This window comes from Lemur catta, chromosome 13, assembly GCF_020740605.2.
Source record: "Lemur catta isolate mLemCat1 chromosome 13, mLemCat1.pri, whole genome shotgun sequence".
Classification (NCBI taxonomy): Eukaryota; Metazoa; Chordata; class Mammalia; order Primates; family Lemuridae; genus Lemur; species Lemur catta.
The window spans coordinates 76,973,378-77,044,233 of record NC_059140.1 but is presented as its reverse complement, the minus strand read 5'-3'; the positions used below and the strand labels follow the sequence as shown (position 1 = coordinate 77,044,233).

Below are 70,856 nucleotides of genomic sequence, written 5' to 3'. Positions count from 1 at the left end.
CTTCTTCTAGCTGATCTCTTCCCAATTTTTCTTTCTGCAAGATCCTTGTAAATTTTGAATTTCACCTTGGCACACTTGGAGGGAGGGAGTAGCCATCTCAAAAGCCAGTGTGAAAATTAGGATATGAGAGGAAACTGCTGGTGGAGAGGAAGGAGTTTACACAGAAATCCTCAGAGAGAGAAGAGGTGCGGTGGTCATTCGATTCCAAGGGCCTGAGAGGTGCCAGGGCAGACCCCAGGTGGAGGCGGGCCCAAGGGCAGGGCAAACAGAGGCAGGAGCAGCCTCGGGGGCAGCCCCCATGGAGCTACCGCCAATGACCCTGTTGAATGAATGGACCAGGAAGGCTGTGTTGGTCTTAACATGTTGGTGAAGAAGCATGGCTTTGTTCTTGGATGAGAGAGACAGTGTTCTTTTGTAGGTGGCCTGGAGATTCCTGACGGTCGTCCTGCTTGTGGAGTTGTAGAAACAGAACATTATAGGGACCTTGGCTCTGATGATCTCCAGGTTTAGAATTTGAGTTCTTAGATGGACGAGATCCAGAGAAAGTACTTTTTCTGAAATAAGAACTGTGTTACAATGAAATCTCCAATTTGCTATTGCTATAAAAGAATATCGAAGCGATTAAGTCGCTCACGGTTACAGCCCAGGAAGTTGGAATATAAATCCATGTTTTCTGTCCAAAAGGTTGAGCTCTTACCCCAGCCACCTCTCACGTGTGCCCCTGCAGCTTGCCTTGTGTAGCCTTTCTCGGGATATTCCAGCTGATAGTTTTTGGAAGGACATCGACGTGGTTCTTGGTAGGACAGGATGGTGGGGAGAGTTTTACGTATGTGAGGTTTGCTTTTGAAATACTGTTTTGTCCCGGCTCTGTCATTGTGCGGACCCAGCAGCATCCCCTTGACCTGTCGCCATCGTCCTGCCGCTCGGGCGTGTGTCTGTGATGTCCCCTCCGTCCTCAGAGCTGCTGCAGGGCCCTGCTCATCCACACGGGCAAGGAAATGGGATTGGAACAAGTTCCGTCTCCTGAAGCCACTGGCTCAGCTGCGTGGGAGGCAAAGATCACTCTTGCCTGCCAGCCCCTCTGGGACTTTCATCTCTGCTTAGAGAAATTTGACATTTTCAAAAATTCGAAAATCAATCAGGACGGAGCCGCCTCTGCGCAGCGGGTTATTAATGGCCCCGGGGCTGACCCAGCGTATGTGCACAGCCTTTCAACGCACAGCTTCCACAGCCAGGGAGAAAGAGAAGGCGCACACCCCGGCCAATCAGGACAAACGCAAAGTATTGATTTCACCGCCTCCTTCCCCCCACGTCCCCACTTTTGAAACCAATTTGAAGTTTTACACCAGGGTAGTTGATGATTGCCAAACTCCCATGTCACCAGGTCCTGACTGTGTTTTGCTGGAATAGCACATTTCCTCCTTCAGCTGAAATAACTTTTCCAAAAGTTCCTGGAGCCAGGGATATACAGAGCTGAGTCCCGGGGAAGGCGGCGAGGAAAGAAGGCACATTGGGGGGTGGCCCATGTACTCCAGGCGGCTCTTCCTGATTGGTCACTTCTCAGCTCACTGAGGAGCTGCCCCTAAACCACAGCAGGAGCCGCTGGGTCCCCCCAGAGCCCTGCAAACAGGTGGCATTCCTGCCCCGGGAGCCTCTTTCCATGGACAAGTCTTCATGGACTTCTTGCTGTTTTAGTTTCTGTCCCGATTGTGGGAAAAGACAAGCAGAACCATGGGTGCGATTTCAGAGGGACCCCGTCTGATCAGTCTGCACTCCTGGGCGCGGTATTTTTGGTCCTTGCTCATTGTGACAGAAACAATGACTGCCCAGTGACTTGCAGACATGGGTTTTCTCCTCTCTCTTCATTGTTTTGAAGTTTGATGTTTCAACACCAATTAACTGGTTAATTGTGCAACAGCCTCCTCAACCCCTCACCCCATCTCTTAATAATTGATAAAACCTGATTAATAAATCAGGAACAACCTTGCTTATTTTTTTCCCCTTTCAGATGTATTGTCTCCTATTTGACTACATTGTCACCCTAGTGGTTGGGACTGGGGCAATCTCTAAGGTCCACGTAGCACATTCCAAATAGTGACAATGGATATGGGAAGGGGCAAGAGTGTGCTGTTGTAAACAGATGGATATGAGTTCATTTATTCACTCAACAAACATTCGTTGAGGGCCTGCTGAATGTCAAGTGTCGTGCAGCCGAAATATGGGCTGTGCCGCTCACCCACAGGCAACCGCGGGGGGAGTCTGGACTGGCTCCTTAGGCCCCCAAGCCACGGCTGCCTCACCTGTGACCAGGTGGACACGGCCGCCTCTGAGTTTTCATGACGAGGAAATGAACAGTGTCACAGACCAGCGCTGGGCAGTGCTCAATAATGTTTTTTGTTTCTTTCTTCCTTTGGGCCCAACATAGGGAGCAGTTTGGGAGTATAATGTAGATTCATGAAACCTCAATTTGTTAGTCAAATGAGCCCCTCGGAGACTCTCCCATACTTATCAATGGCAAAAAGCAAGGCCTCTAGCTCCACTCCATATCTCTGAAAAGTTTACTTTACCTGGGCAAACACTAGGTATCAAAGAAACAAATAAGAGAAACACAAAAGTTCAATTATTCCAGGTGGGAGTTAATTAGACTTAACTAAAGTCATCAAATGGCATCTCGATTGTCAAGTTTTAGGGTAACTCATGGGAGCTGTCTTGGATTAGGAGCTGGGAGGCCTGGCTCTGACCCCAGCCAGGGTCACCACTGACTGACGACAGCACGTGACTTTGGACTTTACCTCCCTGGCTCTGGCAAACTTCACTTTATCTGAACAAGGAGGATCTAGGAGCCATCGCTCCTTCCTCCCTCCCTCCCTTTCCTCCTTCCACCGCTTTCTCTGAGCCCCTCCCAGGTGCCAGGGCCTGTGCTGGACACTGGGGAGACCAAGACCAACAAGAAATGGCCGTGCTGCGCTGGGGCTCACGTGGAAGTGGGAGTCGTCATTTCTAGTCCGGCTGTAACAAATGGAGCTCCCAAAATGACACAGATGTTCTGTGAACTCAAACCAGAAATCACGGGCAGTATTTTTCTTATTGCTGTCAGCTCTGTTCTAGAAAGACAGACGAAGATAAGGAGGAGAGAGATGCCAAAAAGGGCTTCCTAGGGCAGACGAGTCACCACAGGTGCGCTCAGCCGCTGGGGACAGCACCGGCACCACAGCGGACGTGTGGCCGCCCTGTCTGCTCATCCTGTCTTCCTGCTTCCTGGTACTAAGTGGTGTTTTCGAAAATTTGCCCCAGATAAATTCTTAGTCCTATACTGTAAGACACAACATCACTCACTGCCTGAGTTTAAATTTAGACAATAGCCTTATGCATTTTTTTTATTGTGGAAAAATACACATAACCTAAAATTCACCATCTTAACCAACTTAACATTAAGTGGCGTTAAGTACAGATTGTTGTGCAACCATCACCACCATCCATTTCCAGAACTTTTGCATCTTCCCCCAAACTGAAACTCTGCACCCATTAAACAACCCCATCCTCCCTCCCCCAACCCCTGGCAACCTCCCTTCTACGGTCTGTCTCTGTGAACTGTCCCTCGGTGCCATGTCCGAGTGCGATCACACAGCCTTGGTCATGCAGTGCCAGTGGCCTTGTGCTTTCTGTCGTGGGTGGGAAGCAGGGCTGGGTACACTCGTGACTCGTGGGGGTCGCTCTTCCTGCGTTATCCTGACAGCATCAGCCCACAAGTCAGCCTCAGAGGATGCGGGCTGTGTTGCCATGGCGATTCTGCAGTCCATAGAAGGGAAGGATTCTGGATAACTTTGGGACCAGTAACCCCTTTCCTTAGCCACGGGGCCTCTTCAGGTCTTCAAACCTGTCCTGCTCTTTCTGAGCCCTGCAGGTACCCTGCCCTCTCTCTGCCTGCACGCCTTCAGCCCTGCGTGGATGGCACCTCCCAGCCCAGCAGGTCCTGGCTTAGGCGTTGCTTCCTGCAGTAGCAGCCCAGGAGCTTTGGTGCCTCTGTGGAATTCCTTACGATAATTAATTGTCACTTTACTGGTCACTCTCCACAGGCAGAACATAAACTCCTCAGGGCAGGGGCCACTGCTTCCACACTGCTCATCCCTGCTCATCCTGCAGTGGCGAGCACCTGTCTCAGGTTGGCCCCGAGAGGCAGACGCTGAGCGGGGATCCCTTTGCTTGAGGCTGACAGAGGCAGCGCACTCAGGAGGACTCTGCAGGGAGGTGCGGGAGGTGAGGTCGGGGGAAAGCTAAGCAAGAATGTGGCTTCAGTTGGAGTCTAACCTTAGCCTGATCCCCCTGCAGAGTTCTGGCATAGGAATGCACCACTAAGTTGTCCCACTGTGTGTCAGGGGACCAGGCTTTTGTACCTGCATGAGTCAGTCATTGGCTACAACCTTCCGGGTGTACCCAGGTGAAGCGATGCCGATCAGCAGAGGCTGCTCTTTGGAGAAGGTGTCAGCAGCCAGCACTCACACCCCTGGGGCAGAACCAGGAGCAGCTACTACAGCACCCGCAAGTACCTGTGCAGTGAACACTTGTCAGCAGCAATGATGACAACAAAACTAGCTGCCATTTCGTGAATGTCCACCCCGTGCCAGGCACTGTGCCCTGTCTTCTGCTCGCACACTCTCAGTCTCTGCAACAGCTCTGTGAGGTTGGTGCTGACTGTAAAGTGAAGAACTGATGTCCCGAAAAGCTGAGTGACTTGCCCACGATGCACAGCTGGGGGACAATGCCAAGATCTAATCTGCTTGCCTTGATCCCAGGTGGCTCACCTGCCCACTAACGTCCGAGGAGCACTGAACTAGACAAAGTGCATGGAGACCTTTCTCCCTCCATCTCTCTCTCTTTCAGAGTAATTTTTGCTTTCACCAACTTACTTTAGTGAGATTTGGGCCTGTGTTAACCTGGTAAAAACACTTAAACACCACCTTGACCAAGCGCCGTCTCCTCCCTAGTAGCCTTCACCTTCCTTTTTGCAACACTCTCCCCTTAAATAGCAAAGGTGTCCAATGGCTGCAGGTTGATCTCCTAGTGGGTCCCGGCCGACTGAGTCCTTGACAGGGGCGGACTTGGGGTCGAGGAGAGAAGGGGCTCACATTCCTGGACCACTCCTCTGTTTCCTCACTTAAGCCCATGGAAACCTCCGTGTCAACACTTCCTCACCGCTTTGCCTTCCAGAGGTCCCAGGCCACAGCAGTATTTGTCCAAATTAGAGTCCGTTTACTTTGCAAACCACACTCAGCTCTCTCAGACACTGAGCAGCTGCTCCCCTGACGTCCCCGCCAGAGCCCTTGTTTGCACTGTACGTTGTCAGCAAACAGACCGCCTTGGACAAGCCACGGGAGCGCTTCTCGGCCGGGACGGAGCAGCAGGCACACGGAAGGCTCCCCCGGCTTCTCCTTAACAGACGGCTCCCTTGGCTCATTTCAGAAACCATATCAAGAAATAAAGCATTCATACAAAAGTGCGCAATGCGGTCTACGTGGAGTGGAAGGCACAATAACATACCCTGCACGTGGCAGCCGCTCGGCTGAGGTCCTGCCAGCCCGTCCTCTTCCTCTGCAGAAGAAGTTGTCTCAGCAAGGCCGCCTGGATTCATACCCTGGTTTCCCCTGCAAGGGCATAACCTCTCTGCAGCTCAATTTCCTCACCTGTCAAATGGGAATAAGAATTCTGCTGGGGGGATTAAATAAGCCAATAAATATAGGAGACTCAGAACAAGGCCGAGTGTGCAATAAACGCTCGCCAAATGTTAGCATTTATTTGTCGTGCTGCTGGGGAAAAGCACTGAGTTATGAAGTCGCCGGTGTTGATACTGGGTCTTATTTCCAGAGCGAGAATCCTTCCCGACAGGAAATTGGCAGGTGGAATGTTTGTTAGTACCTCTGCTTAACAGACACGGCAGCGGGTTTGGCTGGAATGGAAAGACACGGTGCCTGACCCAGAGAGGCTGAGCAGTGAGGATGTCTGGCTGCCCCGGGTTCTGGCTCTGCACTTCCGTTGCATTTGTCCCCACAGAGTGTCTCCCCTCCCTTCCCCACCACAGCCATCGCCTGACCCAGTAAGAGCATTTGTCTACATGTCCCACTATTCTTACAATTGTGTGGCTCAAAGGGCTTCCTCATACATCATTTTGAGCCATCTTGCAAGTGCTTGATGGATATTTAAGTGCTAAACTAAGTGTCCTTGGACCCTCCATGGTAGACTTCCAGTGGCCCTGCCACCTGCACATCAGGCGAGGCCTCTGCAGATACATAGCTTTAAGCAGCAGCAAGATAAAGTGTCATGCATTAAACACAGCCTGGGGACAATGAGCTCCTTTTCACGCGGGTATTGCCTGCAACGCACTCCTCGGTCAGACCAAGCCATCTCTCCCGTGGCCAGCAGGGTCTGATGCCAGCCCTGAGGGGTGCCCAGCAAAGTCCTGGCTTGGCACCAGGGACCAGGCAAGGGAGTGGTAAGACTTTGAAACATCCCCAGCGATTCTGCTTCGGAAAGGAGTGGAAGATGGGAGCCTTGCCAGTGAGCAATAGGCTTGTCACACCCCGGTTCCCAGGCCCAGCCCCAGACATTCTGGTGCCTAGAAGTGTCATTTCCTGGCAAAGGTGAAGACAGGGTCAGTTTCTACCTGCTGTTCCTGATTCAATCAGCTCTTGTCCCATACAGCAGACACATGGGCAGCCTCTCCAGTGACAATCCCGTGTTCTGGCCGACTCGCCCTCGCCCAGACTTGCTCCGGTGGAGTCAGCATCTGCCATGAGCCTCCTGTGTTATTTATTGGATGGTGTCCATGGGTAGATATTGTAAACACAGCCACTCCCCTGAGGTATGACTATGCTCCCAAGGTGCAGAGAAAATCGTACAATCCCACCTACTTCTCTAGTTCTCTGAGGCTTAGGAATCGCCCCTTGTTTTCCTGACTTCTCTGGAGGCTTCCCTCACTCCTGTGATATGCAGCAGGGGTCACTGTGCAGCCACAAAGCACCTTGGCCAGGCTCCGTGGTTCTGGTGTCCCTAGGGCCTCTGCTACTTGGCGGAGTGTCCTACCTGCAGAGGGCTGGTGGCAGGTTGTATGAACTCTGGAAATCTAACTCGACCTTCCTCTTACCTGGACCAGAACATGCAGTTGAAGCTGCTGTGTAACCAACGGTCCTCACAAAGTCAGGGCAACACATTTAGCGGGGTCTTTTCTGATTGAATGATCAGTGCATATTGCTTCGTTGCTGAAGTGACGATATATCGATTTGGGTCAAATCACTAAATGATATTGCCACCATCTCTTTACACGCCTGTGTTTCCTCAATTAGTTTGAAAATCAGTCTGTTTTCCCCAAACAAGCTCAGAACATAAAGTTTTAATTACATTTGCATGTGTTTGGGTACTGATAGGAAAGCACTGTGTTAAAAACAAGTATCTCATGAGTCTATCTTTTAAAACCTAGATTTACTGAAGAAAAACATTAGAAAACAATATTTAGCAGTCTTGTTTCTAGCTTTTAGATTGACCTAACATGGAATAGGAACAATGTTGGTGACAATAATAATAAAATTTGGGAACCAACAACAAAACCACAAAGTGAAAGAGAAAACTGTACCCTCAAAAGATAACTGTACCCAGTGTGTGCAAAAACGGTTAGTAGAGATGAAAGAAAATTAGATAAGAAGTGGAAAAGGGCTTTGCAGACTATAAACTGCCAAGTGGGGCCAGGAGAGGGGCGTGGCCGTCGATACAACACCACTTTCCAAGCCGCATAGCCAGGAAAGCTGGCGCGGGTTTCCCAGGTATTTATTGTTAATATGTTGGGATGGGCCAATGCGCCTGCGCCCACCAGGGGGCGCCACTCTTCTCTGCTTGGATTCTCTTCACCAGACATCCCCCTACTCAACCTCTCACCTGGAGATTCCAGCCACTCTCCCCCTTTTCCTCCCCACAAAGGGTTTCCCTTTCTTGTCTCCCACCTAGTATACCATCTAGCCAGTAAGGCTTTGGGGAGCAACAGATGAAAAAGCACAGCCCACCAACCCCGCTGTGTCACAACAGTTTCTGTGTCCCCCAGGTGCCCGGCGCAGTGTGGTCACTCAGAGGCCATGGACGGGACTGTGGCCCTCCAGGGACATGCGGTCAGGCTTGCGGGAGGCGGTGCCTTGAGACCACTGCCCATGGGTTTGGGAAACTTAAGAATTACGTGAGAGAGGCTCAGCCATCGGATTCGCCAGCAATGTGTGTTTGGGGAGTTGTTTTTGTTTTGTATCTCCCTTCCCCCTTTATAATGGCACAAGGAGTACTTGGCAGTAAGTCATGACTCTTGTAAAAATTTTAAGATATTTTTCATATGTATATTTATTTGCTATATTTTATATAATAGATATTATATTTATTTTATATACATACATAAACTCATTTAATGTTCGTACTAACTCTGTAAGTTATATATCATGGCCCCATTTTCAGATAAGGAAATTAAGTTTAACATCAATAATAAATGACATTGAAAACGATGAGATATGGAAGTGAATATTATTTAGAATAAGAAAAGAAATCACAAAATTACAAATTTTGAAGAGGTGACAAACATCTTAAATATTTTAAAATCCAGGAAAATAATATAACATTTAAGTTAATTAACTACCTAATACTCCTCTGTAAGATTTTTTCCTATACTTAAAAAAATTGTGGTCAAAATTTTATATGACATAAAATTTACCATTTTCAAGTATACATTCTGCGGCGTTAAGTACATTCCTATTGTTGTGCAGCCATCACCACCATCCACCTCCAGAACTTTTTCATCTTTCCAAACTGAAACTCTGTATCCACTAAACAACTTCCCAGTGCCCCCTCCCCCAGCCCCTGGTAACGTCCATTCTACTGTCTTTCTCTAGGAATTTGACTCCTCTGGAGTACCTCATATAAGCAGAATCATACAGTATTTGTCCTTTTATGATTCCTTCATTTCACTTGGCATAATGTCTTCAAGGTTCATCTCTGTTGCAGCATGCTTTTTAGGGCTGGGTAATATTCCATTGTGTGTCTATTCCACACTTTGTGTATCCATTCGTCCACTGATGGACACTTGGGTTGCTTCCACCTTTTGACTGTTGTGAATGATGGTGCTGTGAATATAAGTGTACCAATCTCTGTTCAAGTCCTTGCTTTTACTTCTTTGAGTATATACTTTGAAGTGGAATTCATGGATCATATGGCAATTTTAAGTTTAATTCTTTGAAGAATCACCATACTATTTTTCACGGTGGGGCTCACCATTTTACATTCACACCAGTGAATTTTTCCACCTCCTTGCTGACACTTGTTTTCCTCTTTTTGATAATAGCCATTTTGGACTTCATACTTTTTGATAGCCTCTTCCTGTGTCAATGATTTTGTAATATTTTCTATAGAATGAAAAGTCAGCATTTCCTCTCACAGTGGTTGGGATTCATAAGATATATGACTTCACACAGACATATTCACCATGTATAATACTGCTACACACATCTATCCTACAAACCCAGAAATCCCAATAACCACTTGATTCTCATAAAAAATAAAAATACTTATGATGCATTCATAAGTTTATAGTCTTTGCATTGTTGATTATATTCCTGAGGGGAGAGAACTTCTGTTTTGACTCGACATCATTGAAAACTGACTTTTCTACTAAAAATGTTACACGTTGTGATTAGATGAATGTCCCGTCCTGTGCTCTGATGTAGGGAACACTAGGCAATAGGGGGTGAACACATTCCTGGAAGCCATTCTTATACCAGGACAGCTAGCGATGACAGCTGCGCCCAGAGGTGACTGCACACAACACAGATACGTCCCACCAGCCCCACTGAATGCACCCCTGCTCAGCTTCCCCTTAGCAGGGTCCCCAAAATGCCTGTGCCGATTCCATGCCACCCAACAGAGGGCAGCGCGACTGGTCTTTTCCTTATTGATCTGTGGGAGTACTTTAAATATTATGGATATAAGACCTTTATCTTTCACGTGTATTACAAGTAATGTCTCTAACACTGTGGCTTGTTTTTTCACTTTCTTAATTATGTTTTTGATGAACTTAATATGTTAATAGTCAATTTATCTGTTTCTGTCATGGCTAGAAATTTCAGTGCCCTGCTTAAGAAAAGTTATCTCTACCTCAAGACTAGGAAGATATTTTCCTGTTTTCTTCTAGAAATGTTATTGTTTTACCTTTTGCATTTAGATTATTGATCCATTTATTACTGATTTTTGTGTATGGTATGAGATAGAGCCAAGATTTCTTTCTTTTATTTTAAGAAAAAATGGATAACCAATTGCTGAACACCAATTATGGAAGCCATCATTTTCTCTGTCCTCTGAGCTGGAAATTTTGTCATAGATCCAGTGTCTGTGTGTGTGGATTTATTTCTGGACTCTTTATTCTGTTTCATTGTCTATGTTTCTATTCTGTGTCAATACCACACTGTCTTCATTACTGTGTGTTTATAATAAGCTTTGATTTCTGGTAGTGTAGAAACTTCAATTTTATCTTCTTTACAAATGTCTTACCTATTCTTGAGTCTTTGTATTTCCATATAAATTTGGGAAGCAGATCATCAATTTCTCAAAAAAAATAAATAAATCAGTTGCTGGCATTTTGATTAGCATTATATTGAATCTATAGTTCAGCTGGAAAGCAAGTCATTTAGCTTTTCTAAGTCCTGCATTCCTCTTTTGAAAAAAAAAAAGACAAAAAATACTGAGCAATCATGAGCATTGTGAAACAATATATTTATAAACTGAAAAAAAACTATAGAAATGCTGGATTTTTATTATAAAATGAGAAGAACACATGGAAGGATGGGGTTAAAATTTGCCTACAATTTTTATTTGTTTGTTTGGCTTTTTTTTTAAGAGACAGAGTCTCACTTGCCCAGGCTGGATGGAGTGCAGTGGTATGATCACAGCTCACTGTAGCCTCCAACTCCTGGGCTCCAGGAATCCTCCTGCATCAGGCACCTGAGTAGCTGGGATTATAGGCACTCACCACTATGTCTGGCTAAGTTTTTATGCTTTTTAATTTTTTGTAGAGACAGTGTCTTGCTATGTTACCCAAGCTGTTCTAGAACTCCTGGCCTCAAGCGATCCTCCTGCCCTGACCTCCTAGAGCACTGGGATTACAGGAATGAGCCACCATGCCGGGCCCCTACAATGGGTTTTTGAAAGGACAGGGCAGCTCTGGCATCTGGTGCTTGCTGTTAGACCCCGGTTGTGGGGCTGGCTACAAGTCAGGCTGGCTTCCAACTCAGAGGCTGGCGTTCCGGGCGAAGGGAAGAGGGGCTGTGGGAGTCTCCCGCATCGCTGTTCGTATCCAGTCTCCACAGGGCACCGTGTTCCTTCTGAGGATCGCCCGCGCTTGCCTCCTTGCGCCTTTTGCTCTGTAGATCGGAAATGGAGCATCACATATGGTTTATTCTCAAACACGCCCGCTGTGTGTCAGGCACAGTTCTGGGTACATCTGCCGTTCCACCTGCTCTCTCTAGAACGGCACACCTGGACAGCAGGTGACCGGACCCGCCAATGGGGAAAAGGCATTGGAGGGTCCCTGGAGGATGTCCCGAGCTGACCTAAGGCCATTTGTGTGTTGCTGCGACTGGGGCACGAATGGAGACCACCCTCTTTCTCTCTGGGTCAGGCTGTTTGGCAAGCGCAGGGCCTGACAGCTCCTCTCTCCACACCCCCAGCCCCGTGGCTTCTCTCCAAGGCTTTCACTGGAATCCCCTCAACAGATGCCCTTTGCCAAACAGGCGTCCCCAGGCTGAACCAAAGAGCAGTAAATGTGACCCCACAGCATTTCCTTTTCACGAGTCATTCTCTCTCCTTCGTCCAGGTCTTCAGGGAGCCGAGGTGGAGCCCTGGGACGGTCACTCGCGTCCACACAGCGGCCACTGGCCGGCAGGGCTGTGCGGTTATCCAAGAGCCACGGTGCACTCTCCCCAGTGCCCAGTGAGCCAAAATGAACCTAGAACATTCCTGTTCTCAGGCCCCTCGGGCTCCCTCAGCACCTCTACCCATCCCAGCGCTCCAGGAGGAGTTAGCGCTGACTCGAGAAGGCAGCAAGCCAGAGAATGAGAGAAGGATGCTGTGTGCAGCTCTAGGACCCGGTGCCTGGGGATGTCCCCACCGTGGGCCAGGCGGAGCTGGCTTGGCAGGAGTCCCGCCTGCCTCCAGGTGCCCCAAGGCTGAGTGGAGTGCAGGTGGCGAGGATGGCTGAAGGTGCAGGAAAGGACCGGGGTGTCATTCTTTACCCTGGCTCAGCTGGTTCAGGCCCCTTGAGGGACGGTGGCAGAGACACCGGACAGGTGACCCCCTGAGGACATCTTCAGACCGCCCCTTCTCACTCCTGGGGGTGAGGGGACAGGCTGGAGCCTGACCTCAGGGACATCCAGATTCCTACCCGTCCTGCTCCCCCCTCCTGTCGGAGCAGCCAACTTGCGGCTGAGGGGAACCAGATGTTAGGAGCGGGCCCAGCTGCTGGCTGGAGCCTCTCTTAAAAGGCCTGGGTACCTGGCGGTGGGAGGTGGGGAGGAAGGAAGAGAGTGGGAGAAAATTAGACAAAGGAAGACCACCATAAAACCAGCAGCATGTCTGTAATCACGAGAGCCCTTTGTTTAGAGCCGGTTTAAACAAGTTGTGGTCCTTTGGAAGGGGAGGCCATAAACCGAAGGGAAAATAAAAGTGTTTACAGCAAGAGAGAGCCAGGTGCTACGACTCGTTTGGCCAGGCACAGAGGGGGAGTGGGGCCGGGCCTGGCGTGCGCTCCCCTCCCGGAAGGCTTCCTCTCCGTGCAGGCGGCTCCAACATCACAGACTCACGCACAGCCCTCCCCCACCAGCTCTGGAGTCCAGGGACAATCCCACATTCCAACCTGCGGGCACAGCAGGGCAGGATGCATCTAGGGACTCATCGCCCCGGGCCACAGATCTTACAGGCAGCTTCTCTACTCCCCTGCAAATTCCTTTATAATGGACTTGTGGGGTTACACTAATAAGAGGGTTTGAGGACAGTTGTTTTTCACAGAAATGCCTCCTAGGCCCGACTTATCATGCTAAGAAGGTTAGGGTTAGGGACCTGAGGGGACGACATTCCTCAGGGGAGCTGCATGGGGCTGGGGGCTGGGGAGGAAGGTGGGTGTTTGAGACAGTGTGGCTGATGGTGGCTGTAACTGACGGGTGCAAAGGACACCAGCCCCGAGTAGACCCCACACACCCCACCACGTTCTGTCCTCTGCTCTGATGGGCAGTTCTGGATCCACGACCGACCCACAGTCGTTCACTCATTCAGCAGACTTAATGGGTCCTTCCTGTAGGCCACACAACCAGGGCGGGGGCTATAGGACAGGTCCCTGTCCTGAAAGTAGAGCAATTTGGGGATAGCTAGCAATGATATTTTAGGACATGTAAATGCATATATACTCATGCTTGAAAAACCATTAATCCTCCCAAAGAATATATGTGGCTGCCATGCAAGGTGACACTTGTGGAGCATGACAGCCCTGAGTAAGGCTAATGTGATTCTGTGAGCACACTGCGCTGACGTTATCCCGGCGTCATCTGCCGCTTGTGCTCAGCAGGAAAGGTTGCCAGGCTTTGTTGCAAAAAATCACAGTCATGTCACATCCATACTAAGAAGGAAAATGAGAGGCACATGGAAGATGTCTCAGGGCCCTTTTCCCCCTTAAAATATTTGTGTGGCTCTTTAGCATGCAACATTTGTGGCAGTCAGGCAGCTATGTGGGGACCTCCTAGTGACAAATGTCCCAGTGAAAATGTGTTTTCTGACATTCGTGTATCCAATTCTTGGATTGGCCTTGCTGGTTAAAGAGTTGACGTTTTTCTGTAATACCCAATGTGCTGTCTTCATTCAGAGAGCAGCTCAGAAAATGAGCAAAGATGTCTGTCGCACCTTTAAAATGCCTTTATTTTCCATAATTTGATTTCAAATGCATTCTAGTCCAAACTCAGCCATGCTGGTGACCTCCCTAGAACTGTTTTGTTATTTGTAAAATTAGCTGATTTATGACCTCCGTGCTCCTGCTTAGCTACCTGCAAAGCCACACACATAAGATTCTAAGTAACAGGCGTCCTGGCTGAGAGTATGGGACTGGCCACTATGCCCCCATGTTCTGCATGGACATTTCTTTTTCTGAGGCTCCAGTGAGGGTCCCAGCTTGATGGCACTTGGGAGATGGGCCCCAAAAAGAAAGAAGGAGATGAAGAGATCCAGCATTTAGTGAGCAACTACTGTAAGCTGGGCATGATCCCATTGAATGGTGACCTGGACTCTGGTGATGGGTCCCTCTTACAGTCAGGACTTGGAGAAACCTGTCCCCGAGACCCAGTGAGCCCAGGAGTCGAGCCAACTCCACCCGCAGGCACTGCATTCTTTGCACACCTGTGCTTCCTAAGCCAGCTCACTTCTGGCTCGCCACGTGTGCTCAGTGGGGGGCTGTGCTGGGGACCTGGGAATCAGCTGGCCAATGAAAGGGAAAGGTCAGTCCTTCTCTCTTCATTGTGGCACATCAGGTTTATACTCAATCAGAATGAGTGTGTCATGGAGTAGAATGCAACGTGCATGTGGATGGCAAGAATAAAGCATGGTCTTCAAAGACATCTGAGGTTGGCATCCGTCTTAGGTTGTGTGCCCTTCCTTGCACCCAAAGTGCCTGTGTCATCCGAGCCCTCTGGGCACTGAGCCAGAGCTGCCAGCCGTTTGATTCAGCGTGCGTTCCGCACCACAGGGCATGTACGCAGAGAGCGACTGGGTCCCGTGCTGCGCGCTGTGATGAGCATTAGGAACAGCAGCATAGAGGCCTGGGGGGCCCGTGCAGCCACAGGAGCCCCGGGGAGGCGGGTGTGGATGAGTGCGCAGAAGGGGTGGTGTTCTGAGAGCCGTGTCCTGGCAGCGTGAGGATGGCAGGAGGCTGGGCTCGAGGAGGACTACTGGGGGAGGTGATGAACCGTGGATGGCAGGTTGGACACGGAGTTGAGATGTCATAGGGGAGGCAGTGGGAGCCATGGCTGGGCCATAGGAGGGGCAAAGGGGGTGGGGCATGACCTCAGAACACGCAGCCAGTTCAAATCGTGGCTCAGCTGCTTTGTAGCTGTGTGGTCTTGGGATGTCACATGACCTTAGCTTTTGCATTCATACGTTAGCACCTGAGTGCAGTTTGCTGTGAGACCAGGAGTGTCGAATGCTCTGTGGGTTGGTAGCATCTTGCAGTTCTAGAAGCAGAAGCCAGGCGAATGGCACAAGGAGAGATGGGGGAGGAAGGTGGCTGGGTATCTGCAGACTTCTTTCTTAATTTAGCCTACATTATGTGACATGCCATTTGCTTGCTTCGTATTAGCTTCTAAGTCACATGCAATCAATCGGCAACTGTCCACTCTGCTGGCTGCGCCCTCCAGTGTGTGAAGCTCTGAGGATGGGGAGGACGGTGAAGGGAGAGGAGTGCGCTGGCGCTGTCACCTCCAGCCGCATGTGGCCGCAGAGGGACGGACCAGCTCAACCCAGAATCCACAGTCTGGTGCTTGAGTCTTCGAGTCTCTTGACAGCAACTTCTCTGAGTCCACTTTTCTGAAAATCTGTACCGTGCACGTCCCAGCTGCAGCAACATCAGCTGCCTCTTTGTTTTGTTTTAAGGAAAAGGTGTAGAAAGAAAAAGAAAAGGGGGTGTGTGCTTTGGGCTCCATGGAAATAGAGCTACGGTCTCCTGAGACAAATTCACAAACAGATGCTGCATCTGAGGCAGCTGGGGGACCTTTATTAAATACTCATGCACGGAAGAGTCGTTCCGATTGCATTTTGGGTTCTCAGTGAAACATTCTAAGGAGAAACAGATACACACGAGGAACACAAGAGAGACTATGAGGGTCTTGGGTTTGTGAAAAAGACGCTTCAACACTGTGCCCTCTCATGGGTGCTCACCCGGCCCGGGTGTGAGAGCCGGGAGTGAGAGGGACATGGAAGGAGAGGGAAGGGAGGGAGAGAGAAAGGAGGGGAGGGCATGGGAGGGGGAGGGGGACAGTTTAGCAAGTAGGAGGGGGAGTGGGAGAGGGGGAGTGGGAGGTGGAGAGAAAAGGTGCAGTTTCTAGCAGATAAAAACAAAACTGTTTTGTTGGCATCTCTTTATTCTCCAGGCCAGTTTGACCTCCTCTGTAATCTGCTTTGGTATCTAAATGAGGCTTCTCAGCAACTGAGAGATTGCTATCCAGTTATTTAGAGATCCTTATCTCCTGATGGGACGATGCTAACTAGTTTTCCTGTTCTTTACAGCCCACCAGCCCAGCAGCCCTCGGTCATTCAACACACACTTATCTGAGCACGGGCCAGGCTTGGGGCTAGGCCCCAGGGACAGGCTGGGTGGCCAGAGAGCCTCCTGATTCCAGCCCAGGGGAAGTACGCAGACCACCCTGTTGTTCTGTCTGACCTCCTCTGCCATGGAGCTACTACTGTCTGCCTCGCTTGAGTTGTTAAGAGGCTAGAGTATTCTTAAACAGAGAAAATCGTACAGTGACCCCCCATACGCCCATCCCCAGCTTCCACGGGGCTCAGCTCCTGGCCGGGTCTGTTTCCCCACCCCCCACCCCACGCAGGTTACTGTGAAGCAAATCCCAGAGAGCTCATCATTTATAAATATTTCAGTAAGTGTTTCTAAATGCTAAAGACTCTAAACAATATAACCACAGTATTATCTCATCTAAAAAATTAACAACAATCCCCTGTCATCATTCAAAAAAATCAGTCAATGTTCACATTTCTCTAATTGCGTATTAATTTTTCATGGTTTGCTTGTTTGAACTGGGATTTATATAATGTCTGTGCACTGGGATATGTCTCGAGTATCTTTTCATCTATAGGTTTCCCCTGCACATACACACCTCTCTCTCTTTCCCTCTCTCTCTTAGAAACCAAGATGTTTCTCCTCTAGAGTTTCCTACAGGCTGAGTTTTGCTGTTGGAATTCTTGTGGTGTCCTTTACTTGCGCTTCTGTTCCTTGACCGCCCCCCCCAGACCTAGAGGCTTGGTCAGGTGTCTGTGTGTGTGTGTTTGTGTGTGTGTATTGGTGTGTGTGCATGCACACAAGTGCAAGACTGCTTCACAGGGGCCGTGTATGTTTCTGCACTAGGAAGTATAAAATGCCTGTTTTCCTCTCTTTGTGTAATGTTAATAGCCATTGATGATCATTGCCTGAGTCCATTCATTTATTTGGAATTGTAAAATGATATTCTATCATTCCTTCTTCATCTATTAGCTGAAATGCTATAAAGCAAAGCTTTCCTTATCAACTCTTTGGTTACCCTGAGGTTCAGATCTTACAGAAAATGGAGGGACAAATGCTTGATTCTTTGCCTTGATTTACCAGTTCAAAATGAAGGAAGATCTGGTCCCTTGATATCATCCTAAGACACCAGCTGAGCTGCTGTTATTAGTGGTCTTTGTATTACTGTGAACTCAGACACTTCAATATATTTGACCTGTGTCAATCCACTGCAGTTTTTATTCTTGTTAAAAATATTTAAATTGTCCTGTCTTTGGCCAAAGAGAGCCTTTTCAAGCTTGGCTCCAAGTCTTTTGGAGCCACCCAAGCAAATGTACTGGCTTCCTTGCTTTCTGGTGTGAGAAAATGTGGTACGTTTTCTGCCCCAGACCTGCAATGGGGCATTTCTCCAAGCATTCCTGGGTGCTTTTAGTGGGAAATGCTGTGTAGAGACCACGACTCGAGTACTAGGGGAGTTAATTACCCCCAGAAAGGTCGTGGTTCCTAGGCCTTTTCTGTGGACAGAGCTAGAAAGTATGTGTACTTTCACAAGATGTTACTCGGATACCTCATTTCAAACCCAGGGTCACAGGGATTGTGCTTCACCCATCTGACACCACATCTCCTCGCAACCAGCGGCAAGTTCTCAAAGACGCCGGCGTAATTACCCATTTGTTTGTCCCACAAAGATACAGAAGACGGTCTCAGAACAACAATATCAACATGACCATCAGCACCAGGATTCCTGAAAGCCACGTGAGGCTGTGTTTGCAGTTCTTTTTGTCTGTTTTTAATGCTCACTCATGGAGGGAGAGAATGGGGCAAAGGGTGCAGGGATGAAGGTAGGCTTTTTACATATGCCACGTTTTATGGAGCTGCTGTACGTGGCTAGCAGAAACTGTCTCATTTCACTGTGGGTTTCTCTCGGGATGAGTGAGGTTGAGGACCTTTTTGCGTCTTGCAGAGCTACTTGCAGTTCTTTCCTTGTGAATTGTGTTCTAATTGCTCACCCATTTTCCTATAGGGTGTAAAACCCTCTGTGATGTGAGTGCAAACATTTGTCTTTTTACTTTGTAATGCCATATAAAAAGTATTTTGCTCTTGTTTTATATAAGCAAATATATCTATCCCTTATTACTAATGGTTTTGAAACCTAGGACCATTTCCCCCGTTTCTGATGTATGGGTTTGAGTATCCTAAGTTCCCGCAGACAATGGGGTCCATATCTGGATTCTCTCTTCTGGTCCATCGGTCTGTCTGTTCTCGGGCCGATATGAAACTGCTTTAATCGCAGAAGCTCTGCAACATACTCTTGTGTATGGTAAGGCTGCCCCTTCTCCTCCCCATTGGTGCTCTTTCCCAGGATCTCCCTGGTTATTCTTGCTTGTGTACAAACCATATTTTTAAAGTTTTCAGAAGAATTTACCCTGTTGTGACATATGGACCTTGGACTTTGTTTGAATCCTCATTCCACCAAAAAAATTGTTAAAAAAGTATTTGTATCAAAGCCAAAGAAATGCCCATACTGTGGACTTGATGAGATTAAGGAATTGTCATTTTTTTGTATGTTAGATGATGGTATTGAGTTGGCGTGCACTCGTGTGTGTGTGTGTGTGTGTGTGTGTGTGTGTTTAGTCTTTATCCCTTACAGACACATAGCGTAGTGACCACAGATTAAATCATGATGTACATTTGTTTCCAAGTAATTTGGGTTAAACGTGAGGGGAAGATAGAGGGGAAACAAGACTGGCCATAAATTGATAATGACTGAAGCTGGGTAGTGGGCACCTGGGGCTCATTTTACCATTCTATTTTCCTTTATGTTTAAAATTTCCCATAACTTGAGAAAGGGGACTTAAGTTCTAAAGGTTTTGAAATATGGAGCAATATAAGACTTTTCTTACTGGATTTAGCAAGGAGTGGATGCTTTGCATAAGGAACTTTGCAGCCAGAAGAGGGCTCAGGCGAAAGGAACTAACTTGGCTCAGAGCCAGGGGCTTTTGCTGACCATTTTCTCCCTTAAAACATTTACCTGTAACTGAACTATATCCTTTCGTGGGAGTTAAAGGCCCAATATAGGTGTGCCCAGATTTACATACCAGGTGAGTTCCTGAAAAGTTGGGTTTAAACTTTGTATTTTTTAAGTGTTAGCCTAGCACCTTGCTCAGTGTTTGCTTCTGAAGGTCCTTGGAATTTCTTAAGTGTTTCAAAAGGACAAAATAAATGAGATGCCATAAAGGTCACTTTTACACAGGTGCTTTTCCATCTGAGCAATGTGTTTCTCAGAAGTAAACACGGATTCCGGAGAGCAGATGCCTCAAGTTGCCCTTTCCACGCGTCAGCCCGAGAGGTAAATTTTGTTCAGTGCTTGAAACAGGCGCTCAGCCCCACCGCTGGACACCCGCGGCTGACTTCGCAGTCTAGGACGGGGAGGTCGAGGTCTTTGCTCACCAGGAGTTGGCGCTTTTCCAGTCCTTTCCAAAACTTAAAAGATTGTGTGGAAAAAAGAAAAACAGAACTGGGCAGTTGGAGTTAGGGAAGGAGGAAAACAAGTACACACCCTTTGGTTCCTTCTAAGTTCAATTCGAGGTACATATGTTACCTGCAAAACATGAATAGATATAACTATTTTGAAAAACAACTCTGCATTGACCAAAGATAAAGATATAGATACTGATGCTACAACCCCGAAATCCAGCCCCTGAAATAGACTTCAGAGCAATGTGTGCAATGTCCACCTGGACACAGGTACGAAAGAGCTGGCTAATAAGGTTGTCCCCAACAGCCAGACACTGAAAGTGATACAAGTGTTCAGTGGCGGCTAAACAGATACATACGTTCTTGTATATTGATGTATTGGACAATCACACAGCCATGAAGATGAATAAACTATAGCTACATCCAGTAACATGAATGAATATTACAAAAGTAATGTTGGTTAAAAAAAGCAAGACAAGCAAGAATATATATATGTGTATATAATTTATAAACTGTGCTGCTAGAGGATATATACATAGATATTAAAATAAAACCACAAACAATAGTGAAGAATAGAAATGTGTTAAATGCCACAATCAACTATAAAGGATGTGATCGTTACAGAGGACAGGATGGTGGTTACCATGGAGGGGGGCACTAAATGGGAAAGGACTCATAGAAACATCTGGAGTCTGGAAATGTCCTATTTATTGGGCTGGTTGGGCCAATTATTTATTAAACCAAAATTTGTTTACATGTACTTTTCTGGACATGTTTTACATTTCTCAATTTAAAAGGTTAAAGTTTAAAAGTTAATCAAGTGGCTTTTAAAAATTTATGGGAAACATTTTCCTTTGTATTGTCTACACATGAAAATACATCACTGTACAACAACCACTGTGGACGTAATTGCAAAGTGTCACTAAACTGCTGGATCATGCAGCCCATACTCACACGAAGGACGCTGGAGAAATGAGAGATAGATGAGGGAAGACAGACACCTAAAGGTGTTCACGGCTGTGTTTTTTGCTGAATTATCTGTTTGGAAATACACATCTGTGCATCCAGGTTAAATAATTGCAAAGGGAAACATACAATGGAGAAAGTAGTGCTTATGGGGGGGAGATTGAAATTGTTCAAAAAAAACCCCCAAAAGTATATTCCTCTTTCTTTTTTGTAGTTAGAATAAAATTCCTCTTTTGTCCCTGGGTGTGTGTGTGTAGGGCAAGGCAAAGGTGCTTTTTTGAGTGATTTGGGGAAATGACATGACTCATGTTGCACGCCGTCCTCTAGGGGGTCCTGGACATTTATCCCAGAGCAGTGAAGATTTATGTTCACGCAAAACTGGTACATGCATATGTTTATAGCAGCTTTATCTGTAATAGCAAAAAATTGCAATCAACGTAGATGTCCTTCAGTGGGCAAATGTGTTGGCTGTGGTACATTGTACCATGGAATGCTACTTGGCAATAAAAAGAAACGAACCACTGACACACACAAAAGCTTGCATGAGTCCCCAGAGAATTGTGCTAAGTGAAAGAAGCCAGTCCCTAAAGGCTACGCACTACAGGATTCCATTCGCTTTGCCTTCCCGAAATGCCCAAATTAGAGAAGGAATAACAGAAGGAAGAACAGACCAGTGGTTGCCAGGGCTTAAGCAGGGTGAGGACGGCAGGGAAGTGGCTGTGACTGCTGGGAAGGGCCTTCTTCTTCGGTAAATGACTTATCTTGCCTATTTGTCATTTTCCTGGCTTTGCTGCATTTCTACAGTTTATTCTTTGAATGTCACATATCTTCAATCAAGGCTAATTCAAGGCTTTGGCCTTAGAAGTTCTGATGAGCAGATTGAGGAAAGCCCTTACTGTGGTTTAAAGTTTCAGGTCAGCCATGGGCTTCAAAATTAAGGTCTAGAGCAATGAACAAGGTTTACAGTTGAACATTTTCACATCTTTCTAATGCAGGACTTCTGAAATGTTTTGGTCTAGGACCTTTTTGCATGCCGAAGAGCTTTTTGCATGTGTGGGTTACATTGACCTATGTTTACTGAATTAGAAACAAAAACAGAGGAGTTTGAAAATACTGATTTATACATTCACTTTAAAATAACAGTAATAAATCCCTTATAGGATAACATACATATTTTTGTCAAAAATATAGTTTCTGAAACAACAAAACATTTAGTGAAAAGAATAGCATTGCTTTTCATTTTTGCAAATCCCTTTAACGGCTGGGTTCCCACATCTGTTTCAATTTATTGTAATATATTGCTGGGCTGAAATATTAATATATAAGAACACCCAGCATCACTCAGAAATGCTGTTGGAAAAGGGGAAACTTGGGCTCCCCCTGCAAGTGTCTTGGGCCACCCGAGGGTCCTTGGACCACACTTTGAGAACTGCTGACTAGGGAATTTCTTCAGATGTAGCTTAATCTTTCCTCAAGTTTGCAGGAGACAGGGAAAGCTGGACATTTTTTACTCAAGTCTTGAGGACTTGGTCTTTTTAGAAAATTAGGGAATAGTGGACTGAAAATGGGAATAATGAAGAAAAACAGTGTCTCCAGAAGGCCCTTGGGCGGGGGTGAGGGGGTGGTGTCTGCTTTTTCTTAAAAAGAAGATTCTGAGGACAAGGAAGGTCTCTCTGCGCTTTCCCGGGAGGCTCTGGCACTTGGTGGCGTTTGGATGAACAATGCCCCCCCGAAACCAGCCAGGCCTCGGGGAGGCCCAGGTGATCCAGCCCTGGGAAAACCGGGCGCCTGAGCAGCTGTGTAACAGCAGCGTCTAGCGCGGCTTTCCTTTTAACGAGATTAGTCGTGCTTTCCCCCTCCTCTTTCTTTCGCTGTCTGCGGGCCACCTCTTGGCTCTCGTGGTAATGTGATTAGCTGGCCTGTGGCCCACACCGAGACCACTGTCACAAAGATCTCTGCTTACTTGAGTGCACCTCTCCCCTGAATGCGACATCTTGTGTTTATAGTCACAGGGGGTATTGTTAACTCTCGGATTCAAATAGAATGGGATATTTACGACACCCTCTGACCTCCCCCACCCCCATAAAAGTTGATTCAGGGAGACATTTAGGGAAGAAATAGACAGAAGACAGATGTGTTGCCTTCCCCAGATGCGGGGGAGAACCCATTGTCCTGCTTATGTAATGACTTTTTATGGCTCCTTGCAAATGCCTCTTCGGCCTTTTGAAAAGGTGCCAAAGTCAAATATAGGTAGTTACTGAGAACGTTCCAGTAATCTCGCCGGACGCTCTGGCTGGCTCGAAATCTTCCGTAGGACATACAATAACATGGATCCCTTTCCCATCTCCCGGCTGTCACCGTGGTCTCCTCCTCCTTCTATTTAAGACCGTGCATGGATCTACGGAAAGCAATGGTGTCTTCTTTGGACAATGAATGTCTTTCCATAAATTCTTAATGGTTCAATAATTGTTTTAAAGGCAATTTCTACAAGCATAATTACAGCAAGAAGAAAATGAAAGTAATGGAGACTGTGGACCCCCCACTTCTTTTATTTTAATACGAATCAATGCATCCAGTGATCTCTGAAGGACAAATTTTATTTTAGCGATTTTGATAATTTGGGTGAAGGTGACTGTGAGGGTTTTCCTGTCCGCAGTGCTGTGTTTCCACCAGCTTTCGGCCGGGCTGCTCTTGCTGTAGAGACATTGTGCTCGTACTTCCCTCGCTCGGTGTGGCCCTGGCACTCGGGGCCAGCGTCCAGCACTTCAGCCTGGACCCGGGAGGGACGTGTGGCCAGTACCGGGGACCCACAGATCTGCTCCCACCGTCACTTCTCTCCCGCAGAGCCTGCGGCCAGGAAGCACATCCACGGCGGCAATAGAACCTGGCGGGCGAGGGCAGAGCACACGCGCAGGTGCTTCCCAAGCGCCCAGCTCACTCCTCACCTGCAGCGTCTTCTCACCTCTGAGCAGTCAGGGCAGATGTTTCACCACCAGCTCCTCTGGGAAAACACCAGCCCCAGTTTGTGGTGTTTGCCGTTCGTGCGCTGCGAACACTCCCACCTTGGCTGATCTCAAGCCACCACCCTGACGTCGCTGCACCCGGCGTTGGGAAGAGACGGGACGTCTGTGCGTGTGCCTCTGCTTCTCTCTGCTGAGATGACACGTCAGATGCCCACAGGCTTGTCTCTGCAGGGAGAATGTAAGTGTGACGGAGGCAGCGACAGTGCCCTAGAGCCCTTGAGTCATTTATAGTGCCAGGCACAGTGCCCCACAATGGAAAGTCCCCCGTAAATGGTCACCGGATTGCATCATCGCACTAGTTTTATTGTCGCAGTTGTTGTTATTGTTAGTTAATATTGGCTGAATTAAAATGTACTCTTAGGAGGGCTTCCCTTGTATTGTCTCATTTGGTGATGGCAAACATGAGTGTATTAGAGAGAACTAATATAGCTGTGGAAAGAATTGCTGTCAGAGTTGGACTCATTCGAAGCCTGGAAAGCAGCAGTGGCTGTGTATTTTCTCATCGCGGCTCCCCCTGCTCTTGCCCCCTCTGCAGCACATCACTGCCCGCCCCTTTTCCTTCTCCTCTCCTCTCCTCTCCCTGTGCTGGTCCTCCTCCTCACTGTTATTTATGTGTATGCACAAATATTTGCAAATAATTCTGAATCGTTGGAGGGAGAAAATTCTTCCCTGTTTCACCTGCAAATATCAAAGTCATATTTTGCAAAAACACATCTTTTGTGTGTCTCCATGAGGAGTTAGGGGAATCCAAATATCTTCTCAAATCACATCTCATAACCCTCCTGGCCTTGGAGCCCCAGCATGCTGGATGAGGGTGAGACAAAAGGCGGGGCTGGCAGGACCCCATTTCTTTCAGCCCTTTGCCAGCCGGTGAAGGTTCTCTGAAGGGGGCCAGGACCCAGGAGCCCAGAGACATGGGTGACCATTTCAGCTCAGCCACAGAATTACAGAACTTTAGGTGAATCATTTCCCCTATATTCAGTCAACATTTTAAAAACTTCCACATTCTAATTTATTTACCTAACACCCGGGAATAACAATACATTTTCTTATAGATTTTTTTTTGCCAAGTTCAAATATATGAGGTTGTACTTTAAAAAGCATGAAGCAGAGTAGAGACCCACAGACTGGGAGAGTGTGAGAGCCTTATATTAGACACCATAAACACATTGAAATTAAGTATTATTTTTCTGTGGACTTTAGACCAGATCTTATGGCTGATACAAACCTGTAGGTATTTTACCATACTGATCCAAATATGTAAAACACTTCTCATTAGCATCACAAAGGTTTACTAGAGATTAAATTTCCATTTTTGTTGTGCGCTGGACCCCATAGTCAGGGTGATTATTTATCTTTGAAAATAGTGAGGAGCCATGCGACCAGGGATCCTAATCATATTTGGCTAGATCTGTTACTAATATCCAAGGAAATGGTCTCAATTCTAGATCCTGTAGGTGCTATTTCGGCTCCATTTCCCAAAATTTCTGGATTGGGCAAAATTGCAGAAATTTCCAGTTCCTGTTAAGGTTTTTCCTGTACTTTTATTAGTTTAGGCTGTTGTTGCTGTAATATTCTCAGAGATAAAATCTGGCCAAAATATAGATGAGACTATTTAAATAAGAATTTTATTTCAACTACTTTCTTCATTTGTCATACAGGTATTTTTGGCATACATTCTGAGGATTGTTTTCTGCTTTGGGTTAAGTGTTATTTAGTCAATAACTTGTTGAATGAGTGATATTCTTGATTCATAGTGAGTCTCCCCCAAATGCCGCTAATAGACCCATCGTTTTACTCAGGACCTCATTCCAGGAGGGGGATCCAGGTGAGGGTCACCTCTTTTTCTCCTTGTCTACTAGCCTCAGGCAGGAACTTGGACTTCCAGTGTGTAAAGGCAAACGTACTCATTGTGGTCACTAGACACCTGCGTAAGCTCATAAAAGAGTGTCTGGTTCAAACGACCAGATCTATATTCCTGGCCGGTGGTAGAACTCACAGCCCCCTTACCCTACATTGGTGCTGGGAGAAATCAGGTCAGGACTGAAGCATGTTGCAGATAAAGCCTGTTCCCACGCCTTGTCTTACTGGGCTGACAGCCTCCCCAGAGACAGGAGAGAAGTGACCGCTATGTCAGGAAGCCCACAAAACACACGTGGAGGGGGAGGTGCGGCAGGAGCAGACCCCGGCAGGAGGAGCCAGTGAGCTAGCGGGAGATGTGGGCAAACTGCAAAGCCAGGTGCTCGGTCCATTGCTCCCCACGCCCTGGCCACTACCAGCATGAGGCAAGTTGAGAGCTAGGGTTACTAGAAACAAGGGGACAATTAAAACTCATCAATTAAGTGCAGCAAGAAATGCTGCCACCTTCAATAACCAAAATACATTTCCTGTCGAAAGACCTTTCTATGAAAGCAGTTCTGTCAGTGCACCATCTGGGCACAAAGAAATGAACCCACTTGAATGTCCCTAAATGCTATTCGTATTGAAGTTACTCAAACTGTAGGTGACAGTTCCTTTTCAGCCAATGCCATCTGCATTCTTTCTTCTCCAGGGCCCGCTGGAAAACCAGATTGTTGGATCTCAGGGTTGCCATTTCCCTGACTGAAAGGAAGTTAGGGGTCTGCCCGTTTTTCGGCTCCTGAAGTCGAGAAGAATTGTTTGTTTGTTTGTTTGTTTCCTTGTTGTTCTTTTGCTCATTATTAATATGATTAAATATTTACCATGAATAGCAGGTGCTTATTTATATATATGTTCCCGGTAGTGTTTTACAAAGAGCAGATCTGAGTGTTTAAAACTCCAGGATGGCTTCCAAATTAATAATTAAAAAACAAAAAAACCCACATAGAACCCCACCTTTCTCTCCCAAGGAGATCCCAGGTGAGAGTTCTTCTGAAAAGAGAGTAGTTTCAAAGTCTGTGACATTTCCCTACAGGCAACAGAGGCTGGGGACAGGTCTGGGACAGCCAAATGGCAGCAGGGCGAAGAGACGGTGCCACTCACCTGCAGGACCCTAGCTCATTGCCACAAAAAAGTGGAAGTGAAAGATGGAGGAAATGGTGTGTCTTGTTATATTTTTAAGCAAATGGATCCCTTTTGAAAGACACTGAGATCTGTTATCCTTAAGAATCAGATGCCCTGAAAAAGAAAACTTGAAAAACCCGTACTTGACCAATAAAAGGACTAATGCGGTTACACAGAGAAAAAAAGCACTTTTTAGTCATTGGATAAAGCATTGCAAAATGCCTTATCATGTGTACATGTCCTCGGAAATGTCCTTTGATGCTGGAATTTGAGTTTTATGGTCTGCCTATAATTACAGTTTTAGGTTATGTTTTTAAGGGAGACAAAATGAAACACTTTTAAAGCCAACACCTTGTGTCTCGGAACTTGACTGGGGGCAGATTTTTATGGCTGCACTAGGCTTTTAGTCACTGGCTGGCACTGTCTTCCTAACTCCCAAACTGCTCCCAGCACTTCCTCTTTATGGCGGGGCTGAGCTTCCGGCGCTGTCAGAGGGGCAGGCTGCCGGCCCGGCCCAGCAGGCAGACTGCACAGCCACAGCTGGGCCCGCTGCGCTGCGGGACTGTCACAGAGGGCAGAGGCTGACACTGGGGAGTTGAACCCAGGCTTAGATGTTGGTCACGTTATACGCTGAGAGAAGCTGGAATGGGAAACACAAAGGACAACTGGCTTTTCTTAAATCACAGCCACACTCAGGGGGCACTGAGGCTGCTGGTACAGGCTGGCGAGAATCTTCAGGAACCTTTTGAGCCAGTTATTAAACACAGCCATTACTAAGAACTAAATCATATAACGTTACAGTTAAATAAATCATATCAAAAAAAGATAATAATACTAAAAACTCATCACTTCCTAATTTGTTTTTTACTACATTTCACAATAATCTATGTTCTTGTGGTTATTCAGGCCACTGCGGTATGCCAGGACTACTGCGTACTGGGGCACTACTGTGACTGTCCTCCCAGCTCCGTGCTCAGCAACGTCACGTCAGTGCTTTGAGGTCAGCCACCGTGAGAGTGTTTACAACAGAAAAATGGGCAAACGCTACAAATCAGGGCTGGATTATTTTGTTGATTGCCTAGACTTAAGAAAGTGATGGAGAAAACGTTAATAACGCAGATTAAACTGAAAAGTGTATCATCTGCATAATCATTATTTGTGAATAACTTAAAAATTGAAAATACTTTAAGTTTTTGAAAACACTCTTCTGATTTAGCAAAGGAGTCACTCACATCATTAATAAATGAAGTTTTGACAGTCTGTGCCATTTCACTTTTGCCTTCCTCTTAAACAAAATGACAAGTAACATTTATGTTGCAACTACACTTGTTCTTTAATTTGGTTCGGCTATGGATACAAGAGTTCAACGAAAATCAACTAAAAGCATTCTGTGGCAATCAGTTGACTATATAGGATTCAAGACCAAGAGTATTGTATATTTGTTTGTGAATTGTGTGTCACAATCTGTATCAATAAAATTTATAATAAACATATTATACTGAACATACACACACACATATTTTACCCCTATAAGTTGGTTGCTAAATACCTATTAGCATACCACTGCATGCACTGGTGCCTTGTAATTCCAGACTTCCAGTGGCATGCAAAACTTTTTTGACAGCATCCAACTTTGACAAGCCAAAAACCTCACCATCGACCTACCTTGGTCAGTTTCCATACGGCATAGAAAAAGAAATCTCACATCCACCTAGCAGAATTATGCATTTTTTTGATTTAGCAATAGGGGCATGGGTGGTTCACATTTGAACCCCAGGACATTTATATGCTAAAGTGTAGTATCGGAACAGTACAGGCAGATGCTAAAATAAACCACCACATACTAACCAAACAATCCACAATGAACTCAGCTGGCAGGAAAGACACGAACCCAACAGAAAGTTATAATTTAAAAGCAAAAAAAGCAGCAACTGTAAAGCAAGACCAACTCAAGACAGCACGAATAACAAAGTGTTCCTCCTCTACATTGCAGGAATTCCAACTGTGCCACAACAATGCCACATGGCAGCTAGACCTCTGGGAAGGAACTGAAGTCAAGTGCTCGCTCCATACATTCTAGTCCTGTGCTGGTTGTAGTGTGTGAATAATAAATCGTACTGACTCCTAATGACTCACTTCTTAGTTCATAAATAATTAGGTCTTAGTCATCTATAAAAACGAAAGTGTCTGGCACTACCTGTCAATTACACATGGGACGCCAAGGAAGGACCTGGGCGTTTGCATCAGTGCCCTGCTTAGCAGGAGGCAGGCTGCTGCCAGGTAACTGATGTCGCACACGGAAACTCTCTCCTCCTGGCTCAGGCTTCATTAAGGCCATTTCTAATCACCACCAAGTTTGACTTAGACTTCGGAGTCAATGCAGTCCTTGTGCTAAATAAGATCCTTGCAGGTGGGTACTGGCAATGAGTCTGGCCTATTTTTGGAAGCATCACCTCCTCCAGGTGGGGCAGCTCCAGGCAGGCCTACTCACTACCCTGCTGGTCCCCGGCACATGCAAGGGCTTCCCTTACTGCCGGTCACTGCTGAGGCCCAGCTCCGTCCGGCGGGCAGCGCTCTGGCAGACAGCCATATATCATTCCCAAGGACGGCCCAACGGCCGGCCGTCTCTGGTTTGGAAATTCTGGGTCTGCTTCATCGTGTGCTTTAAAGAGCTTATCTTTCTGTTTATTTGTTTCTCCAGATCGAAACAGCATTGGCACCGTCACAGAGCCAGCACCCGGAACTGCCCCGGGAGCTGTCCCTCCTTCCCCTCGGATTGGAGTTGATTTGGGGGTTAAAGGTTACACTTTTTGAGAAAGGTAGTAAAACATTAATGACGGGTAACGTTCTTTCTCCTTTGCTCTGGAGATTAACTGGTGATCCTGTTTGCTCTATAAAGTGAACTGTATTTGCTAAGGGTAATTTGAAATTGGCAGCACAATGACCCCCTCAACTTCCTCCAGCCGATGGGTGCCATGCTGAGTGAGGTTGCAGGGCGTAGCAGGCAGCCTCGGACAGCCTCGGCCCCCCAGTGGGACAAAAGCTGCATAGTTGATGAGAATCCCTGGGTTGCTAAGATGTCAGGAGCCCCCGGACTCCCCAGAGCCTGCACCTCAGCAGCCTGCACTTCACTCCGCAGGGACACGCTGTCCAGCTGGAAGCCAAGGGGCCTGACTGATGTGCACTGCTGAGGACTCTGATTTTATTCCCGCCTCTGGCCCCAGACTCCTGGGTGACCTGGGACCACACGTCAGATTGCATATCTAGGATGTGATGGGTTTATTTGTTTATCGTTGTCTTCCCTGGGCTTAGAGCAGCCCTCAGTAAGCATTTGCCAAGTGAACACCCAGATGGCAAGAGCTGCTCTGCACTTGCTGCCTGCAGCCTCGGTTCCTCTCACTGACTCACCAGAGAGACAGGGGTGTCTCATGGCACATGTGAAACCAAGAGACAGCGGGAAAAGACCAGCAGAGCCAGGAGCTAAAACGCGGGCAAAGCCCGCAGCCCTGGGCAGGAAGTCGGCCCTGGTGGGTGCAGGCTGGGGTTGGGCAGGTGCCTCTGCGTCTGCTGAGCAAAGATCAGGTTGGCTCTGCAGTGGGGACTGGACAGGCGTGGAGGAGCAGGAAACACATTTTAGATTGCCCTAAGGACATGGGAGAAACTAGTTGTTTAAAAAATTGTACTGAATTCTGTCTTAGCTGACTTCAAGGGCATGGCCAAAGCCATTTGTAGCAGAGATCCCCTTGGACTGGGTGTGGGGCTGTGACTTAGTGCCTGGAAATGTCAACACCATGAGGAGGCTCTTAGGTTCCTCTGTCTGTGGCCTTGAGACTCAGCCTTCAGAAGCACAGCTCAGCCAGGACTCACTCTCGGGCAGGCTGCTGCGAAGTCGCCCAGATCAGTGGAAGTTCCTGGTCCATCCTGACCACTCTCTAGGCAAAGGGAGAAGAACGCTTAAAAGTCACAATTTTGAAAAGTGTCCCTTAAAATGAGTGTTCAGGATGGGAACGTCTGCTGAGTTAGGCAGGAGGCTGAAGTTTGTGCGTGGTAAAGTCATATGCACGACACCAGTCCTAGCTGAAGCAACTCGAGGAAGATTTTCACTGTTGTTCAAGCTGTTTATAACAGCCCTGCATTTGCAGGTGACACTGTATTTGCAGGTGACACTGGTGCTTGGTGCAGCAGGCCAGGTGATCCATGTCCGGACAGCAGCTGCTTTGCAATCCATGCTCTGGAAGTCTCTCCCCTGTGCCTGGTGGGGACGCTGTGCATGTTTTCATGGAACTAGTGTGTGCTGTTGCTGTTTGCAACGTGATAAAAGGCTGGGATGAAGTGACAGATGCTTCTAGGAGAGGCAACGTGAATCCTTGAAACATACAAATTGATATTCCACGGCCCTGTGGAATCATCTCTGACGAATTCGGTTTATCCTTGACACAGAGGGGTGGCTGCGCAGCATTTGGCAGTATCCCAGAGCAATCAGACTAATTTCTTATTATGTGCTAACAATATAAAAATCCAAACCACATAATTGAGGCAAATAATAAACCTTTTTGGATCATGATTACCCAATTTGGCCATTTACTTTAATCAAATCACAAAATAATGATCAAATTTGGATTGGATTTTATGCCCATAAAGATAACCAAGAAGGGCACGTAAGTAACTGTCAGTCAAAGTCTTCTCAGACAATAGCCGGCGTTACAACACGCCAATTACATTTTTATCAGGTAGTTAAGTTAATTACCTGTGGTAAACGTGTTAGTGGGACAAGTATAGATTGCTGTAAACATTTGCTGACCACTTTAAAATGCTGCTGGACCATATGGGAGGACTCAAGGGTACAATAGCATGCAGATGTATTTACACCTGCTCATGTCGTATAAAATCCAATAAAGTCTTCAGGGTGAGACCTGAGTGTCTTGCTTCCACCACAAGATGGCTCTGTATGGTTTCTTCTCAGAAACAGCATGGGCTCCAGGGCAAATTCCTGTTTGAGAGGCAGCCCGAGCTCTGAGCAAGGGTATTGCCCAAACTGCACAGTTTGAACAAGTGCCTGCAGCCTCCCTTCCTTGCTGAGTGAAACCCTTGCCTTCCTACTCTCTCCCCAAGCCCCCAGCACCCTTGGCTCCCTCCATCCAAGGTTAAAACAGCATGTGGATTCCTGCACCCTCCGCAGGGACTTTTGTTCATCACTGTCTTCCCAGCGCTTAGAGCAGTGCCTGAGATTGTGCTTGGAAATTTGGGGTGTGCCGGCAGGGGTGCAGCAGCCACACGTGTCAGTGTCAATTCCAGGTTGGATTTGGGGGTGCACTGCCTGAAATCCTCCCCTCTACCCACCATGGAATAATTTACATATACGACCCATTCCCTTTGGTTGTTTATATTAAGATAATCCCTTTCTCATTCCCCAAACCTGTGGAATTCACAACTTGCTTTCAGTAGGGAATAAGTCAGCCTCATCACACGTGTTCACCTACCATTGCCCAGGCCGTACCAACTGCCTGCTGTCAGTTCTTTTCTTTAGAAAGTCTGTGGATTTACCTCATTCTCTCCAAAGTATTTTCTTTTTCAACCAGCCTAAAACCCTCCAAAATAGTTTCCTTGCATTTGACTGTTCTGGGTGCTTAACATGTACTAACTTACAGGCATCCTTTGTTTCATGGCACTTCACAGACACTGTGTTTTTTACAAATTGAAGGTTTGTGATGATCCAGTGTAGAGCAAATCTATTGTGCCATTTTTTCCAATAGCATGTGCTCACTTCATGTCTGTGTAGTTTCTCATTTACTCCCCGTGATAACCCTCTACTGTTACTATCCTCATTTTTCAGATGAGGAAACTGAAGTACAGAAAAGGTACTTGGGCCAGGAAGTGGGGTGGAGCCAGAAGCCAACCCCTGGCAGTTGACTCAGCAGTTGTTGTGTCTTTCCTCCAGAAGAGGGAGGTGCTAGCAATAGGGAAATGAATTGAAGGCTGTCTAGGGAGCTGTTAGAGCCCTAGGCACACACGCGTGCATGCGATACACAGACACACGCTCTGTCCTCATTGCCCGCTATTCACCCTGTTAGTGAGGGGGGAGCCTCTGCCCTGACAGTATGGGATGGCTGAACACCCAACACTCAGCACCGGACTGATGAGTTGACAACAGTTCCTCAGCCACATGCACTCACGGCTTGGAGGAGGAGGACACCACACACCATGCAGGGCCATGCGGGGGATGCACTTGGGAGCAGAGTGAACCAGGGGTGCTGAGGGAGGCGAGCTTTGCAGTAACGAGAGGATGAGGTCCCCAGGTTCCCAGGGGAGGATGGGATTGGTTTGTTTGACCAATTCCACAGCTGGCAAGGAGGTGAACCCTATTAGGTTGAGGACTCGATAGGGTGGAGCTGTTCTGGAGGCGAGGGGAACGGCCAGGTGGGGAGCCTTTGCTGCTTGGGGGTGGTGGGGCATAGCTCATGTGTAGGTTTGGGGGGCTCTGTGAGGCTCTAAGACTGCAGCACATGAGGTTTTAGGTCTTACAATATACGTACACACAAACGCACACGCATTCCTTGCTGGGGGAATTTCCCCTTTGGTCTTCCCAGAAGCTGGAGTTATACCCAATGAAGATGTTAAAGCACAGAGCCTCTGGGCTGATGAGAAGCTGGCACAGTTGAGGGGAAGTTTATCTAATGAGCAGGGCCGCTCCCACCCTCTTTCTCCACGAAGCTTCCAGGAGTCCAGCAGCCGGAGGCGCACTGTCTGCAGGAACCTGGGGGCTGTGGCCAGCCCAGGAGGAAAGCTCTAAAACACTGGGGTTCCCAGTGAAACGGCCCAGCTCCCAGTCACTGCCCATGAGTACAGCGCTCCAATCGTTTTTTAATTAAATATGAAGAAGCAGCCAGGGATCTGTAGGAGAAGGGAAAAGGGCTTCCTTCTACCCTTCTAGGTTCTTTGGGCTATTAATTAAATTACCGTAAGACAGATTAATAGGAGAAAAACCATGTTGACTTACATATATATGCACAGGAATCCCATAAAATATGAGACTCAAAGAAAGACCAGATGACTGAAGCTTATATAGCATTCTGAGCTACAGAAGAGAAGAGGGGCTTGGGGCTTCTGGGGGGCGGGGGGTGGGGGGTGGGATGGGGAGGGCAGGAAATGCATGGTGAATGGAGGGGGCCTTGTTAGGCAGATTAAAAGTCTCTCAGGTAAAAAAAAAAAAGCTGCCTTGGAGCAGCCCTCTTTCTGATACAGATGATTTTACTAATGTAGATTTTCTTTATAGATATAAGTTTCTTTTACAAAAAAGACAGCTTTTCATAGCTTACTCCTGTGCCTACAGTTTCTCAGAATAACCAGCCAAAATATACCAAAGAGGTGTATTTTTGGGTGGCATATTCTGATCTCCTATAGTCAGACTTTTGGGTGATGTGTCCTGAGTCCCAGCGGATCACCACATAGCTTAACAACTCTCTGATGTAAGACTAAGATTCCAGACCAAGTTCTATTTCATCTCAGCTGCCCGAAGTTACTGTCGAAAAATCTTTCTCTCCTCACCTCGGGAGCAGGAACTCTCAACCTGGGGTCCACGGTCCGTGAAGCCATGTGCCGTAGTCTTTTGCTTACATGTGTGTGAGTACATTCTGGGGACAGACCCCTGGGGACCCAATTGTAGTGTAAGGGTGACAAAGGAAGAGCTTTTCATTGTGGCCGAGTATTTTTTTCACTGCATTTGCTAAAGGAAATGCCTACATAATTTGGTTTCTTTAACCCTGTCTCCACTGGGGCAAACAATGACAAAAGGCCTGGAAAAAAGAAAGCCCGAACAGAACCACGTCGTCCCATTCCACGCTGCAAACAGATGAAGGCAATGTCTCTGCTTGGATTCGCTTCTCCCTCCGGAAGCGGGCAGGGCGGGGCAACCCTCCCCACATCTGCCCAAATCCCCATTTTGAGAAGATGGAACACTGGAGACCAGCTATTTCCTCTTCTCCACAGGTAAGTGAATGTTAATAGACGTTCTTTTGAGACGCTGGGGCAAGTTTGCATCGTCGCCTGAATTAGAGCAGTGGTTTTTCAAGACACAGCCTGTAAGTTCTCGTACACGGCCCCAGGCGAGCACAGAGGCCCTTCCCCTCCCATCGCTCCTCCACGCAACCCTCCAGCTCGAGAGGTGGCCCCTGTCTCCGAAGCTGGCCCCAGAGAACAGCCAGGAAAGACTGGACCAGCCTGTACTTTCGTCACCTGCTTTGGTCTACACTGCTCGTTAGATGAAGGCAGAGGCTGGGAGTCCCTTGAACATGGGCTTTGTCGGGCAAATATGGACAAACCCAATAGTATGAATGTTCCAGGAGGGAGGGGACCTGCCTTCAGTTTAAAGCCTGTCCCCTGGGGGCTGCAGGCCGCCAGACCCTGGTGGTCTGGGCTGAGAGCCCGAGCTTCCCCATCCTCTCTAGGAGGACTGATTTGAAAAGACATTCTTGTCACATCATCATTCTGTTCCCAAGGAAATCCTGCGGATGTCTTGTGTCTGCAGAATTTAGGGCTTAACGACCTAGGGCACTTCCAGGTAAAGCACCTGCATGCAATCAGCCGACTGCCTTTGCCCACCTGCTCCTCAAGCCCCATCCCACCATTAATTAACCCCGTCATTTAGCAGCCGTTTAGAAAGGGCTACGTACCAGGCCCAGCCTGGCGATTTTAGCAAGTGGATTACAGAACTTCCCTTTGCCAGTTGCTAAAGAACTTGGTGATGTCCACAATTAAGAGAGAAGAGGAGCGGTCAAAAGTGTATAGGACTGGCATTTCTGGGGGAAAGGTGGTGGCATCTGTGAATAGTGAGACAGGCTTGGGGTCACTGTTCATGTGCCCCAGTGAGTCCAAGGAAGGTCACAGTCATGACCACACATGGAGGAAACAAAAGCATAAAATCCCGAGTTCAGAAGCACTGGCCCCAATGGCGCCCTGCCCGCAGGTGTGCCTACTTGCCTCGGTGTGGGCGAGACAGCTGTCACCTCAACTCTACAATGAGGTCGCTCCAGCCTCTGCACCCTCACTTTCTAAGGAGGTTTAATAAAAATTTTTAAAGTAAATGAATGTCTCAAAGAAAATTTTAAACATTTGACATGCTCCTGCTCTGTGTTGTAAGTTAAGCAGGACAGATGATTCTCTAGCCTCAAGAAGGGTCCCCTTTACTCTAAAATGGGATGATCGAGCCGATAAACAAACACCTCCACTTGCATTAGTGAGGGGATACCCAACAGGATGACCTGGAGCCCACACACATGAGGACAAGAAGAGGTCATGGAGGGGAACCTTAGGGATCAATGAGCAGGTGTGTGGCCTGTTAGTCAGTAGATGTGGCACTTCCTGCCCGAGGACATGGGCTCCCTCACTTGTGAGCACAAATAATGTCTGCCTCACAAACCCTGGGGTAGAATTATATGACATGGTCTATTTAAAATGCTTCATATAGACATTAGTCCACAATTGACCTAATATGATTGAGAAGAAAAGAGGGGAAGTGGTATTTCAAAGCCAATTCATAGGATAAAGGGAACTTGTGAAGTATGCGAGAGAAATAGAGAAAGTAAATAAAAACATCATTGGCATGCTAGAAAGTAATAAAGTCTTCTGTTCAAGCCAAAAATTGATGTTTCATATGAAATGTTGTCTGGACCAGTAAATATCTGACCAACGGAAATGCCATAAAATCATGTGGTTTTGTTTTTGTTGTTGTTTTGTTTGTCTGTCTTGCTTCATAGCAGCTTGGGAAGTTTGCCTCACGGGAAGTTTGCCTATTCAGTGAAGAAACATGTGCTGGCACCTACCACGTGCGAGGCCCTGTGCCAGCTGCCGACACGTTGGTGAGTAAGGTGCACAGACGCTGCCCTGCAGAGTCTGCATGTTGTCAGGGAAGACTAATCAAACAAATGCAGTAAATTAAAAGATTAATTAAAGAAACATAGCACAGTAAAAAGTTAAGTAAATAAGTGTGGTAAGGCTCGTTAAGTGCTATGAGGAGGGAGGAGCAGAGTATTGTGGGGTGTGAACGGGCCAGCTGGAGGAGGTCTGGCGAGCTCTTTGGAGGAATTGACCCCTTCGTTGCCAGCTGACGGATGAGTAGGCATTTGCAAGTTTTGAGAGACAGCAGGGGACAAAAAGGAAGGTGTAAAAGAAACCAAGAGACAGCACAGTTGGCCCTCATATCTGTGGGTTCCACGTCCGTGGATTCAAACAACTGTGGATCAAAAACCCTTGGGAAAAAGACTGCATATGTACTGAACATGTACAAACTTTTTCTTGTCATATCCTTTAAACAACACAGCATACTCAATATTTACAGAAAATTTGCATTGTATTATGTATTAAGCAATCTAGAGACAATTTAAAGTACACAGAAGGCTTGCACAAGCTATACGCAAATATGATGGCATTTTGTCTCAGGGACTTGAGCATCCTCAGATTGTGGTATCCTTGGGGATGCGGGGACTGACCCCCTGTAAATACCAAGGGACAACCGCATATAGGAGGCTCTGAAGGGGAGTGAGGGATGGGCGGGTGTGAGTCAGAAGGGAAGCTCAGCTCAGCCTGGGAGTGATGAGAAATGAAGCCGGGAGATAAAGCTGGATCCTCCTAGGCCTTGCAAGCATGCTAGAAAGGAGTTGGCACTTTATCCTAGGGACTGCGGGATGCCTCTGAAATCCCCGGCATTTGGGAAGGATCGGAGAGGGTGAGGCCAGTTGCACCTGGAGATCAGCTGCGACCATGGCAAACTGGACCAGGCTAGTGGCAGCAGAGGGGAGGAGAGATGGGTGGATTCTACCCCTGATGTAAGCCGAGGAGCCATCCAGAAACGGTGCAAGGGCTGCTCACCTCTTCCATGGCCATCTCTGGTGGCTCAGTGGAAAAAAGCTGTCAGAGGAAATTAACAAACACAAAAATCTTGCCTGTGCTGCGGGTGGAAAGTCTGTGCACATTCAAGCACCTGACCCTGTGGGTAATCAGAGAGCAATTACGCTTCGCGCACTAGATGGAATCTGGCTATCGTGGGCTAAAATGGATTTGAAGTGGATGGCAGTGATTAAGCACAGGCCTGTGGCAGTACCCTAGTGGGGCAATTACAGACAGCTGCAGGAAAATGCGACGGTCCCACCAAGAGAGAGACGGGCTAATTAGAGAGGCCAGGCTGGAATCGCGTGATGAGCTGATAAGAAGGCAAAACGGTACCATGTCTAAACACTGTCCACCAGAGGATTCCGGATAAGCAAACGTCCAAGCGGGGTGCTGGGAACATTCAAAGAACAGATGCCGAAAGAGGATGCAAACTCAGCTGATGGTGAAGCTGGGAGCAAAGACAAAGCACAGGTGACAGCATGGGGACCTGTCCTACCTACCTGGGCGATTTGACAATCAGTGACTCCTTGAGGTGTCCTCAGAGACTAGAGGTCCAGCAAGACTGTGGCCTGGGATGAGACTCTGTCTTACTCAATCCAGATGCAAAGTGAAGACTACTTTTTGTAACCCTGGTCTTCCAGCTCACCTTGGGCGACGTGGTAGTGCTCACCCACTCATCCACTTTCTGTCTGGGCCCATATCTGAAAAGTTGTTGTTGGAAACAGCTCACAGATGGATGGCACTTCATCACAGCACAGGTGTTCACCCCTGATGACGGTGATGAGCGCTAACATTTACTGAGCAATTCTCCTTGGCTGTGCATTTTGCTATGTGCTTTGCATGCATTTTCTTGTTTAATCCTCACAACCTGTGGGGTAGGTACTATTATCCTGGATTGACTGAGGAGGTAGAGAGAGGTTAACGTGCCAAAATTTCACGTGATGCTCGTAACAACTCTGTGAGAGACGCACAGCTGGTCTCCTTGATTTTGTAGGTGAGGCAATGCAGGTTGGGCAGAGTTGCCCAAAGTCATACTCAAGTAGCTAGTGGCTATATTTGGGTCCAATCCAAAGGTTTTTCTACTACATACACCATGTTGCCTATAAAAGAAGAAACAGGCCAGGCATGGTGGATCACACCTGTAATCCCAGCGCTTTGGGAGGCTGAGGCAGGAGGATCGCTTGAGGCCAGGAGTTTGAGACCATCCTGGGCAACATAGCAAAACCCTGTCTCTACAAAAAATTTTTTAAAAAAGGAAGAGACCACAGGGTTCTTATTCCTTAAGCTAAAGGTGCGTTTCAGGGATTATGTCCTGGTTCCTTGCCTGACCTGCAAGGACAATGGCCCTCACTAACCATGTTGGCTATGCTGGAACCATCTGGGAGAAGTTAACATTGAAAAATAAAGAGCAAAATTGGAATTGAAGATTTTTTCAGAACAGTCCACGTTCGAGATATTTTCTCCAGTTATCACCAAAAATACACTCATTCTTCTCACAGTATGTACAGTAAGTCCTTACTTAATGTCAATAGGTTCTTAGAAACTGTGACTTTAAGTGAAATGATGTACCTTTGTTCAACATCATTTCGTTATAATGTTGATGAGAAAAAAAAAAAACAAACTTCTGCTCAAAGTCATTTCGCTTAAAGTTGCAGTTTCTGAGAATCTACTGACAATGTTAGGTGAGGCCTTACTGTATTTGAATTTTGGTTAGGAAGAAACTTGTAAAATGGCTGGATTCTGTGTCAGAGTTCCCCCTCTGCCAGAACCCCCTTCTGTTCAAATGCTCTCTCCTTCATGTCAGTTCAGAACCACCAGACCTACAGTTATTTTGTGGTGTGCAAGGCTTTGACGCTGTGTATGAGTTATGTTGCATAATATAACTCATCCCCAAAACATAGTGGCTTAAACCAGCACACATTTATTATCTCACAGTTTCCTTGGGTCAGGAATCTGGACACAGCTTAAGTGGCTTTTCTTTCAGGGTCTCTTCCAGGCTGCAATGAAGAAGTCAGCCAGGGTTAGGGTCACATCTGAAGGTTTGACTGGGGCAAGATCCACTTCTAAGCTCATATGGGACACTGGGAAAACACTGGGGAGTAAACTGCAGAGAGCAAGAGGTGGCACCCTGGATCAGTGTGGGAAATGAAAAGAAGAAAAAAGGCCAACATTCGTTGAGTGTAGGGCATGACTTGGGTGCCATTAGCTGCCTTGCATGGAGAGCTGTTAGAAAAACTCCAGGCTGGTGGTAAATGTTTCTAGCACAGGGGGTGGGATAAACTATTAGGTTGGTGCAAAAGTAATTGTGGTTTTAGCATTGTTGACATTTGCCGTTTGATACTGAAGTACATTCTTAAATGTGGTTATGTTATACATCATTTTAATGCACATTTCTCGCTTTATTTTTTTTTGCTAATGACTTATTACTTGCTATTTATTTTACATTTATTTTAGAGTATGGAAAGGATGTTAGACAAGAAGCAAATTTGAACGATTTTCTTATTTGCATTCAAAATTGGTCATAAAGCAGCCGAGACAACTCGCAACGCCAACAATTGGCCCAGGAACTGCTAACGAACGTACAGTGAGTACAGTGGTGGTTCAAGAAGTTTTGCAGGCCGGGCGTGGTGGCTCACGCCTGTAATCCTATCACTTTGGGAGGCCAAGGTGGGAGGATCGCTTGAGGTCAGGAATTCAAGACCAGCCTGAGCAAGAGCGAGACCCCGTCTCTACTAAAAAACAGAAAGAAATTAACCGGACAACTAAAAATATATAGAAAAAATTAGCCAGGCATGGTGGCACATGCCTGTAGTCCCAGCTACTCGGGAGGCTGAGGCAGTAGGATCGCTTAAGCCCAGGAGTTTGAGGTTGCTGTGAGCTACGCTGATGCCACGGCACTCACTCTAGCCCGGGCAACGGAGTGAGACTCTGTCTCAAAAAAAAAAAGAAGAAGTTTTGCAAAGGAGACAAGAGCCTTGAAGATGAGGAGCGCAGTGGCTGGCCATCAGAAGTTGACAAGGACCAATTGAGAGCAATCATAGAAGCTGATCCTCTTACAACACCACAAGAAGTTGCTGAAGAACTTAAGGTGGACCATTCTACAGTTCGGCATTTGAAACAAATTGTAAAGGTGAAAAACCTCGATAAGTGGTTGCCTCATGAGCTGACCGAAAATCAAAAAATGGTCATTTTGAAGCGTTGTCTTCCCTTCTTGTATGCAACAACAGACCATTTCTTGATCGGATTGTGAATGACGTTGCAACAAAAAGTGGATTTTATATGACAACCGTCGACAACAAGATCAGTGGTTGGACTGAAAAGAAGCTCCAAAGCACTTCTCAAAGCCAAATTTGCACTAAAAAAAGTCATGGTCACTGTTTGGTGGTTTGCTGCTGGTCTGATCCACTACAGCTTTCAGAATCCCAGCAAAACCATTATATCTGAGAAGTATGCTCAGCAAATCAATGAGATGCACCAAAAACTACAACACCTAGAGCCGGCATTGGTCAACAGGAAGGGCCCCATTCTTCACAACAATGCCCGACTGCACGTTGTACAACCAACTCTTCAAAAGTTGAATGAATTGGGCTACGAAGTTTTGCCTCATTCACCATGTTTACCTGACTTCTTGCCAACCAACTACCACTTCTACAAGCATCTCAGCAACTTTTTTCAGGGAAAATGCTTTCACAACCAGCAGGATGCAGAAAATGCTTTCCAAGAGGTCGTCGAATCCCAAAGCACAGATTTTTATGCTACAGGGATATAAACTTATTTCTCATTGGCAAAAATGTGTTCATTGTAATGGTTCCTATTTTGATTAATCAAGATGTGTTTGAGGCTAGTTATGATTTAAAATTCACAGGAAGGCAGGAGGGAAGCCAGGGGTGTGCTGCACTGCACCAGGGCAGGAGGCCAAGAGAAAGGCGGCGCTCAGAGATTCACCACCCTGGCCCTGCTCACGGGGCAGGGGGAGGAGAAAGCCAGAACCAGCACAAGGCAAACCATTTCAGACTTCCAGAGTTGTAGGGGGTATGTGTGTGGACTTCGCCCTTGGAGACAGGCTGCAGCAGCAAATGAGGAAAGCAACAGGTGGACCCGCATCACAGATGCACTCTCACAGTCCTGTTCTCTTGAGACCGGATGAGACAGGTCTTATCACCGTCTTTCCCACTTTCAAGATGAGGAGGCTGAGAGCAGGAGTTGGTATAAAGTGACGGTTCCAGTTCAGGACAGTAAGTCCTGGCTTATTGTTTTCAAAGCTGCACTTCTGTGCAGGGACCTGGTCATCAGATTGAGATGGGACTTAATGATTTGGAATGATGGAGGGTGTGAAAAATAAGTACCTGGTGAACATCAGAGAATCCATCCCGCCACTGTTACCCAAGGACATTCTTCAGGCATGGGGTCCTCATAAACCAAGCTACCAATATTCATTCAGGCCTCTCCACAGTGCTTCTCAAACTTTAATATACACAGAATCACCTGGAGATCTCGCTGAGTGAAGTAGGTCTGAGACTGGATTTCAAATGATGCTGCTGGTCCACAGACTGCTTTGAGCAGCAAGGCCCCAGGGCAGCGGTTCCCAAACTTTTCTGCACATTTAAATCACCTGGGGAATTTCTGAAACTACTATGCTTGTTTTCCACCCCCAGAAATTATGATTTAATTGGCTCAGGTACGCTGTGGGCTTTGGAATTCTGCAAAGATCTCCGCGTGACACTAGCTAGCGGACAAGCTGAGGAACCACCGTCTGGGGCCTCCGGCGGAAGCAGGTACCGAGCACGCAAGGAAGCGAATCCGCACAGAGCGCAGACCGATAACGTGGCAAGAACAGGCCAGCTTAAATTACATTAGGCTAGTGCTTTCTAGAGGGTGGCAGCTGATGGGAGACAAGTCACACCTAAGCAGTGCCTCGGGGGTTGCGTTGCCGGCCTGCGAAGCGCAAGCACCATTCGGTGGGAACCCGCCGGGCCCCGCGGTTCACTCCGAGCAGGCGGGGCGCGAGCCGCCGCGGAGGCTTCTGGCGCATGCGCGGCCGCGGCGCCGGCGTAGGGCGGGGCGGCTCTCCCGGAAGTGCGCCTGGAGCCGGGGCCGCGCGCGCAGGTTCGCTGTACGGGGCTGCGCGCCTGGCCCGGGGCGCGGCTGGGCACGCTGGAGCCGCCGGCCTCGGTCGCCGAGGCGGTGTCGTCCCTGACCATCGCCGACGCGTTCGTCGAGGCTGGCGAGAGCCCGGGCCCGCCCCCGCCGCCCCCCGCGCTTCCCAGGAGGTTCATCTGCTCCTTCCCCGACTGCAGCGCCAGTTACAACAAGGCCTGGAAGCTTGACGCGCACCTGTGCAAGCACACGGGGGAGGTAACGAGACGGCCAGCCCTGGGGCTAGGGAGCGCGGTGGCTCACCAGGTGGGAGGTGCCCGCGCCCTGGGACAGCGCGGGGGTCCTAGAGCAGCCACCGCATCCCGCCCCAGGCTTGTGCCTGTGCTCAGCTCTGGTGTCCTGGACTTAGGGAAGGAGCTGAGGATGTGGATAAGAAGTTCTAGGATCTTCGTTCTGGAACCGCGGTGTCCTTGCCATAGGCTCGAGGCTTACCAAGCAACTCTTTCCCCTTTGCTCTTGAGTCTTGGCCAATCAGGCCCCTCCTCCTAATTTGTAAATAAGTGCACGGTTTGACGGCCCACTACCACCTGACACCTGCCTAAGCACCGGCCCCGGAGCTGGTACGGAGGATAACTTACATGTACCGGGGTTATGAGGTTGGATAATGTGGAGTCACCTTTGTTGTCCCTAATCTCACACAATAATTTGACTAAACACTTAGTGAGCCTACTCCACGGCTGGAGCTGTGCAAGGCTCTGTGGCTCCGCCCCTTGTAGTACAGTTCACTCGTGTCTTCCTGTGCACTTACTTTGCTCTGAGTACCCTCGCTGAGGCCTTGCACCCCCTCCTGGAGGCCTTGGTGATGTGCTTTTCTCAGATACACAAAACCGGTTATTTGGGGGCTGTGTTTTGGGTTTTCCTATAGGTTCGGAATGGAGTCCCACTTCCCAACTCCTGGGTCTCAAATGATGGTTGCAGTTAGAGCTGTGCGCTGTTTTCTTTGCTTCGCCCTGGCACCTGTAAGCTTTTTCAGGTGTGTGACACATTTTTGCTCTAGCTGTGTTTTGGCACAGGCACTGGGCTTGTTCAGATGAGGCAGAACCTGTTCTTTTCTCTGCCCTAGGCTTTCTTTCTTTTTTTCTTGTCTCATCTTGGGGTCCACTTCTAAACCCTAGGCTTTCTTCACATGGGTTAAATTATGCTGTGGAGGGATCTGTGCAGACAGGCTACGCCAACAGCAAGTAGTCTTCCAGAGGGGGTTGCCATGGAAGTCTGGTGTCAGGTTAGGAGCAGGTTAACAATGCTATATCGTTACCAGGAAGGCTGCCTGCTTATTTCAAATGCTGTTCATAGAGCAGATATCACTGTTATCTGCAGTCACATTGTGAGAAGTTGTGGCATTTATATTGTGTAACTTCATGCAGGAAAACCTTGTCTTGCCTTGGTGTAGCCAGGTGCCAAACACACTTTCTGAGTGGAAACCACCTCTGGAGAGGGAGTCTGTGGCTTTGCCTACCTGACACTTTAACCTTTTAAATAATAACCACGATTAATAACTTAACTAGGGAAAGACTGACATGTTTTTTCTTTTCTTCCTGCTAGAGACCATTTGTTTGTGACCATGAAGGGTGTGGCAAAGCCTTTGTCAGGGACTACCATCTGAGTCGCCACATCCTGATTCATACTGGAGAAAAGCCGTTTGTGTAAGTAGAGAACTATTTTTAGGCCTTTGAAGGGGGTGTTTGGCATATAGACCTGGTAAGAAGATTGATTGTTAACTCATAAGATCAATAATGTGAAGCTTCATTCATTCTTGTATATAAGAGAATAGATTTTGAATGTGTGGAAGAGAATAGGGGTTTGTGAGTCATTTGTGTGTAATAAATTCAGGAGTGAGTTAATCTGAAGTTCTCTTGAGTTTGTGTCCTCTCATCTCCCCTTAAGATATATAGAAAACAAGAAATCAAGCTTGGAAACATACAGTTCTGACTGGATGGAAAAATGGTTCCCTGTGTTGTCAGGGTCTTTATCAACAGCCCATTCTTTATAAGCTGCTGGGATAAGAGATATAAGCATGAAATGGAGTTTTTAATAGTTTACCTTGTATTTCTTTGAATTAGGCCTTTGCACCACTGCCATACAAGTTTTAATTTGTTTTTCCAGGAGTTGCTGATTATTTCTGAAAGGGTAGAGATACTGCTTTCCTATCAGCTACTTCCTTAAGACAGTGGATTGCAAATTTACGGTGCATCAGCATCACCTGAAGAGCTTGTAAAACATACCTCTGAGTTTCTGATTCGGTAGGTGTGGGATGGGGCCAGAGAATCTGCTTTTCTAGCAAGTTTCCAGGTGATGCTGATGTTGCTGGTCTGGTTTACATGCATTGAGAACCACTAACCAAAATGTTCCATGAAAACATTTAGTTTTCACTGAAAAATCAAAATAACTGTAATAGATGTCCAGAGCTTTCTGTAGGGTACCATATCAGGAAATAGCTGCATAGCAGTTTTTTCAGACGTTAGGCTTTAGTATCATAATTTTGTTATATGAGACAATTCTTAGAGCAGTAAGGTTTTCTAATGACCTAAGATGAATTTCTTTTAGTTTAAAGATGATAATGAATGTGAAGCGTCTGATTCTTGACATAGGACAGACTTCACTGTCACTTTTCCATGTGGAGAGGCCCTGTCTTGCGAGTGTGCTAGCCAGCGGGAGTGAAGCAAAGTGCCACAGGTGGCAGATGTCTTTCAGTCCCTGCTCAAGTGAACAGTGTTTATCAAATCAGTGACCCTAAGTGAAGCTTATTTTATTTCAAAATATAGTTCACCCAGACTAGCAAAGAGTAACCAAAGTGTTCTTCAAAATAGTGCTGGGACATAGTCTTTGACCTGGAAGTTTCACTTTGGGGGACTTACAGATACACTGCACCTGCATTAAATGTATGTCCAAGGTTATGTGCAACACTGTTAATAGTAGCAAAATGCTGGAATCAAACCAAATACTCACCAGCAGGGACAGGTTAAAGTACATGAACACAGTGGAACACTGTACAGCTAGAAGATGCTCTCTGTGAAACCAGGAGAAAACTGCCAGGGCACACCAATCGAAAAACCAGGGTGCAGAAGAGTCCTCTATAGTGGGATACCTTTTTGTATGTTAAAAAAGCACTGGTGGGGGGGGCATGTTGGATGGGCAGGAAGAAACTGAATTTGTTACTGTCTGTATAAAGAAACCCCAGACATTATGTAACAAAACTAAAAACGTCAGCTGTGTGGGGATTAGTGGGGGGGGGGTGCTGGTTGGGTAGGGGCAGGATGGAGGAAAACACTGCAGCCAGGAACAGCTCCACGGTGACACTCACAGTCTGGGTCTCCGTATCTGGCTGCTCGCTCACCAGTGCTACTTGGTTGTCTCTGTGGCTTCTTAAATTTCATGTGGCCAAAATTCCTCACAGTCCAAACTGAGCTCACCTTTCTCTTTGGTTTTCTCCCCATTGTCTGGGGAGGTGGCCGACTTGTCCATCTTGTGACCCACAGCAAAGATAAAGTGGCTCCCTGGACCCATCCTTCCCTCCCATCCCCTGCAACAAGTAGGTTATTGGGTCCGGTAACTCATCCCTCAGACCCTTCCCTGCTCCAGTGGCCCCACTGTCATCTCAGGCCTCTGCTCCTCACTTGAACGACTGAGAGTGTTCTCTGCCTGCAGACTGGCCCCTCCCATGGCACCCTCCGGGATGCTTCCCTTCGTAAAGCTATGCAGTGGTTTTAAGCTCTGCTTGTGCATGAAGCCCAGTGCGTTGTAAGATGACCTGTGTGATTTGGCCCTTTCCTGCTTATCTCGCCCCATTTGCTTGACTCAGTCATGAAATTGTGGTCCAGCACCCCCCCGCCCCCCAAGTTTTCCAGGGTCTTTCACACCCCTGTACCTGCTGTTTGTTCCTGTCAGGACTCTTCCTAGCCATGTCTTCGTGCCCCACACTCATACTGGGTTAGATGTCTGTGTCAGGTTTAAGTCAAGAATGACAGGAAACCCAGCACAAGACAGGTTAACCAAGATAGGCTCTTCTCTTGTGTGAGTGAAATGCAAAGGTTAGGAGCCAGGGGCTCCTTGTAACTGGTCTCTCTGCCATCCTCATCTTGAGGCTTCACCCTTATGGCCCAAGAAGCCTGTTGGTGCCCGGCTGTTGCATAAGCATTCCAGCTGGCAGGAAGGAAGAGAGGGCACAGAGGTGTGCCCCCTTTTTAGACACTTTGTGGGCATTGAGCAAGATGGGCTGGACCTACCTACGTGGCCACCCTTAGTTGCAAGGGAGACTAGAGGACGCTTTATGTTGGTTACCTGCCCAGTTAGCACTCAACGCTTTGTCCCTGTGGTGGTGGGGGCTTCTGGTGAACCCTGCCCCAGTGCCCCTCCCACATGTGGGCCTCCACACTGTGCCTCCCACTGTCTGGTCGTTCTCTGCCTGGCTCTGGGGCGAACACGTGCCCGACATGAATGTTGTTCAGTGTTATCATTGAGCGATACCTAAGATCGAGGCTCCCCCTGCTTCATCCCTCAGGCTGAGGAAGACTCATCACAAAAAGCACATATTTTCCTTAAAAAAAAAAATTCACAAAGGATTTAGATCATTCAAGGTCAAGATGCCAAGACAAGGGGAACTGGAGTGGCTTGGTGATATGCCAGGAGGCATAATGGCTTATGGTTTTGCTTTAAGTATCTATTTTACTTCTAATTATAAGCTGAGACCAGTTTTTTTTTTTTAAGTCTTTTTGGAAATGAAATTTAGTGACATTTCAAGCAGTGTTATGGTTATCAGATTCTAAACTGAGAATAACTTAAGCATAAGCCAGAGCAGGGTTTAGGTCTCTGGGACTAGTATTTTCACCTTCCCTTCTGCCCCATGTATAAGGGGTATCTGGTGCAGTATGCATAATTTCAAAAGCCTAACATAAAAAAGCATCTTGTTCCATGATAGTCACATGTAACAGGTTACATGATAGGCTGTGAGAGGCCTACCTGGTATGGCTTAACACTTTGGAATTTGCTAAAGGCTATTTTATACTATTTGGAATAATTAGCTTTTATAAAGTGGGAGGATATATGCATCTTAAAACTTCTCTTGCCTTGGTTTGTTAATATTTTGGTTTATACAACTTTTTGCAGTTGTGCAGCTGTTGGCTGTGACCAAAAATTCAACACAAAATCAAACTTGAAGAAACATTTTGAACGCAAACATGAAAATCAGCAAAAACAGTATGTAGTAAGTATGAATTAAATGCTTAAGGTTTTTGAAAAGTTTTTACACTTCCTATGTTTCTAAAGTTTTCATCAACCAGACTTTCCTGTCAAATATCTGAATTTAGTCTGCACTAGCTATCGTAATCATAAAGGTTTTATTTTGGAAGCAAACATTGTGTGGATTAAAGTGTATTTTTGAGAGACTACCTCAACTGAAACATTTTTGCTTTTTAAAATGTCATTACTCTTAAAGCTTCTTGAGATAAAGTAGAATTTTACAGTAACTAAATGGGTTGAAAGTAGCAGTTATATAGTCTCCAAAATAGTTTTATCTTGAGAGGATTGTTATGAACTGTTGATTTTTTAATATTTTTCTCAAGACTAACAAACCTTTACGAAACAGTGCAATTTTGAAGGTTGCAAGAAGACCTTTAAGAAACATCAGCAGCTGAAAACCCATCAGTGCCAGCACACCAACGAACCACTATTCAAGTAAGTACTCACATGGCTGAAAATCTCTTAAATTCTGGGTGTGAATGAGACTGAAATGCAAAGGTTGGAAACAAGTGTTTTGAAACAGTTTCCTAATCAATGTTTTTCTGTTAATGTGTACTGTGTGTGCATATTTATATTTAGGGGCATTTTAAAAGTTTAATTTTGCTTTTGTTTCTCTAAAATATTTCAAAATAATTTGTAAGATTATTACAGTTGTGGTTAAACTTGAAGGGAAGGCTAAGAAATGACTTACCTATTCAAAGAGAGCATATTCAAGTATATGAAATGTCATTATGAAGATACACATTATTCTTGCGGAACAAAAGTAATTGGACTTGGCCTGCAGTTAGAGAGGGACCAACTGCAGGCTGAACGCATTAGACAAGACCTGGAATGGGCTGGCGGCTCTGCACAGCTGTGGCTGGCCAGTGCCTTCCTCCAGGCTCACACAGGCTGTCCTGTGCCTCTGAGTTGCTGTGACCACGCCTGGTGCCTGTCCTTGCTTGCGGCTCTGCCACTTATTCTTGTTCTGATGGCTTCAGCACAGAAGTGGCACGTGCTTTTTACTGCGCACCCAGGGTTGATGCATCTGCTGTTGTGTTCTCAGATCACACAACCCCTGTGCAGCATCATTAGGAAAACTAGATACAAGCAATTCAGAGTGGCAGTGGTGTGGACCTAAGTCCAGTCAGATAACCTCCTGAAGTATCTTTTCTGTAGCCATGGAAGAGTATATTTTCAGAGGTATAAAAGCGAAAATAATGTTTAATTTGGTCACATAAGCAAAACAAGTAACGTGACTGTCCCTCTGAAACAGTATATTTTGGTCCACGGCTGGTTAAATACCTTTAACTTCACTTCTGATTAGGTCTACATTTTAAATCTTATTTTTATAGGATGGGTTTGGTTGTGGGAAGAGGTGAGACTTTGGTGGGAGAAATACGAGAAAATACCACTTACCCTAAGTGGAGTTCGCTCTGAAAACGGATCAGCTAACACTCTTGTGTTGCTAACGCAGGTGTCCCCAGGAAGGATGTGGGAAGCACTTTGCCACGCCCAGCAAGCTGAAACGACACAGCAAGATCCACGAGGGTGCGTGTGGGCAGCCCTGGGTGTACCGACTCTGAGGGGCTTGCTGAATACTCGGTGCCTTCTAGTCTATCCGTGGTCATGTTGAGAAGATGGGACTCTGTGGGGGGGGGGGCACCGTTCTGCTTATGCAGGTCTTACACTCTTATCCAAAGAGGCACTGCATGTGTCCTTCCACTGCTGTGTCATTGCGGCCCTGCCATTCAAACTTACTGTTGTTCACAGGGGCTTCGTTACACTTCACACGTATGAACGTGTCAGTACTCCAGACAAGGCTTTGCTTCTTTACTTGGTTCTTAACCTCTTCTGTTTACCACCCATGCCATTCTTGTCCTTGTTGGCTACTCAAAAGGCTTGGATAATAGTTTTCAGAGCCATTAGATGTTACTTTTTTCAAAAAGACTTGATTATATTAACTACTTGAATCTATTATCTGTTTCCACGAGGATTTTTGGTATTTTAATATCCCAGGTCCTAGAATTTATGATTTTTATATGATTTTTAAGAGATTAGTAGCTGAGCATGAGAGGCAGCCTCATTCTTTTTAGTTTCTAGTGGGTGAAACTCAGCCTGGCTGTTACATTGATTAATCCAATTTTAGTGCTTTGTGCATGTGCAGAGTTCAGTATTTTTCTCTGGGTTCTTGTAGTTTATTTTCTTCCTTAGCTGGACTCAATTTCTTTTATGTAGTAGGAAACTTACAAGATGGCAAGACTAGAGGAAACCAGAGGGTGGGCACTATAACTGCTGAGACTTTGGTGTTCTGCCAAGAACAAAGCACCTTAGAACACTTTTGCAAAAAATAGACAAGCACAGAGCAGGTAGGGGAAAGGTTTGGGACTTAGAGACACAGGGGACTGAAGAAGCTGGAGTCCATATACTGCACACCCAACTTCCAGAGAATAGGAGAGGGAAAGGCATCCACCTTGTGAAGTCTGCTCTAAGGTAAAACCCTGATGTGAAGCACCTTGCTATGCAATTGTTTAGTTTTACTGTAACACAAACCTTTCTTAATGTTTATTCCTACCTCTAGAGACTAACAATACTATTGGGAGGTGGAAGAAAAATTATACAGGCAGGAAAGGTTCCCTTCTAGTTATGGTCAGTGCTTACACTGGGTATTCATGATAAGCAATGCACTCACCAACCTACTTTTTCTTTTTATTTTTTTAAACAGGCTATATTTGTCAAAAAGGATGTTCTTTTGTGGCAAAAACATGGACAGAACTTCTGAAACATGTGAGAGAAACCCATAGAGGTAAGGCAGGCATGAATGGAGTGACATGAATACCTGTTCCTACAGAACTGATTGGTGCTTTTCCAGAGTGAAACGTTAACTGTGCTTTAAAGTAAAAGGGTTTCAATGTGATGCTTTCTGAAGAGCTGGGTGCTCAGGCTGTAGGACAGATGAGCAGGGCTGTGCCGGGTCTCTCAGAGCTACTACCGCCACGCACACGTAGCACGCTTCATGGCTGCGGCAGCTGCAGTGTAGAATCTCGGGAGGCACTAGCGTTCTGCAGGGCAGTTTGGGAAACAGTGTCCTGCGTACTGGAGGACGAGTAAGGAAACCAAACATCTATTTCATTTTCTCAAACTGCCCACAGCCACCGTGCTCAGAGCCTCTGCCCCCTGGCAAGTGAACAGTGACTATATGTAATGTAAGGACTTAGGAGAATTGACACAAACTTTCTAGGTGATAAAAACTGGAGTTAGGCTCCTTAGAAATTTCTAATTTGTGTATAGTGACAAGGTTTTGGGCATTGAATGTTACTTACGTGTTCAGTATTTTTTTCTTTGTGGTAACATCTGAGGAAATTGGTTAAATTTGTCTATTCCAACAGAGGAAATAACATGTGAAGTATGCCGGAAAACATTTAAACGCAAAGAATATCTTAAGCAACATATGAAAACTCATGCCCCAGAAAGGGCTGTATGTCGATGTCCAAGAGAAGGCTGCGGAAGAACCTACACGACTGTGTTCAATCTCCAAAGCCATATCCTCTCTTTTCATGAGGAAAAGCGTCCTTTTGTGTGTGAACACGCTGGCTGTGGCAAAACATTTGCAATGAAAGTAAGTGCTCACTCTCATACGCAGTCCTGTAGTCTGTGGCCGTCACACTGGGAGCCCTGCATCCCAGGGTGGGCTCCAGACACACCTTCCACTCTTGCTTCAGCTGGGTGGTTCTTAACTAAAGGTGACAGAACAACCAGCTTTGCCAAGGCCAGTGGTTCTCAGAGTATGGCCCTACACCAGGAGTGTCAGTTGGGAACTTGGAAATGCAGGCTCATGGCCCACCCTAGACCTGCTGAGTCAGAATCTCGGGTTGTGACCAGAATCTGTTTTACCAAACCCTTTAGGGGATCCTTACGTGTTCTAAAGATGAGAACCAGTGGCCTTGGTATCGTACACTGACTGGTCATAAGAGCATGCTGATGCTTCAGGTGTCCTTTTAGACCCCCACTATCTAGGGACTGAGAATGAGAACGGGTAGCAGGGAGACCAGGGAACACAGAACTGTGAGATCTGCTTCAGGTTTCAGCAGCCAGCCAGGTAAGGACACGGCACACAGTGGGAGGGGCCTGTGCAGTTCTGCAGACTCGCTCTGGGAGGTTTTTACCATGAATCTTAATGAAGACTGGAGAGAGAGAAGACTCACTCAGCAGAGGTCCAGATCATTAGAAGACAGTGGGGAGCTGATGGTGGTCGGCTTTATCATCAAAGACAAGACGTTGGTCAGATTTCCCGCTGGTGTTTATGAACACTGCTTAAACAGACGCAGTTAAAGAACCTCCTTCGGCTTGGAATAGTTCACTTACAACAGGTTCCCCCTCCCCTTGTAAAAGAACTAAGACACCACTGGTGGTTGGGATTATATAAATTCCTAACCTGGATCCTTAGAAAAGGTAATGATTTAAGTCCAGGATTTGAGGAGAAATCCTTCCTTAGCGCTGGTGGGGTATTAGGTGGTCATATCCCTAAACAGAGCATAACAGAAAGAAGGTTGACATTTTAAATAACTCATGGAGGTTTCATATTAATAGACACCAAATGTCAATGTTTTTAAAACGTAACTTTTTTCTTTTTCTTTCATTGTAGCAAAGTCTCACTAGGCATGCCATTGTACATGATCCTGACAAGAAGAAAATGAAGTTTAAAGTAAGTTGGAATTTCTTAGGCAAGCTATGTCTTTAAAACAGAAATTATTTAGGGCCTGGCTGTGGTGGCTCACGCCTGTAATCCTAGTACTCAAGGCGGCTGAGGTGGGAGGATCTCTTGAGCTCAGGAGCTGGAGACCAGCCTGAGCAAGAGTGAGACCCCTTCGCTACAAAAAATTCGCTTAGGCCCAGGAGTTGGAGGTTGCAGTGAGCTGTGATACCTCTACTCTCTAGCTTGGGTGACAGAACGAGACTCTTGTCTCAAAAAAATAATTCATTAAATAAAGCCAGATGGAGTCTGTTGGGAGTATTTTCAACTACTGTGTGAGTCTGCACTACTACTGAAGACTTGTCCGTCTTATAAAGGACTGTTGTATACCTATACCTGGTGGTACATACAACTATTGCAAAATTAATTCAGATAATTTTGATTTTTATTTCTAATTGTCTATCTATCTTCCTTATTCCCAAAGGTAAAAAAATCTCGTGAAAAACGAAGTTTGGCCTCTCATCTCAGTGGATATATCCCTCCTAAAAAGAAACAAGAAGAACAAGGCTTATCTTTTTCTAAAAACGGAGAGTTACTGAACTGTGTGAAAGACCAGGTGCTCTCGACAGTTGCAATACTTACCCGCAACTAGATACCACCTGCGTTCTTTGGAGGACCACAGACCAATGAGCTCGGCTCTCTTCTCTCAGAAGCATATTTTTCTTTATTAAAATCACAGTTGTACAACATTTGATTCTTTATCATTTCCATTTCCTTTGTTCAAAGTGTCTTTTTTCTGGGTTTCTTGAGTTTCTGTATATTCGTTCTCTTCCTTTGTGGTTAAAGGACGAAGAACACACATTAACGCTTTTCCTCCTCTGATCGGTTGTGGCTTGGATGAGAAGGTAGCCATTCCAGGCATAGCCTGGAGTATTTGATTAAATATCTCCTCCTAAAAAAGGAAAACAGCCAAAGATTAATTTAAAATCAGTGTCCTTGATGCTTTCTAGTACTAATGCTCTAATACTCATAAAAACCCCAGCATTCTGAATTGCTGTTTCAGTGATTAGCAAATCAGTTCATATATACCTGGTTAAGTTGTTGATTGAAATCTGTACTGATGCACTGAATGCTTAATAGTTTTAAATGTCCACTGTCATGGCACGAAGGGACTACATTGGGCCCCAGACTACCCTCTCCCCAAAACAAGTACAAAGCACTAGGTTTAGGCATCAGCAAAAATACTCCTTATCCCAAAAATTGTTAGCCAAGTACAGTTCTCAATACTCACTCTACCACTCACTAACACAGAATCACTTGAAATGATTAAAAAAGAGACCTGGGCTCAAGAAATTCTGGATTGGCTGGGACTAATCCCCTAAGTCAGCGGTCTCCAACCTTTTTGGCACCAGGGACTGGTTTCATAAGAATTTTTCCATGACCAGGGGGAGGGGGGGGGATGGTTTCACGATTATTAAAGCACATTATATTTACTGTGTACTTTATTATTATACTGTCATATATAATAATATAATTATACAACTCACCATAATGCAGTAGCAGTGGGAGCCCTAAGCTTGTTTTCCTGCAACTAGACAGTCCCATCTGGGGGTGATGGGAGACAGTGACACCTGAAGTGTGTTGCTTATGTCCATCTACTCTATAATCTTGTTTTGGTTGCTGTCACCGCAGAAAACCTGGCTTCACAAATATGGAAATGGAAGGAGGCTTTTCAGTGCTTTTGTGGCAATCTCAGGATATTCCACCTTGATTTTAATCCAGAATGTATGGAGATTTGAAGTTGTCTCAAACATACTTTTAAGGCCACTGTCATTTGTGATCTCAAGCAGTTGATCCTCTTCTAGCACGGACAAAGTCAATTCACCTGGCTTATTCACAACTGGGTCGCGGATCCATCCCTTCCCAGTTCAGGGGTCTTTAGTGGTTGGGAAGTAATGCTCGAACTCTTCTGAAAGCTGAGAGAGGTGATCATGCGCAAGCTGGGAGAAGGCAGGCCCTGGCTCAGTCTCTTTCAAAATCTCTGCTAATGTTTAAAACATAAAAATCCCCATGTTCACTTGTCACCCCCATAATTCTAGTTTGGCTTTGAAGGCAGGCACTTTATCTGCCAACTTCAACAGAGTTGTCATTCTCCCCTGAAGTGACAGATTGAGTTAGTTGAGCAGGTTGAATATGTCACAAAAGTAAACAAATTTTGCGACTCATTCTGTGTCACTGAAATGTGCTGCCAGTGGTAACTGTTTTTCTAAAAGAAATCTCTGGAGTGGCTCTTGTTAACTCAAAAACTCTGGCTGGTGACCTACCTTTAGAAAGCCATGTCACTTCTGTGTATAAAAGACAACGTGTGCACTCTGCGTCCACCTCCTCACAGAGCTGTGCAAACAGACGTGTTAAGGGCATGTTCTTTAATGTGGTTGATAATTTTAATCACATCCTGCAAAACACTGTTTACGTGACATTTTCGGCTAGCCAGCATTTCTCTATGGATGACACAGTGCATAGACTCACATTCAGCAGTGACCTCCTTGATCCCAGTAGTGACATCAGAAAGCTGTCCAGTCATGGCAGCCACTCCGTCTGCATATACTGACACAAAATGACCAATTCAGTTTTCCTGATATGTAATCATTCAAAGACTTGAAGAGCTCTGCAGCTGTGGTGTTGGTTGGCAACAAAAGTGCACATAACATATCCTCATGCACATCCTCCTAAAAAATGTATCGCACAGAAACAAGCATTGTTGCCTTGTCAACATCAATAGACTCATCAACCTGGATTACATACCATGTAACTCATTAATCCTAACAATTGTGCCTCAATATCCTCTGCTATTTCATCCATTTGTCTAGTTATGGTGCTAGCCAAAAGAGGAACTTGTGCCCCCTTTTGAACTGCAGCCTCTCCTATCACGGCAAACGTCCTTAGCAGCAGGCAGGATCAACTCTTCACCAATAGTAAAGGGCTTCTTAGCTCTGGCAGTGCGGTTAGCCGCTAAGCATGAGGCTCTCAGTGCAGACACATTTGATGAAGGAGTGGCCTTCAATCATTGCTTCTGTTCTTCGTGTTCACGTTTTTTTCTTTTGAAAAACTCCCAAGGCTTGTCTTTTAACGCAGGGTGCTTGGTCTCCATGTGGCAAATGAGTTTTGAAGGTTTCATGGCTTCTTTGAATAGCCGGTTGCCACATATTATACAAAACGAGTTTGAAGAAAGTGAATCACCTGTTGGAATGAAGCCTTAATTTAAGTAGGACTCTTCGTATTTTCTATTAAACGTAGCTTTCATTTTGTTGGCAGTCTTGGAGTCTTCTGTTGTCTCATCATTGGGTCTTTCCCCTTCTTCAAAGAAGCTCTCCTGTGATGTTTGCTTTTTACTCATTTTTGCTAGTGTTAGCTTATGGGTGTTCCAAAACTGTGACTGAGACAAGTGCACAGTGTAGGAAAGACGCATGGACAGAAGTGGTAAATCATGGGTGGGCCACACAAAGACTGAAATAAGTGTCAGACTTTAACTTACAGCCTGCCACCAGATGCAGCCTTACAACTGAAGATGCTCACTTGCCACTATATAGCCTACCATCAGATGCAGCTTAATTGTCACTTGCCACTCACTGATAGGGTTTTGATATAAGTCTGCAAGCAATTGATTTATTATGGTTTTTGTGAAGTCAAACCTCTCTGCTAATGGTAATCTGTATTTGCAGCCGCTCCCCAGAGCTAGCATCACTGCTTGGCTCCAACTCAGATCATCAGGCATTAGATTCTCATAAGGAGCAGGCAACCTAGATCCCTCACACGAGCAGTTTACAGTATGGTTCGACTTCCTATGACAATCTAATGCCACCGCTGATCTGAGAGGAGATGGAGCTCACGCAGTGATGCAAAATGATGGAGAGCAGCTGTAAATACAGATGAAGCTTCGCTCGCTCATCCACCGCTCACCTCCTGCTGTGTGGCCTGGTTCCTAACAGGTCCCCTGGGTTGGGGACCCCAGGCCTGAGTGATTCTACCATGGAGCTAAGGTTCAAAACCACTGGACTAATGCTGCCGTTAGCAGGTAATAAAGTTACCTAACTTTAAAAGTGAAACAGATATTCCATAAACTTACCCTGGGATTGTAAACTGATACATACTATCTAGAAGACAGTTTGACTACACAATGCTTCTCATAAGTACAAAGAGGAAACAAAAGATGAATCTATAAAGTTTCTAGCTTTCCTATTTAAAGGTTAGTCTACACTTTGTAAAAAAGAATAGTATATAGCTTTTACATTATAAAATACATTGTTTTCATATGTTAGAAAACGTATATACAGCATGCTTATGTTTTGAAATACAAACTGGAAAGCTGATATCACAGGGTAGATTTACCAGTCACTTTTCTTCGCCTTTAAAGTTTTCAGATTTTCTACAACTATATTTTTAGATCAAAAAACAAAACAAGCAGTCACTCATACCTGCTTTTACTTACCATTTTATTTTCTGGCTCATCTGCATTTTTCCCTTTCTTTATAGTAATTTGAACTTTGTATTTTTTCTCAATCCACTGCCGAATTTGTTTACTCTTTGTGTCCAAATCATGTTGTCCGATGTTTGAAGAAAAAGTTAGCTCCTTTGTCAGGGTTGGTCCTAGTTTGAAACAGGAAGATTTGGTGCCAGGGCTATTGACTAGTCTGCTATGAAACCCGAACGTTCTCCCATGCACTTCACAGCATAGCTGGTTACCACCTAACGGTCCTCTCGGGTGACTTTCAGTTTCACAGACCAGTAAACACATTTTTAAATGGGAAAGATAAACATAAAGGTACCAATTTTTACCTGCCAGGTAAGGGTATTTAAAAATCTAAAATGCTTCCATTTATTGTTAATCGTCATTGGATGAAAGAACACCAAAAGAATGGTTGTTTAAAAGAATAAAATTCAGGTTTATGATAAACTTAATTTCTCTTACTTTTCTTTCTGATGGGGGTGTCTGGGGAGTACTCTTCTCATTCACTCCTTTTCTGATGCTCTCCTTGCTACTAAGGGCTCAGCCAGACTGTGTCAGCTGGGGAGGCTCCCTGTGTCCTGTGTCCTTGCACTGTCTCTCTGGAAGTCCTACCCACTAGAAAATTATTTTACAGGGAAGGATCAGACTACTCCATAAAGGTGTTGGGACAATTGAGAGTGTTCTGATGGGAAACAGTTAGATCTCCCTATCTCATGATCTACAGGTGAAAAAATGCAACTTTAAAACAAACAGAAGAAAAGAATAGTTTATGACTTCACGATAGGGGAAGGAGTTCATTAAGAAAAAGACTGATAATTTTCCCATCTCAAAAATGAGACTGTGTAATAAAAGGCAAAGTCAAAATATAACTGGGATAGGTTGTCGTATCACACACAGTAGAGAACCCTATATATAAATCAGGAAGAAAAATAAACCATCTAAGAAAAATAAAGGAATATGAATAGGCAACTCAAAAGAAAAACTCAGATGGTAAAAGGAAATACAAATTAAAACAATAAAATATGGTTTCTCCCTCATTAGCATGACAAAAACTAGAGTACCAGGTGTGAGTGAGGATGTAGAGAAAGAAATGTCATACACTGCTGAGGACAGCAGTTTGACCCACTTAGGTTCAGAGACCCTAGAATATGCACCAGTGTTCATAATAAACCTGAGAACAATCCCAGTGTTCGTGGAAATGCATTAAATTTATGATATATTCTTATGATGAAATGTCACAGGTATTAATATAATACATTAGCTACACCTATTACATAAACATGGATAGATCTTAAAAACACCATTTTTTTTTACACACACAAAATAATATACACTGTCTACAAATACAACTGTGTGTAACTGGAGTTTAACAACATGGGCTGGAGTTTAACACGCTGAAAGCATGAGTGGGCAGGGGCACCTCTGAGAGGGACAGGAGAAGGAATACAGAAGACTCAACTTTTCTGTAAGGTTTTGTTTAAAAAATTGAAAGTGTGACAATGTTAACACTTGCTCATTTTGGATGATGGGTGATACATGTTACCCATCATCTTTTCCTGTATGCTTTTACATTTCCAAAAAACCATCATTTTTTAAAAAGTTTTTTTATTTCCCCACGGTTGGTCTCTTCTGAATATTTTTTTGTTTTCCAGTCAACCTCCTTGTTGTTAAATGTGGCTTTACAAACTAAGTCACAGATAACGTATGGTTTTCTCAAGGTGCACAACCTCATGATGGCAGCACTGGGACCATTTACTGACTCCTGTCCCGGTGCGCTGTCCATGGAACAATCTTTCGTAACGATCAGTCAGCACTTTTTTGGAACCGTGAAAAACAAACATCTTCACTTAATATACAATTCATGGCTTCTGTGAGGCTTCAATAGCAAGTGCCTCATGAGCTGATTGGCCAAATATGGAAACGAGTTTTACTACTGATACCGTAACAAAATATTTCGGCATAAGAGATGCTCTATGAATCACTTCAGAGTTTAAAAGGTGCTTCCAGATAATTAACCAAACATCTCCACTTTGGAGATGAGGGGAAAAAAAAAACACCCCGAAGGACAGAGGTTAAATGAGCAGCCCAGGAAAGGGCAAGGAACTCGAATCCATCCCTTGAAATCTCATTCCGTTTCACCCATTAGCTACTCTGCTTCAGGGACAAGGCTACAGGCCAGAGAGGGAAAAGAGTTTCCATCATTTTGGTTTGTTCACCTTGTTTCTCCCTCATTTTACACAGGCTTAAAGGAAGACAATGGACATGGTATCAAGGAAAAAAGGAATAGAAATAAGGGATGGAACAGAAAGAGACACTGGGGATGATGGTAGAACTATGAATTTGCCAGTTTCTCATTTCCCCATTGTCACAGGCACCTTGGTAAATACCAGAACTTAAACTGCTAATTTGAAGTCCTAAAGGATTCAGGGAGCAAATGGCAAAATACCTACCAATTTTCGGTCTAGCCTTCTCCCTCTCTCTCAGCCGCAGTCGCTCTTCGTGAATCTGTACTCCTGTCATGAGCTGGTACTCCGGGGGCTCCGCGCTGGGATTCCTTTGCACCAGTCTCAGGTCTCGCTCATCCATGAGTCTAATCACATCTGCTCGGTGCATGTTTCCCAAATCATTGCCCTTCTCATCAAGTACGTGAATAATTCGCTCACTAATTTTTCTTCCAGTGTTACTAAAAGTGGTTCCATCCTTTTTTTTCTTTTTTCTCTCATCCTGGATGTCTTGGACGGTGCTAAAAGCCTTTGTATGAATTAGGAAGGACAGCCTTGGGGGAGAAGCAGTAGGGAACAACTGTGCTGGTGCTGACTTTTGCACAATGTGTTTACCAAAACATCTTCTAATGCAATTACTTTCAGTCTTTATGGTTTGTAGAGTTAACCTATTTAGAAAAAGAGCAGCCATCCTAAAAAAGTAGTAAGAAAAGTTCATTAAAATTCAATCACTTATCCCATGGTCTGATACTGTGGCATGTGGTAGGGCATATGAGAGGCTGCAGAGACTACATTCTCTCTTACATGTTAAGGAGATGCTGTTCCCTAGACTACCAGATCCATGCATAGGAAAGCTCTACCGACAAGATGGACTACTGAGTGACCTTGGCCAGGCTAACTCATGATGGCACCGTCCCCAGCACAAGCGGTTTATGAGAATAAGTCAGATTTGCACAGTGCTTTGGTTTTCCTTTTTTTTCTTCTATATACATGATCTCATTTGACTCTATTTCCCATGGATCTTGTAGCACTAACTACAAAAACAAATATCATCTTGAGGATTTATTTATGAGAATGTAGTATATAAAATGATTGGTGACTCATAAATACCAATTCATAAAATTTTAGTATAATTAACTGTTAACAATTTATCAACATATCTGATGATGTACAAAAGATAAGAATACTATCACGGGAAAGGGGACTCTCTAGGAAGGAAGCTGACCCACTGGAAGAACTCAGACTGTCAAAAAGGAAATATCATGACATAAATCAAAGTGCCAACCATGTAAACTATAAAGATCTTTCAGGCATTACTACCAAATGGTAACTGCAGCATATATGATGATAGCAGTTTTACTTTATGGCTAGAAGACTGAATTTGAAGCACTTACAAATTGTACTTTGATTTTTTTAATTGCATCTCTCTCCTTCCATTCACATGTTTAGTAAATCTTAGAGGCGCAGGCTGAAGGAGTGATGAGAGGACCTGTCATCGCATCTAGGGTATGCTACGAAACATTAGAGAATCAAGAACTCACAGAAGCATGACTTGTCAAAGATGAAAGAAGAAAAAAGGAGGTGTCTTCAGTAGTGCTTTTCAAAGAATGGTCCCTGTGCCACCTGCATGAGAATCACCTGGGTGTTTAAAACTGGAAATTTCCTCTGGTCCCTGGCTTTGATCCCACCAGGCTGTATGAACCACTGACTCTTCACCCCTCATGTTGAAGAGTGATATGAAAAAACATATGGTAAATTAAATAGAAAGCAATGGACATGCACAGTCTCATTTCCATCCTTACCTAGCTTGATAATACTCAATACCCAAATTGACAACTCCACCTCCAATCTCTCCCGAGTTCCACACTTACAGTGTTAACTGCGTACCCAGCAGCTCCACATAGATATGTAATAGTCATCCCAGAGTTAACAAGTCCAAAATTCACTTTTTAATCTTCCCAGCCAAACTTGCTCCGCCCTGAGTCTTCCCTGTCACAGGCTAGAGTGCAGTGGCATCATCATAGCTCACCACAGCCTCGAACTCCTGGGCTCAAGCCATCTTCCTGTCTCAATCTCCCCAGTAGCTGGTAATACAGGCACTTGCCCCCACAGCTGGCTCAAAATGTGGGTTTTTTTTTCCAAACAAGTAATCAAATAAACAAAAATACTATACATAAGAAAAAGATGAAGAGAAATTTATAAAAACCCTGGTTATTTGAGGTTTAAGACAAAAGTGATTTTTCCCCTTATCTTTCCTAATCATTATTTCTCAAATTTTTTATGAGTATTATTTTTATACTTGTAAATATATCCTATTTATTTACAAAATAAACACTATTTCAGAAAAATGTTGCAGGATTGTTTTTAAGCTTTAAAAACAATTTCCAAGAAGAGAAAAAGGGAAAAGAAGAGAGTAGGAAAACACTGAAACTATGTCTTTTAATTCAAAGCCCTTTACCATTATTCAAACTTAATTTTAAATTTAAAAAAGCTTCAAATTTTCTTGATTTATACAGTAGGCAAAGTAGTTCAAAGCAATTAAACTTTCATACTAGCTAAATTTTGGCTTTACATCAGGAAAGTTGAAAATATACATGTTTCTTCAAAATACACCCTTATAGATTAAAAAACTGTAATATTAAATTGGAATTGTGAATGTCAACATAGATTCATAATTTTAAACCTTTTTATTAGGAAACTTTTCAAACTGGTACAGGAAGAGCATAATAAACAGCACACGCCAAACCTGTTTCCTCTCTACCCCCTTCACATCTCCCCCCAACCATCCAGAACTATTTCAAAATCAACCCTATTCTATCAGTAAATACTTCAGCATGTATCTCTACGAGGCACTCTTTTATCTTTTTAATAATCACAACATTATCCCAATTAATAATCGTTCCTTTATATCATCAAATATCTAGTTTTCAGATTTCCCTGATAGTATTACAATTCTGTTTGTTTACATTTCATTTACAGTTTGGCAGCATGAAGAGACTCCCACTGGTCAAATTTGGTATAATTTAAACATTAAGGACTAATGACTGTAATTCATTTCAACACACTGAATATGCAAAAATCTATGAAAATGATAATTTGCCACAACTGTATGTGACGATTACCCCAATTCCTTACTTTGCAAATTGGTGAATTGGTAATTAAACAAAAAAGAACTGAGCATTTATTCTACCTTTTTAGGAAGAACTATAATCATCCCCACTTGATGAGGAAAAGCTCTTCTTTAGGCGAGAATGACAGCTAATAAATGGAAAAGAAAAGTAAATGCAATTAGAAAATTACCATTTTGCCATCCCCAATGAAATCACTGACTCAGGCAAGGATAGATGCAAAAAATCATTAGGTAGAAAGCTGATGCCAAACGGTCACCCACAGATTACTTACAGACTGTAAAAAGAAAAAAACATACTCTGCCAAGGAGACAGCTGTCTGTCACCATCTTAATCAAAGGTCACACTCAGCATATTCAACCATGGGACAACCTGCCATCCCAGCGTACACCTGCTGTGAAGCCACGTACAGTACACCAGACCTTCTCTGAGGCAGCCTTGCCAAAAGGCTTCCCTGAACCCGAGGCAGTGTCAGGACCTGGCTTCCAGTTTTCAGAGGGTACAAGAGCCAGACTCTGAGAGAAACAAATTAGAGGAAACAGCAAGAGAATAATCTGACAGATCCAGACTCTGGGACAACTGGCTTGATATCTAAAAAAGTCAATGTAATTGGGAAAGAAAAAGCAAGCGGGAGGCTACTCCTGAATAAAATGATCAAGGAAACATAGTTATAAAATGCTGAAGGGGTATGTTGGGGATGGGGGAGGGGGGTGGGAACCTGCAAAGGCACTAGTATTAGACACTAGTAGAGAAGTATTGCTAATTTTCTTAGGTGTGAAAATGGAATTCTGAGGGAAGGAATGCTGAAGTATTAGGATAGTGCTATGACATCTGTCGATTACTTTGAAATGGTTCAGCAGGAAATATAAAGTTAGACAATGCAATTATGGCAACATCTGCTGAATCTAGGTTATGGTTGTATACACATGTAATTACTAGTCTTTCAACATTTTTGAATGTTTAAATTTTTCATAATTAAAAAGTTTTTAAAAAAACAAACAGGCCAGGCACTGTGGCTCACCCTGTAATCCCAGCACTTTGGGAGGCCTAGGTGGGAGGATCACTTGAGCCCAGGAGTTTAAGACTGCAGTGTGCTATGATCCCGCCATATGATCTTGCCACTACACTCCAGCCTAGGTGACAGAGCTAGACCCTGTCTCTAAAATAAAAATAAAAAATAAATTATTAGGCTAGAGCTTCAGTTCCCAACCCCCGGGCCACGGACCAGTCCCAGTCCCAGTCCGTGGCCTGTTAGAAACCAGGCCGCACAGCAGAAGGTGAGTGGTGGGCTAGAAAGTGAAGCTTAATCTGTATTTACAGCTGCTCCCCATTGCTAGCATCACTGCCTGAGTTCTGCCTCCTGTCAGATCAGTGCCGGGGAGCAGCTGCAAATGCAATAAATGTAATGCGCTTGAATCATCCCGAAACCATTCTCCCCACACACCCTCCTATCCCCCAACCCTGCTGGGTCTGTGGAAAAATTGTCTTCCATGAAACCAGACCCTGGTGCCAAAAAGGATGGGGGACCGCTGGTCTAGAGAGAGGAAAAAGTTCACTTCATTAGTCAGGTCTATAGGACTACTTAGTCTACATAAGTTCTAAATTTCATTGTAACTTAATACATTGGCATTCTGGCTTTGTACAGCTTTACAAAAAATTTCCCTTTTTTAGTTTCAAGCCTATGTCTAAGTCTCCTATAAATAGGAACTTTAAAAACTTAAAATTCTGAATTGTTTTGTGATGCATATTACCATTAGTTTTCCATCTAGTTTTCATCACACCCGAGTCTACAAATGTCTCATCATCATAAATGCTGATGGTTTCAGTTTGAGATTGAACTTGTACCATTTTTTGCTAATAAACAGTTAAAAGTTAACATGACTATATCAGGGCAGTGTTTCCCAGAACTGGAGGCCTGTCAGCAGCCTCTGATGATGCTTTTCAAAGCACAGGCATTTCCTCTCCTCTCTCCTGTTAAAAACCACTGGGTTAGGACAAAGAAAAAAGAGAGAAATTTAAGAAAATGAGTAATAAAACATTATAATGTAAGTGGTTCAAAGGCGATTTAAGGCAGGATGTCTGAGATTACCCTTAACCTTTCAAGGTTGATGTAAAATAGGAACCATGTTCTCTGACAAGATACTTCTGTCAGATAAGTAATATTAGGCTAAATATACAAACCAGTAGTCTAAATCAAAATAAAAATGCTTATGTTCTTATGACAATATCGGTGCATTTGCTGTACTCTTACTCCCACGACCATACTCTCTGAGACATCCATAATATCCTAAAAGCCAATTATCTTAATGTCAGTTTACTTAAAATACATAATTTTATGGCATGAGATACCCATTTCTGATTTGATGATTACTCAGACCTTATCAAAATCAGGCTGCACTGCATGAGTCTGCATCTATCTGTAGCTTTAAATTCAGTAGCTGACTCCACACTGTAGAAAGAAACACATAATTTCTTTTTATTTATTTCTTATTTACTTGAGACTGGATCACTGAAAAACTCCAAGAGAAACGAGGATGCCTCTTTGGCATCATCGCTAACTTTCCTAGGATGATGTAAGTAAGAAAAAATGTCAATTGCATCACTCCAAATGTACGCAATAGTTATTTTAATGTTTGATCCACCTACTCCATAAGAAACTGAAATGATTTAAATAGTAAGCCATGAAGTAAGAAATTATGAAATAAATATCTGGCTATCTCCATACGCTATGTATTTCAGGTGAGCCTAGAGTTGTGTTCATTTATTTTCATATAGTCTTCCGTTGTCTAAAATAAACAATATTTTTAAAGGACTATATTCCCCAACATTTTGTTATGAAAATGTTTAAACACACAGAAAAGTTGAGACTTTACAGTGAATACCTCAATATCTATTACCTAGATTCTACACTTAGGGCTTTTACTCTTGCTTCGTCTATCCATCATTTATTCCTCTTTCCATTCATTTTATTTACATTTTGATACATTTCAAACTAAATTGCAGACACTACTACACTTCATCCTCAAATACTTCTGCATGCATATCATTAACTAGAGTTCAATATTTAAATTTTTTCTTTTGATGCAAAATTTATACATAATGAAATGTACACATTTTAAACATTTGATTAGTTTTGACAAGTACATTCACCTTTGTAACCAAAACCCCTATCAACATGTAGAACATGACTATCATCCCAGAAAGTTCCCTCATGCCTCCTCCAAGTCAATTCCCAGCCCCACCCAGAAGCAACCATTGTTCTAATTTTTTTCCATCATAGTCTGTTCTAAGACTTCATAGAAATGGAATCGAACAGTATGTATTCTTTGTTGTAAGGCATCCCAGCATGTTTTCAAGATTCATCCATGTTGTTGTATGTATTGTATCATTAGTTTGTTCCTTTTTACTTGAGAAGTGTCCTCCCAGTACACGAATATACTAGTTTTTAAATCTAGTTTTCTGTTAATGAACACCTAGGCTATTCCCAGTTTTTGGCTATTATGAATAGTTGCTGTGAACATTCTTATACCAAAAAAAAGCAGCAATGATTACTGTTTCAAAGGTCAGTTGCATTCCCTGTATATTATTTTGCATTCTCCCAGAAGCTACTATTTACATACTTGTAAGGAAACTTCCTGGAACATGATTTAAATATGTGGTTTAGCAGATAGAATCACGAGGGCTGGGGGTGGGGGGGAGTCCTGTCCTATAAGAAATTAAATTGCTTGCATGCATTTTATTAATAAACCCATATGGACTGAAGAGATGAATATAACTTCTATTGTTCACTCACTGATCTTCTTTCTCATATAGCTGAGAGTCACAAGTTCATATTGATATCTATTCTTTCCAGGGAGGTTGGATCAAAGTTAAATAGATTCTAGTGGACTAGATATTTGTGAAATTAATTTTGCCAATTCCTATGATTCTAAGAATTCTCTTTCACACCTTCCAAAGGAGTTTAACAAAATCCTTGCTTCTGCCTGCAAACTGTCCCACCTTCCTCCATTCTAACCTGGGTTGAGCAGCCTTAAACCCAGAGGACTGCACTACGGTTATTGAACCTTCATGCTACCCTCCCTTGTTGCTGGTTTTACCCTTCCAAATGAAGCACAAAGTACTTTCTACTATGAGACTGAGCCATTTATGTACTAGAACTCCGATTTAGAACAATGGGAAAAAAACCAACATATATCTTTGGCCAATTACTTAACCACATTTCTTTAGCTGATAAATTCAAATAACTTAATGACTATCCAGAACAATTGTAAAAAGCTTTTAAACCCAGAGCTAAAGACTCAGTATTAAAAGTTGAACTTGGCCAGGGGCAGTGGCTCATGCCTACAATCCCAGCACTCTGGGAGGCCAGGGCAGGTGGACTGCTTGAGGCCAGGAGTTCCAGACTAGCCTGAGAACAGCAAGAGCCGTCTCTACTAAAAATAGAAAAATACACCGGTGTGGGGGTTTGTGCCTGTAGTCCCAGCAACTCAGGAGGCAGAAGGAGCACTTGAGCCCTGGAGTTCGATGTTGCAGTGAGCTCTGAAGCCATCACTGCACTCTAGTCCCAGCAAAAGACCAAGACCTGTCTCTCAAAAAAAAAAAAAAAAAAAAAAAAATGTTGAACTTATGTCTGTATGTTAATTTTCTAAATGGTCATGTCCTCTTCCACATCACTGTCCATCCAGCCTTGAGTCACCTTTGACAATTCCTCTCCCTCACTTCACAGCCAAGTCTCATTAACTTTACTTCCTAAACCCCACTCAAATCCATCCAGTTCTCTGTACCCACAGTCACCACTCTCTTTTAAGACATAGACCACCTCTTGCTGGGATTCCTGCCAGTCTCCCAACTCAGCTTTTACAAACCGCTTGAGCCCTGCAACTGGTTCTCCCCATTGCACTGCTGTCACCACACCCTTAAAACTGCCCCAATATTAAAGACCTCCACCTTCAGGAGGCCCAAAAGCCCCTCCACTTCTCCAGCCTCTCCTTTCTGCCTAAGCTACGGTTTCTTGAAATTCAGTATTCTCCCTTAGTTTGGGAAACGCCAGAACAATACCAAGTGCTATCTTTCTCAGGCATTCTTCTACCTCCCAAACTAAGCCAGATCTCCCACCCCCCTCCTCACTTTGTTGAGCTTAACATTAAATGCTTCATAGCCCCATTTATCTTTCCCTTAAAGCAATGATCACAATTTTAATTTTGTGATTATCTCATTACTACAAACTCTTCCTCACTAGACGGCAAACTCTATGAAGCAGGAAACAAGACCAATTTATTCCTTACTCCGTCGTGCCTGGCACAACAAACAGTAGTTGATTTTCCAGATTCTCCCCTCTACCTTGTGTTCTTCTCTTAGATTAACACCTTTCGTAACATGTACTTGGAACTGAGGCTTCTTAGTAGGAAAACTTATTTTACTTCCTTCGGGAATCTTAGCCCATGGAGCCTACTAAATGATAAACAGGAAAAGAAATTCCAAATCACTTCGCGACCTTCCCCAATAAGGCCTAATCCGGTGGCAGCAAGCAGCAAGGGCAGCGTCTGTCCGGCCTCTCCTGCGCACACTCCAGCGCAGGGGCCCTTGCCCAGCTCGCCCGGCCCGAGCGGGCCCAGGCACGGAGGAGCCGGGGCACTTCCGGGCGGAGCTGGGCCGGTCACGTGTGCCAGCGGCGGCCACGCCCCCTCGGGGAACACGACCCGCGACAGGCCTTGGCCAGAGAAGGCACGCGCGCAGGTGAGCCGCAATGGCTGGGCGGAACGTGCGATATCGCGGGACAGCGACCCTGGGAGGCTCAGGCAGCGGCCTGGGCCCGAAGAAGGCCCCCGGGCCCGGCCAAACCCCCGACCCCGCCGCACGGAATGTGGGAACTATCTGCCCCGCGCCTGTGCGGGACGGAGTAGCCATGACCTTACACGGACGCGGCTGAGCGCAGTGCCACCTCCTCCGCAGGCACGTCCCCTAAGACCGTGTCCTCCCGCCGCAGAACCCCTCATCGCTCCGCGCCCCTCACCTTCAGCATTACGCGTCCTGGGGTCGGCCATTTATAAGGTCAGGCAGAAGGAGCCAATAAATGCTCCCCGGCGAGACCCCTTCGCTTTCCGTAGTGGGCGGGGCCCGCGTCCTTTAAAGGAAAGGTGACATGGGGAGCCGCGCTTTTCGGCTGGTGAGATTAAATTCCTCCGACAAAAAATGTGGAGCGCATGGGGGAGGTTCCTGCGGGGAAATCGCTGCTCACCTGGCTCCCGCCTCTGCAGAGGTGAGATGAAGAGGTCGACTTTGTGCAGCAATTAGAGTATCCCTTCCTCCAGTTACAATATCGCCAATCCCGGCATGGCTACGCCTACCACTAGGGCTTATACAGAGTTTTCATAAACGTGTTTTTTATTTAATAAAATATTTTATATTTAACCAAATATTTCATAAACGTCTTTTATAATCATTGTGAATTAAAGAGCTCTGTTCCCGATTTACAGGTGAGCAGACAGACTCAGGTGTAAAAGGCCTCCCTCGGTTTCCAGGTGGCTCGCAGCGGGCTGGACTTCCGACCTGCAAGCACTCGGTTCCCGGTCAGGTTCAGGTCACCTTGCAATTGGGAGAGGTTCTAACAGGTCATCAATTTGACCAAAGGGAAAACGGACCCGGAGTGATCAGCAGGCTTGCCCAGAGTCCCAGTAGAGCCACCTCTAAACCTCGGTGCAGTCCGGTGCCTCTGGCCTCTCGCCTACCGGCTGTTGGGGCCTGCTCCTGGGCCAGCGGGCTGCCATCTTAAATAGGAAATTCCTCAATGCAGAGTGAGAATCTGCAATCCTGGCTTGATGAAGCCACCTAATCTGGGAATAGTTTGATTCCTTGTATGAAGAGAAACTCTTAACACGTTGTCTTATTTAGTTCTCATTAAATAACTCCTTGAATCAGTTATTATCTCTTTTATTACAGATGATGAAACCAGTTCAGCCTTAAATATCTCCTTGAGAGCAAAGACCAAGTCTCGGTTTCCTCATCACGGTTAAAATAGTAGGGTGGTAAACCCTGAAACAACTCTGTGTGTGACCCAAAGTTCAGATCTGTATGTTGGCCATTTCCAAGTTAAACAAGACGGTTTAAAGATGCATTTTATTCTACCAAATTATTTCTCAGTACTAAGATATATGTTTTGTTTGATATAGATACCAGGGTAGAGTGAGTAGCACAATACTTTCAGAAATGTTAGGTGCTCAGTAATTACAATGGCCCACAACTGTTATTGCTTTTGCTTACGTGCCTGACACTGTTCTAAGTACTTAACATAAACCAAGTTGTTAATCTTCAGAACAACCTTATGAGCTAATTACTATTATTACCCATTTTACAGATGAAGAAACTGGAGCCTGAAGAATTGAATTTGCCTGAGGTCACACAACTAGTAGCTGAATCAAGATTAAAAAATAAGAACCCTAGGCAGCCTGGTGCCAGAGTAGGTGCTCTTAATCCTAACTGTTCCTTACACTGCTCAAGTAGTGAGTGAAGCAGTGAAGTTACAAGTCTTCAAAAACATTAAATGGGCCGGGCGCGGTGGCTCACGCCTGTAATCCTAGCCCTCTGGGAGGCCGAGGCGTGTGGATCGCTCAAGGTCAGGAGTTTGAGACCAGCCTGAGCAAGAGCGAGACCCCGTCTCTACTAAAAATAGAAGGAAATTATCTGGCCAACTAAAAAAAAAAAAATATATATATATATATATATATATATATAAAAATTAGCCGGGCATGGTGGCACATGCCTGTAGTCCCAGTTACTCGGGAGGCTGAGGCAGGAGGATTGCTTAAGCCCAGGAGTTTGAGGTTGCTGTGAGCTAGGCTGACGCCACAGCACTCACTCCAACCCGCGCAACAGAGCAAGACTCTGTCTCAAAAAAAAAAAAAAAAATTAAATGATGTAAAATGTGTAAAAGTGATCAAAGCATTTAGTACCCAAACTAAGGTCTTAAAGTTGGTGAGATTATGATATGAATAAATTCACACCAAGTAGTCACTGGTAATCAAAGCTACCTGCCATCATCCATTTGCAGCCCTTTTTGAAGGCAGATGTGTTCAGAGTAGGTGGTTTGAGAAGCTTTCTAGACTGCCATTGTCAGATGTCTCCATACATCTTTTCCCTTGAACTCTACTTTGACCTCCAGCCAAAATGGGAGTTGGCAGCTTTTAAAGAGTCATTGAGCATCTTGGGCTCATCTTGTTGGTGGCAGATTTTAAAGACCCTTGAATAAAGAC

The 70,856-nt window shown here is 45.3% G+C and overlaps 2 protein-coding genes and 1 long non-coding RNA gene across 7 annotated transcripts; 1 reads left to right on the top strand and 2 right to left on the bottom strand.

Moving 5' to 3' along the window:
- Nucleotides 1–23,337: 23,337 nt before the first annotated feature.
- LOC123648932 lies at nucleotides 23,338–38,836 on the bottom strand. The gene is made up of 2 exons (XR_006738824.1): nucleotides 38,187–38,836; nucleotides 23,338–23,946 (listed from the first exon to the last, which is right to left on the bottom strand). It is a non-coding gene; the product is annotated as an uncharacterized LOC123648932 (long non-coding RNA).
- Nucleotides 38,837–41,720: 2,884 nt separating this feature from the next.
- On the top strand, nucleotides 41,721–53,499 carry GTF3A (general transcription factor IIIA). The gene is made up of 11 exons (XM_045567006.1): nucleotides 41,721–41,899; nucleotides 42,342–42,513; nucleotides 42,742–43,041; nucleotides 44,386–44,486; nucleotides 47,947–48,043; nucleotides 48,425–48,513; nucleotides 49,535–49,608; nucleotides 50,783–50,863; nucleotides 51,447–51,676; nucleotides 52,703–52,762; nucleotides 53,235–53,499. The coding sequence occupies exons 1-11, from the start codon at nucleotides 41,721–41,723 to the stop codon at nucleotides 53,400–53,402; spliced, it is 1,551 nt and encodes a 516-aa protein (XP_045422962.1). The 3' UTR covers nucleotides 53,403–53,499.
- On the bottom strand, nucleotides 53,452–68,723 carry MTIF3 (mitochondrial translational initiation factor 3). Of its 5 annotated transcripts, XM_045566862.1 has the most exons (5): nucleotides 68,621–68,689; nucleotides 62,670–62,737; nucleotides 59,708–60,171; nucleotides 57,240–57,397; nucleotides 53,452–53,702 (listed from the first exon to the last, which is right to left on the bottom strand). In XM_045566862.1, exons 3-5 carry the CDS (start codon nucleotides 60,168–60,170, stop codon nucleotides 53,484–53,486), a joined length of 840 nt encoding a protein of 279 aa, XP_045422818.1. In that variant the 5' UTR covers nucleotide 60,171; nucleotides 62,670–62,737; nucleotides 68,621–68,689; the 3' UTR covers nucleotides 53,452–53,483. The 5 variants fall into 5 exon arrangements, with proteins under 5 accessions (XP_045422818.1, XP_045422817.1, XP_045422819.1 ...); XM_045566861.1 differs by lacking the exon at nucleotides 62,670–62,737 and having other exon boundaries at nucleotides 68,621–68,723; XM_045566863.1 differs by lacking the exons at nucleotides 62,670–62,737; nucleotides 68,621–68,689 and adding an exon at nucleotides 68,523–68,546.
- Between the last annotated feature and the right edge of the window lie 2,133 nt (nucleotides 68,724–70,856).

What these genes read in the sequence shown, in the direction of transcription:
- MTIF3 (XM_045566859.1), bottom strand. Translation starts at nt 60,902, where the DNA reads ATGCAATTAAAAAAATCAAAGTACAATTT. An exon ending in GAAGGCTAGACCGAAAATTG is followed by an intron (nt 57,398 to 59,707) that starts GTAGGTATTTTG and finishes GTTTCAAACTAG; the next exon opens with GACCAACCCTGACAAAGGAG. An exon ending in ATGAGCCAGAAAATAAAATG is followed by an intron (nt 53,703 to 57,239) that starts GTAAGTAAAAGC and finishes TTCCTTTTTTAG; the next exon opens with GAGGAGATATTTAATCAAAT.
- GTF3A (XM_045567006.1), top strand. Translation starts at nt 41,721, where the DNA reads ATGTGTGTGGACTTCGCCCTTGGAGACAGGCTGCAGCAGCAAATGAGG. An exon ending in GAGCGCAGACCGATAACGTG is followed by an intron (nt 42,514 to 42,741) that starts GCAAGAACAGGC and finishes GCGCCGGCGTAG; the next exon opens with GGCGGGGCGGCTCTCCCGGA. An exon ending in GCAAAACATTTGCAATGAAA is followed by an intron (nt 51,677 to 52,702) that starts GTAAGTGCTCAC and finishes CTTTCATTGTAG; the next exon opens with CAAAGTCTCACTAGGCATGC.